At 34.3% G+C, this 72,089-nt stretch overlaps 2 protein-coding genes and 1 pseudogene across 2 annotated transcripts; 1 reads left to right on the top strand and 2 right to left on the bottom strand.

The window, feature by feature from the left end:
- Positions 1–12,095: 12,095 nt before the first annotated feature.
- Positions 12,096–17,042, bottom strand: LOC18448825 (beta-xylosidase/alpha-L-arabinofuranosidase 1). Its single transcript, XM_006858881.3, has 7 exons — positions 16,536–17,042; positions 15,050–15,370; positions 14,787–14,956; positions 14,502–14,602; positions 14,024–14,365; positions 13,509–13,922; positions 12,096–12,857 (listed from the first exon to the last, which is right to left on the bottom strand). Exons 1-7 carry the CDS (start codon positions 16,998–17,000, stop codon positions 12,241–12,243), a joined length of 2,430 nt encoding a protein of 809 aa, XP_006858943.3. The 5' UTR covers positions 17,001–17,042; the 3' UTR covers positions 12,096–12,240.
- Positions 17,043–33,008: 15,966 nt separating this feature from the next.
- Positions 33,009–39,911, bottom strand: LOC18448824 (beta-xylosidase/alpha-L-arabinofuranosidase 1-like; annotated as a pseudogene).
- Positions 39,912–45,939: 6,028 nt separating this feature from the next.
- On the top strand, positions 45,940–59,170 carry LOC18448823 (Mitochondrial substrate carrier family protein). Its single transcript, XM_006858878.4, has 6 exons — positions 45,940–46,144; positions 46,405–46,488; positions 53,626–53,687; positions 55,631–55,992; positions 58,253–58,467; positions 58,650–59,170. The coding sequence occupies exons 1-6, from the start codon at positions 46,028–46,030 to the stop codon at positions 58,704–58,706; spliced, it is 897 nt and encodes a 298-aa protein (XP_006858940.3). The 5' UTR covers positions 45,940–46,027; the 3' UTR covers positions 58,707–59,170.
- Positions 59,171–72,089: the final 12,919 nt, after the last annotated feature.

Below are 72,089 nucleotides of genomic sequence, written 5' to 3'. Positions count from 1 at the left end.
TCCGTCTAGGATCTTTATTTTATAAGTTTTGTGTGTAAGTGACATCGTCTTCTTGAAAAATAGTATGTTTTTAATAAATAGTGATATTTCTGTCCAGGATCTTTATTTTATAAGTTTTGTGTGTAAGTGACATCGTCTTCTTGAAAAATAGTCTGTTTTTAATAAGTAGTGATATTTCCGGCCAGGATCTTTATTTTATAAGTTTTGTGTGTAAGTGACATCGTCTTCCTGAAAAATAGTCTGTTTTTAATAAATAGTGATATTTCCGTCCAGGATCTTTATTTTATAAGTTTTTTGTGTAAGTGACCCCATTGTCTCGAAAAATAATCCATTCTTTTTAAAAATGAAATGAAATAATTATTTCTGCTTATTATCATGAATTTTAGGCGCGATAAATTTTATGCGCACGTGACCTCATTATCTTGAAAAATAATCTTTTTAATAAAAATTGTGATATTTTATCTATGTTAGAAATTTTGAATGCTGTCAATTAGAAAAATAAATTTATTTATTTTTTTTGTCTATTGTTAGAAATAAATGTGATATTTCTGCTTTTAGTAAAATTGTGATATTTCTTTCTACTGTTTTGAATATTTAGACATTGTAAAATTCATGTGCAAATGACTGCCTTATTATTTAAAAATTGACATTTTTATAATTGATTATAGTATTGTTGTGAAATGTTTATTTGCAAATTAACATCCCATAAATTGTGATAATTCCGTATTCTTGAATTTCTATAAGAGTTTTCCTATACATATTAGATTGGCAATTATGCTAGAATGTCTTTACGCATTGCTACCTTTCTAAATTTGAGCCCAAAATATTTGATTAGTTGAAATGTTATTGAAAGTGACTGTTATTAATAGTTTTAGTGAAATTCATATTAGTGATTTCAATGATATGTTGAGTACATGATATTTGCTGCTTTCGAATGTTTAAAGAGATTTTGAAATAATTTAAGTATGCAAGTTGACTCATCCGGTTCGCTGGTGAGGTATAAGTGGACCTATCCGGGACGTCGGTAGGGATTAAGTGGACTCATCCGGTACGCCGGTGAGGTATAAGTGGACCTGCAGGGATTAAGTGGACCTATCTGGGACGCCGATAGGGATTAAGTGAACCTATCAGGACGCTGATGGGGTATATAGGTGACCTACTTGGGACGCCAGTAGGGTATTTTGTGAAATCTTTTGAATTATGCATTGACGCGTTAAAGTGTTATGTGCATTTCAATTATTCGGATTATACTTAATTATGCATTTATTGAAAGTGAAACTGTTGATGCATTTCTGTTAATAGATCTTCTTTTTGAAAATATTGATATCTTTCAACCATAATTATTTTTAGGATTATGATGATCACTTACTGAGTAGCCAAACTCATCAAACTATGATAAACATTTTTCAGGATAATTGCGGTTTCATTTGTATCCTCGTCAAGATCAACTTTGGGAAGATATTGTAGTTTTGCTTAAACTTTCTTTTGTTACTTTGTAAGACCTCGCCACTGTAAATTTGTCCTATCAATAGATGTATATATGTTTTGTCTGTCACATCTCGGGGTGTGACACTAATTCTTGATTTTCTAGAGTGTCTTGAATCATGGGTTCTTCTTCTTGAAGAGTTAATGTTGAAGATTCTGGTAGCATTTTTTATTTCCCTTTTGAATCTTTTATGTCTAATTCAGATAATTTTGATATCAATTGATCCATTAGATTGGTATTAGTTTCTCCCATGTGAAATTTTTCTTTATTTAGCTCAGGAGGTGGTTTGAAGAATAAGGTTTTTTTCGATTCTTGAATAGGGTTTGGTTTAATCATATTTTCTATTCTTAAAGTTTGTTTTCCTATTGATTGCATAAATAAATTAGTATAATTATTTTGTTCTATAATATGGGGAATTAATTATGTTCTATGAACTATTTCTTCAGTAGTCATTTTATAGGGAGTAGTTTTTGTTTCTAACACAAGAGAGCTTTCTCCTTCTTTGTTTGTTCCTTTTATGATAATACTTCGCTCTGGAGGATGAACACTAGTAATACTTGTGCCTTCTATGGTATTATAGGTAGTATACTGCTTTTCTATTGTATTTATTTCAAAATTAGGAACTTTAGCATTTTTTTCTTTTAAGATATTTCTTAACCAAGTAAAAAATCCTATAGTGCAAGTTTTAGATTTATATAGTTTATTATATTTTTTTATGGAATAATTCTATTAATCTCGGTTCAAATTTTTTCAAATACCAATTTCTTATGTCTTTATTTTCGTCTGAGACATAATCTTGTTCTATCCATTGTTTTGTTACTCTTTCTGGAATAGTAAGAGTTAAAACATGGAAATCCATTTCAGTATCTAATAGATCAGGTTCAGTTTTTACTGTGGATTGGTATTGACGGATAACTATATTATCTCTGGTTCGTAATAGACTTTGTATTCTCGGATGCATACTACTTGAAGTAGAGTTCCTGGATGATTCAATAGGTTTAGGGTTTAGATTGATACTAGCATCATCCCTAGTATGTCTGATAATTTGATTTGGAAATTTTATTTCTATTCTCCCATCAGTATGTACAATAATTTTATCAGAAATATTATGAATGGGCGCCTTTAAATGTTGGTTTTCATTTTGTATATTCCATGATTCTGGTAATACAATATCTGACCATTGTATGGTTTTTGGAATTATTACATTAGATTTTTCTATGTTTGTTTGAAAGAAAGTAGTTTTTCCCTTAGTGTCTATTTGTATAGCATTTGGGCATAAGGTATTCATTACTCTAAAATATATGCGATATGCTATAACAATATTTTGTAATCTTGAAAACATATCAAAACCTTGAGTTTTAAGATTTAATGATAATACCTTTAGTATATTTGAATCACTTAATGATATAGAATAATCTGAAAAACAGTTGAAATAGATAGGTCCACTACATAAACTAGATTCTATCATACCTAATAAGGAATCAGAAAACCTATTATGTCTAGTATCTCTTAAGCATGCTAAAATAGAGGTATTTAATCCTAACCTAGTTATTGGTTTAATAGCTATTTGAATTAGTCCTATATGTAGATAATTATAACTTTTATTCTTATGTGCTTGTATTATTTTATCAGATAATAACTAGAAATTTTCTTGATTATTAGTTACTGATAAAGTTTGCTCTACAATTTTTATAGCATAACCTACTTTTAATTCAAACGTTCCTTTCCTATTTATATCTGATATAGGTACTTTTGGTATATTCCAGTTTGATATTTGTTTTTCTATATTGTCTATTACAACTTCTTCTTTGTTTTTTATCCTTAAAGTATTACTTGCTTGTGATAGTGTTCTACTTGATAGATTCCTAATAAAATTTGTCATTATTAGTTTGCGGATGAGTGCTTTTTGGACTACCTCTTATGTTTCTTTCGACCTCAGCGGCTCTCCTGGCCTTAACTGTCTTTTTGGACTGGGTGTCTAAACCTCAACTCTCGGTCCAACTTTCTCTAATGGTAAATTTAATTAGTATTTCTACCTTATAGAGTACTATCACTTACACTTAATAATCTTTAGATAATAACTGAGTTTCGAAGTTGGTGTTACAGAGTTGGCTCTGATACCATTGACACGCCAAGATCTACTCTGTTTATAAATTCTTCTAAGATCTACTCTGTTTATAAATTCTTCTAAATTCTAAAATATTTCACATACATGAGAATAATTAAAATTAGAACTAAAGAGAAAGGAGATATATCAACTAAGATCCAAGTAGTATAAGTAGCTTCATAAATTTGTACACTATAAACTGCTCTAAATTGCATAATAATAATATCATTTACAAAACCAACTTAGTACAAATCTTAACCAACTGTTACAGACTAACTAACTGTTTACAAACCAACTTAGTACAAATCTTAACCAACTGTTACAGACTAACTAACTGTTTACAACAAATAGACTGTAATACAGAAAATAAAAAACAAAAAGAGTACTTACAAAACACACAAACAATAACTGCAGAAATCCTTCCACTCTGGTGGATAGTGGCTTGGTAACAGTGAGTGAGTACAATCACACATAAGATAGTAATTTAGACACAAACTGTATACATAACTTTAGAGGAAGAGAGAAAATAGAAAGCTAGAGGGAGAGCTGAGAGAGTAGTTGCTAAGACTCTTTGAAGTGTTTTTCGACCTGCCTTGCTTCTGAGGGATACAGCTCCTTATATAGCCATGGACGTGAAGAGGGAATTTATTTCAGTTGATTGCTTTTGTTGGATGTTGCCAGATGGACGGGTGATGATTGCTTGTCGGTAAGTAGTGGAGGACAGGTGGTTGGCTGTGAAGGAAAGTAGGAAAGTAGTGGACAGGTGGTTGGCTGTGAGGGAAGGTAGGAAAGCCGTTGCTTTATCTTTTTGCTAGTGGGAATATTCTTTTGTCGTGACGTATCGGTGCTTTGTCATTTAGCGTCGGCGATAGAATGTTCCTTTTGCTTTATGGTTTATCATCGGGATAGAGCATCTGCTTTTGGTCGGCTGAGAGGGACAGAGCATCTGCTTTTATTTGATGTGATATGATGTGACAGATACATAGGCATCTTTGGATACTTCGGGTTGTAGCTTGGCCTGGTCTTTGTACAAAGTATGCTTTTGGGACATACCATGTCCTGTTGGATCTCGATTTGGTGAATCATTTAAAACATTTATTTCCGGTGTACCTTCTTCATTATGGATTTGAGCCATTTCTGCCTCTTCTTCGAACATTTTTAACAGTTGTTTTTCAAGCTCATCTTTGCTTGCTTTGGGGTTTTGTTTTTTCATCATTGTAATATAATCAGCAAGACTATTTGGGTTGGCATAAGAGGGAGAACCATGATTAGTAGGGATTTGTTTGAGTTGTATAGTATCCGATTCAAGATTATGGTAGACAAAAACGTCCTACCATTTGATAGCAATTTGTTTGCCAATACAGGGAATATATTCATGATTATTATTAGTATTTGCAGATATAGTAAATGACCACTTCAATATCCATAGAATTTGGTAAAGTGAAATAAAATACAAATGATAATTAATATTGGGATCACTCCCATTTTTTTTCGATGAAGCGAGTTTGGGATACCTGTTGAGACTCAGGTAATATTTGGGATGAGGATCCCCATATAGCAAACCAGTTTCGAAACCAGTTCGGAAATGGGGTTGTTACGGGCATCTTTAATTGCAGAAACCAAGTGTGCGAATTATATGGGTTTTGTATGGCTAGAACTTTATGCCAAGCATCAATATAATCTGAATGATGGTAATACTTATTTGGGAATTCAGGGGAATATAATTTTTTTACTCTAGATGGGTCTGATCCCCATTCTTCAAAAGATAATATTTTTCTTATTTGTAATTTCGAATAAGCAACTATTTTTGAATTTTTCTGGTGATAGTGAACCAGTGAAATAGATTTTATTTCTAGTAAAATCATCTCGTACCATTCTCTGCTTTTGCTGCCATTCGAAGGACAGAGGTTATTGCACAAATAATATTTGGCAACTGTATTTGGGTTGTCTAAAACATGTTTATCTTCAATAATGGCATCAGCTATAAAATAAGATTCTTCGTACTGGGATTTTCCAGTAGAAGTTGTCTTTCTTAGTATGGGTGATTGTTGAAAACCTGGAGTATGTGGAGAAGATGGAGTTAGTCTTGAATATATTGGATATGTAATATTTGGGGAATATGTTTGTGGACTAGTGGGTGTGCTGCTAGGTGAATAGGTTGTCACACTTCTTATTGGAGATTGTGTAATATTAGCTGGGATAATATCTAAAAAAGTTTCCATTGGTGCTTTGCCCTTTTGCTCAGCAGTATTCGTATTCATATTCATATAAAATAAAGATAAAGGAAATGATAAAGGTGGTGGATCAAATTGATCAGTGTTGCCCCCTTGCAAAAATTCACAAGTAAGAAAATCAGAAAAATGGTTAGCAGTACCTTTGAGATGTTCAATGGAAAAGTCAAAGGAGGATAAGATAGCTTACCATCGAGCAAAGATTTGCTTGGAGACAAGGTTTTGCACATCCTTAGTAAGAATATCAGTAGCTGTTTTGCAATCTGTTCTAATAAGAAAATGAGTATTTAAAATATCAATCTGAAATTTGGTAACACAATGTACTATAGCAAGGATTTCTTTTTTAACAGTGAAATAGTTTTATTGAGTGGAATTCCATGCTTTAGAAGTATAACGAATTAATTGTTTGGTAGAATTGATGCGTTGTTTTAATATGCCACCTAGTCCTAATTCAGAAGCATCACATTCTATGATTTTAAAAGTATTAGGATTGGCTAAAGTTAGACAAGGTAATTTCTTGGCTTTGAGTTTTATTTTCTTCACAGCTTGAGTACGTTCTTCTGTCCATTTAGGATGATTCTTTTTTAGTCTATCATATAAAAGTTGGCATCTAATGCTAAATTTTCATAAAAATCTACTATATAATTTAAGATTCCTAAAAAGTGTTGTAATTCTGTTTTATTGAGAATAACATCTGGGAATTTCTCCGCTAATTGGATAGATCTTTCAATTGGTAAGATGGTACCATAATTAATATGATGTCCTAAAAATCTTATTTTTGTTTGGAATAAATTTATCTTTTTAGCAGAGACAACTAATCCTACACGTTTATTGCATTGATGAAGACTTTAATGTGTTTAAAATGTTGCTTTATATTTCTTGAAAAAACTAATACATCATCAATATATACTATCATAAATTGGTAATATGGATTAAATACATCATTCATAATTTTTTGAAATTCTGATGGAGCATTTTTTAAACCAAATGGCATTACATTCCATTCATATTGTCCAAAAGGGACATTGAATGCATTTTTATATTTATCTTCTTCTTTCATTTGTATTTGCCAATATCTTGATTTTAGATCAAATGTATAAAAGATTGTAGCTAGAGCTAATCTATCTAACAAATCTTTTTTATTTGGAATTGGATATCTTATCCATTGGAGGACTTTATTTAAAGGTTTGTAATTAATAACTATTCTAGGAATTCTTCGTTCTTTTTCAGCATTTTTATTTACATAGAATGCAGCACAGTTCCAAGGAGATGTACTTGATCTAATTAATTGTTTAGCTAATAATTCTTTTATTTCTATTTGGCATGTTTCTAATAGGGTAGAATTCATTTGAACTGGTCTTGCCTTAGTAGGTATTTTTGTTTCTTCAAATCCTGATTCATAAGGTAATCCAACGACATGTTTTTTCCTATCCCAGAAAGCATTGGGTATCTCACTACATATTTCTTGTTCTATTTGCTTCTTAATATTTTGTATTTGTTCTATTGTTTCTTTCTTTTGCAACTCATCTTCAGTACTTTTATAATTAATTTCTTCTTTTAAAGAGAACAAGAATGATTCTTTATTTTTTCTAGAGGTTTTAACACTATTAATTTCTTTAATTTTAGGTTTATCTATAAATTCAAATATTATTTTATTACCTGCCATGTTGTTTCTATTCCTGTGTAATTAATTATTATGGGATATAATAATGTAAGAAATGAGACTCCTAATATAACTGCTTGACTCGGTCCTTTAACCATAATAAAAAGAGTTGGAAAACAATGTCCATTGTTGCAGACTACAGCAGTAGATAATTTATATTTTATGAATAATCGATTACCATCTGCAGTATTTAATATTTGAGTTGTTTTGTCAAAATATTTTGTAGGGACTAAACCTTCATTAATACAATTCAAATCTGCACCTGAATCTATAAGAGCTAATGATTGGAAATTGTATTCATTCTGAATAATAATTGTGACAAGTACACCATTTTTGAGTTATAATTTCATTAAGTACATTTACAGATCTGTTACTGTCTTTAGGTTTATTATCTAATGAATCTATAACATCTAGAGGATCTATAACATCTAGAGGCTCTATAACTGGATCCAGTAATTGGTCAAATTCAAGTTCATCTGTATTACTTATTTCCTCTTTTTAAGTCTGTAACAGTTGGTTAAGATTTGTACTAAGTTGGTTTGTAAACAGTTAGTTAGTCTGTAACAGTTGGTTAAGATTTGTACTAAGTTGGTTTCGTAAATGATATTATGCAATTTAGAGCAGTTTATAGTGTAAAAATTTATGAAGCTACTTATACTACTTGGATCTTAGTTGATATATCTCCTTTCTCTTTCGTTATGATTTTAATTATTCTCCTATATGTGAAATATTTTAGAATGTAGAAGAATTTATAAACAGAGTAGATCTTGGAGTGTCAATGGTATCAAAGCCAACTCTGTAACACCAACTTCGAAACTCAGTTATTATCTAAAGATTATTAAGTGTAAGTGATAGTACTCTATAAGGTAGAAACACTAATTAAATTTACCATTAGAGAAAGTTGGACTGAGAGTTGAGGCTTAGACACCCAGTCCAAAAAGACCGTTAAGGCCAGGAGAGCCGCTGAGGTCGAAAGAGACATAAGAGGTAGTCCAAAAAGCACTCATCCGCAAGCTAATAATGGCAAATTTTATTAGGAATCTATCAAGTAGAACACTACCACAAGCAAGTAATACTCTAAAGATAAAAAACAAGGAAGAAGTTGTAATAGACAATATAGAAAACAAATATCAAACTGGAATATACCAAAAGTACCTATATCAGATATATATAGGAAAGGAACGTTTGAATTAAAAGTAGGTTATGCTAAAAAGACTGTAGAGCAAACTTTATCAGTAACTAGTAATCAAGAAAATTTTCAGTTATTATCTGATAAAATAATACAATCACATAAGAATAAAAGTTATAATTATCTACATATAGGGTTAATTCAAATAGCTATTAAACCATTAACTAGGTTAGGATTAAATACCTCTATTTTAGCATGCTTAAGAGATACTAGACATAATAGGTTTTCTGATTCCTTATTAGGTATGATAGAATCTAGTTTATGTAGTGGACCTATCTATTTCAACTGTTTTCCAGATTATTCTATATCATTAAGTGATTCAAATATACTAAAGGTATTATCATTAAATCTTAAAACTCAAGGTTTTGATATGCTTCCAGGATCACAAAATATTGCTATAGTATATCGCATATATTATAAAGTAATGAATACTTTATACCTAAATGCTATACAAATAGACACGAAGGGAAAAACTACTTTCTTTCAAACAAACATAAACAAATCTAATGTAATAATTCCAAAAACCATACAATGGTCAGATATTGTATTACCAGAATCATGGAATATACAAAATGAAAACCAACATTTAAAGGCACCCATTCATAATATTCCTGATAAAATTTTTGAACATACTGATGGGAGAATAGAAATACAATTTCCAAATCAAATTATCAGACATACTAGGGATGATGCTAGTATCAATCTAAACCCTAAAACTATTGAATCATTCAGGAACTCTACTTCAAGTAGTATGCATCCGAGAATACAAAGTCTATTACGAACCAGAGATAATATAGTTATCCCTCAATACCAATCCACAGTAAAAACTGAACCTGATCTATCAGATACCGAAATGGATTTCCATGTTTTAACTCTTACTATTCCAGAAAGAGTAACAAAACAATGGATAGAACAGAATTATGTCTCAGACGAAAATAAAGACATAAAAAATTGGTAATTGAAAAAATTTGAACCTAGATTAATAGAATTATTTCATAAAAAATAAAATAAAATATATAAATCTAAAACTTGCACTATAGGATTTTTTACTTAGTTAAGAAATATCTTAAAAGAAAAAAATGTTAAAGTTCCTAATTTTGAAATAAATAAAATAGAAAAGCAGTATACTACCTATAATACCATATAAGGCACTAGTATTACTAATGTTCATCCTCCAGGACGAAGTATTATCATAAAAGGAACAAATAAAGAAGGAAAAAGCTCTCTTGTGTCAGAAACAATAGCTACTCCCTATAAAATGACTACTAGAGAAATAGTTCATAGAACATAATTAATTCCCCATATTATAGAACAAAATAATTATACTAATTTATTTATGCAATCAATAGGAAAACAAACTTTAATAATAGAAAATATGATTAAACCAAACCCTATTCAAGAATCGAAAAAAACCTTATTCTTCAAACCACCTCCTGAGCTAAATAAAGAAAAATTTCACATGGGAGAAACTCCCCCTTCAAATTTAATCATAATATATAATTTTGATGTAAAATTTTCTTGAGATTATCTCAAAATCTAATTTTATATCTAATTATAAAATTTTAAATTTAAAAATAGTTAAAATCAAGTAAATCTATAAACATATGAAAATCTTGAAAATGGACAGTGTAGATAATATGTTGTAAGATGCACTATTTCTGAGACTTTAAATCTTTTTAATTTTCTGACTCAGACATCTCGATGTCGAGATGATCAATTACAGGGTTTTTCAACATCAAAACAACTTTTTCCAATGGAGTTTTGAGGTGCAGCCGTAGTTCTACATTATAAGGTTGCAACCTTATATAAACTTTTTCATATATATATATATATATATATATATATATATATATATATATATATATATATATATATATATATATATATATATATATATATCTGTGTGTGTGTGTGTGAAAAAGTTTATATAAGGTTGCAACTTTAAAATGTACAATTACATATGCGTCTCAAAAATCCATCGGAAAATATGAAAAACCTATATTTGATCATCTCAACATCGAGATTAATGAATATGAATAAAATAAAGAATTTTAAGTTCCAAAAATAGTGCATCATACAACACATTATCTAGACCGTGGATTTTCAAAATTTTCATTTATAGATTTTACTTGATTTTAAGCATTTTTGGAGTTTAAAGTTTTATAATTAGATATAAAAATAGATTTCAGATAATCCTAATAATTTTTTACACCAAAATTGTATGTTATGATAAAATTTGGAGGTGCTCCTTTATTGGATTGTTTAAGGTCACAACCTTATAGAAACCACATTCATATATATATATATATATATATATATATATATATATATATATATATATATATATATATATATATATATATATATATATAACAGTGATTTCATGCAACTATTGTATAATAATATGATGCAATAGCCTTCAAAAACCATGTTAGAGACATTTGTTTGATCTAAATTATAAAATATACACTATTTTCATTCTAATAAACAATCACAGAAAAGAAAATTAGAGAATGCAACCTAGAAAGTATTATTTTAGCCCAATTAACATAGACCTTCCATTTTGGTGAGATGCTTAGATCTTGGCCTTAGAATGATCATTTTCCTTTCAAATTTTTTAATTAATTTTATTATCATTAGATTAACAATATTAAAAAATAAAAAAAATTTTAAATTCATTAAGACGTAGATCTTGAAATTCATCAAATGGACGGTCCAGATTCATTGTTCGATGGGACTCATTTTTACTATATATAGGGTGCAAATTAGTTTTTCTTTTTTTAGATTGATTATTGAGATGAAATGAGTATGTGTGCAAAATTTTGGATTATACAAATACCATAAATATGATTTTCTAGAAATATAGTTGAATTATACTATGATACAAGCGTTTCATAAAATCACTAACGCTTTATATTTATAGAGTACAAGGTGCTCCTTCAGGTAAGTTACCTCGAGGTTGGATGGAGCACTTGTTCAAACATCAATCTCCTTGTGAAGAACAAAGGTGAAAACAGAAGAAAACATTATCCATATTGTGATCAATTTAACATTACAAAACCCCTCCTTTTATGAAATGAGTCTTTCGTGGAAGCCCTACTATTTATCTTGAATGATTTACCAAAAACAAAACCTTTTACAGGTATGTATCTGGAATCCTTTATAAATTTGTTAGAACAGAATAAAGAACACAAAGCAGTTCCTTATGACCAAAATACAAAATAAACAAGATGTCCTGAAATAAAAAAATAATATAAAACAAAAAAAATAAAAAATAAATAAAAGAACTGGTCAGATCTCTAAAAGAATTTAAAAATATCGTAAGTTTGAAAGACAAATTTTGTGAAAATTAACAAAACATGTAGATTTCAAACTTGGAATCCTTCGTCAAAAGAGCATGCAAGAGTGCAAAGAATGGAACTTGCAGAGATGCCATGATCCACGTGCTCGTATTGATTGGGGACAGTTCAACAACAAAGTCAATGAGATGGATGCAATTGCACACCCTCTTTTCTCATTTCAAAATAACAAGCATTGAAAACAGAATTTAGCAATGAGGACTCTCTAATAATGCAATTGCAGCTCAAGGGGAAACGAAACAGACACTTTATCGTCCCCGATGAGCACCGTGCTTACTCCAGCCGGCACAACTTGGTACGCCGTCTCCTCCACCACAGTGAAACTCTGGCATCCATTCAGCTTAAACTTCACCACCTCACTGCCACCCGCGGACACAAACACCCTCTGAAACCCGACGAGCTGCTTAAGGGGCATGCCTAACAACCCGGAAGGCGGCACAGTGTAAACCATGACCACATGGCTGCCACCTATCGTGCCGACATTTTGCACTATGACTTCGATCTCAAAGGTCTTAGCACAACTCAAATCAGAAACAAGAGCGGCAGGGCACGGGGGTGGTTTGACACTTTCAGCGTACGATAGTTGTCGACATTGTACATACTTCCCCAAGTGGATCGCCAGGCTCTTGGTTGCAGTTTTTAAGGTGTAGTTAAAACTAGTGTAGCTCAGGCCGTAACCGAAGGGGAAGAGGGGTTTGCCAGAGAAGAACTTGTAGGTTCTTCCGGGATATCCCAAATCATCGATGGGTCTCAACGGCATTGATGTCATGGGGAACTGGTGTACGTAGTCTGCTTGGTACCATGTGATGGGGAGCCGGCCACCTGACAAATTTTGAGTTGGAACCCATTAATAAATAGTGACATATCTGAAATTCCACTCTTCCTCTTGCTCAAGTAATGAAATGCCAAGAATTCACTAATAAGATCAATGAAGTGATTGAAAGCACTTTTTATCTCTTTCTAAATAGAACGCAAAATAGCACCCCCAATGTAGCTAGAATTGTATCCTTTTCCCAATATAATACAAAAATAGCATCCTAATGCAGAAAGACATTGACATAAATGAGAAGAGAAACTAAGGCTACTCATTTTACAAATGAATAACCATGTGCTAAAAATAGAATGGCAAAACAATATTCATATAGACTACACCAAAAAGTTGGGATAAAGCTCAGATGATCATGAATAGAAAAATGTTTGCGATGAAATTTCGAAGAACGAGTTTCGAAAGGAATGCCTCAAACTTCAAGTGGTCTTTTGCATTTATGACAGTCCTGGTTTAATCCTTTGAAAGCTAATCTAAGATGTGCCTTTTCTTACTTTTTTTTCACTCTCATATAAGGGGACTTTTTTTTCGAATTTTGAGATCCTTTGGACAAAATGGAGAAAATACTTCAGTTGTAATTCTAGAAAAGAAAGCTTCCACTAGGATAAACAAACTATTGCACAGGGGAAACAAAATGAACCACAAACCTGGATTGTAATGCCCATAGATTACATCAGCGATGGCACGCCCTCCTTCACCACCCGGATAACCGGCCCACACAACTGCAGATACGTTGGGGTTGTCCATGGCAAAGGAAATATCGACACCTCCAGCAGACAAAATGACCAAAATGACAGGCCCCTTGGCGGCATCCGCAATCTCACTGATCAATTGATGTTGGTAACCGGGAAGGAGAAGATCATTCCTATCACGGCCTTCAGCCTCCACCGACAAGTCGATTCCCATGAGGAGGATGGTGGCATCAGCGTTTTTTGCTGCCGTTACAGCCCGATGAAACAGGGTCATGTTCAGGCAATTTATGTCTGCACATCCAGGTTCATAACTTACATTGGCATACTCTGAAAGTCCTATGAGAGGGGTCATATTTCTACACGGATATCCTGCAAATGAGAACACAAACAAGAATTAAGGAAATCGATCTGTAAAACTCAAAAAGTAGTAGTAATGGGGAAGTAAGAATCATTTTCACCCCTTTACTTACCTTCATAATTCCCGATCATCGCATTGGAGGCATTGCCATGGGGACCGACCACCACGACATTCTTATGTTTGAGCTTGTTCAGAGGAAGGCCACCCATGGAATTGTTGAGTAGGACTATGCCTTCCCTAGCAGCCTCTGCCGCTAGCTCAATATTGGAGTCAGAGCACACATCGGACTTGCCGAGGCCTGCATAAACAGGGCTTCCATCAAAAAAGCCCAGCCTCATGAGTACCATGTACAAATTGTTCAAGGCCTTATCAATGTCAGCCTGTCTGACCTTGCCCTGGGAAACTGAAGAATTGGTGTATTTGGTGAAATAGAGTCCACAGTCCAAATCCAATCCTGTAACCACCAGCCCACGATGTAAAATTAAATCACAAGCGGATTGGTAAGTAAAAAAATTACCAATATATATGTTTGGCATAGCAGTATCAAGAATAAAATCCAAGAAGAGGATAATCGCATCGGAGGTTCCTGCCTGCTCGGAGGGTTTGTGCCACAGTGTCCTCTGGGGTGTCATTGAGGAATTTGTGGCCATGATGCATCACTTCCAGTGAATCACAGTCAGAAACAATATACCTATAACAATTGATTTCAAATGGGGCAAAGTTATATGAGGTGAGGATCATAGCACCACAATCAGAAGTTGGCAAACATGTAGAAGGAAAGAACAGAAGTTGGCAAACATGTAGAAGGAAAGAATAGGGAAAAAACTGGGATATGAAGACGAGAAAAAAGAAATTGCATATGCTCCATCACTCACCCATGGAGGTTCCATTCTCCTCGAATGGTCTCTGAGAGAAGCTTGGGATCTGCGCATGTAGGTATGCCATTGACCCTGTTGTAAGAGCACATGACGCTGCTGACATCGCCGTCCCGCACACACATCTCAAAGGGGCGGACGAACGTCTCTAACATGTCCCTCTCTGTCACCTGCCCATCTCAAATCATCAAAAACCATGGAGACGAGAAGAATAAGCGACCATTGTTTAAAAGTAAATGAATCAATGGCATCCATGTTCTTACCCTCGCGTCGAAATGGTAGCGGTCGACACCTTGCCAATTATCGACATCATAAGCTGCGTAGTGCTTGCAGCATGCAGCAACTTTGAGGGGCCTTGTGTTCAAGTCCTCCTCTGTTGTGTTGGTGCCAGGAGTGGTTCCCTCGACATCTTGAAGGCCCCTGACATAGTTCACGGCGTAGCGTCCCACCGTATATGGGTCTTCCCCAGGTGTCTCCATGATCCTCCCCCATCTTGGATCCCTAGCCACATTGATATTCGGGCTCCAGAATGTTAGGCCAGCCAAACCCAGATTGTTCATGGCTCTGGCCTCGGTAGAAACCACCTAAAATGCACATACAAAAGGCATGGAACTTCAGCATCATTTTTTAGGATGATTTTGTATGATAGAGGTAAGCAGGTCTCTGGTTTAATGTTTCCACTTGGAATTAGGCTGCATGGAAATACGGGGTTAGCGTTGCTCAAGCAGTGTTTAAGGGTTAATCATCCTGGTTTGTACGAGGGAAGCCACAAAGACAATATTCATAAAATATTTTTCCCTTTTTTGTGGGTATGTGTGGTTTTTCCCAGCCTGCCAAATCCGGGTCTGGTACCCATAATAAAGGTACTATTTTTCAATCCACCTCGTGGCTTGGTCTCCGCCGTTACCCCAAGTGAGTAACTCGCCCAAGTAGGACCAAGATGCCTTTAAATATAAAAGAAGAAATTCAAAAAATTGCATAAAAAAAAAATATATCTAAGTAAAATAAATTTGAAGGAACTGTAAGAAATCCCATAAAAAAAAATATAAAACATCTGTTTATAAAAAAATTAATTTATGGTTGGTTTAAAAAAAATATTCAAAAAATAGGAAAATATAAAAATATGCCACATGACAAGAACAACTCTCAGTGTAGAAAAATTCTAAATTACATATATAATTTTTATGCATTGATTTAGGAGTTCTATATGTATTTATGATTTTTCTTTTTTTAAAGAGTGATTTACATACAGATTTCAAAAAAATACAAAACGCTCTATTTATAGGTGTAAATTACAAAGAAGGTCGGTCAACCCACCTTCTTTTTTTTTTTTCCAAAATCGTTTCTCAATCTGAGGACATCCTCATACTGAATTCTAATTATTGTCTTTTAAATTTTTTCTTGTTAGTAGGGCACTTATCTACAAACAAAAAACCAAAAAAATAAAAATAAAATAAAATTCACACCAAGAATTCCATCATTGGATCGAAAGGTAATTTTGAAAAAATAAATAAATAAATAAAAAGACAAGTTGACTTTCGTTGTAATTATTGCCTATAAAGAAAGCATTTCATATTTTTTTAAAAAAAAAATTAGGATCCACCTATAAGTGGCTCTTTTTTATAGGTGGCTTTTTTTCTTTCTTTTTCTTAAGTGCACCGAGTAATCAGGTACTCACAAATGTTTTATCATTGCATTAAAGAAAAGAGAGAAAAAAGAGTATCGCTGCTCAGTGTCGACTCCTTTCACCTGGCCTATAGCCTTCCAGAGAGATTCATTGAAAGACGCTGCCATTAGGATTACTTCTGGGAAGCTGGTGGCAGCCGGGACGATATCGTCGAAGTGAGTTCCATGGCCAACATACGCCACTCCATGCAGAGCCTCCGACCACCAGTCGTACTTGGGGAGCCCCAGGCGAGGGACCCCGGTAGCTTGGTCCCCTATCTGCCCCACCTTCTCCACCAATGTCATCCTGTCGATCAAATCCTTCACGCGAACACCATACGATAACGACTTGTCGCAGAAGGGGAAGCTCTTCATGTCCAGGCCCAAGTCCTTAAACCTCAAATGATCGCAAACAATGGTCGGTCCTTGACCAGAGGTCAGGGTCACTGCTGAAGACGAGAGCCCAGTGCCAGGCCTTGCAGCCATAGTGAGTAGGGGAAGAATGGCTGCCCCCAGAGAGAGAAAGAGTTGGAAGGTTGCCATTGCCATTGATGAGAGGAGTAGGTGCTGTAAAATGTTTGAAGGATTAGGTCTCTACTTATGGGATAAAAAAATGCCTAAATTTGACGTGTCGTTTGATCTTATCCTCTTTCTCTCTCTTCTCACTCTCCTCTCTCTCTTGCTGGATGACAGATCAATTTGCTTAAAACGTTTTCGAGAATGCTTTCTGTTCATTTTAGGATGACAGATCAATTTGCTTAAAACATTTTCGAGAATGCTTTCTGTTCATTTTACTAAATTTAAAGGGTAATGTTTTGGAAAGTGAGGTGTAAGAGAAGACCAGGGGTTACATGGATAGATGACGGTTACCTGCAACTTTGAATAAAATCGGGTTAAGGCTTTGTTGTTCGCCTTTACGCTTTTCTGTTCATTTTTCTTTACAGTTGTTTTCTAAAAACCAGAATTTTTAAACCTTAATAGGAACCAACAGCGGTCTTAAGTCTTTCATATAAAGTTAGATGAAGATAACAATTTCATAGATACTATTACTTTATTATCTTAATCATCCATTAATAAGAAAGGTTAAAAAAGTAATTTTGAGATATTTGTTTTTTTTTTGAGATGGATCAAGGTTAAAAAAAGTAAATTTTGAGAGTTTTTTTTTTTTTTGAAAGGTGATATGGTGAGAGATTATGGAAATTTTATTTCTCCTAATATTTCCTAATTTTCTTTTCAAATACCTAAAATTTTTGGAATGAATATATGCTCTTTTTAAGATATAGGTGAAGTTATGTTATCCCCAAAAAATTATGATATAGAGAGATTATGGAAATCTTATTTCTTCTAATATTTTCTATTTTTTTTTTTCAAAGACCTAAATTTTTTGGAATGAATATAGAGCTTTTCAACTTATCTTAATGTTGTAGACTTATCTAAATATGAATCCTAAATATAATTAAATTTAGAGATTCGTGTGTCTCTCTTATCCTTCCCACCGCACTAAGTATGAGACTTTATCTAGATAAGTCTAGGCACGTACTCTCTCTATTCAGAAGATATGCGATCTTGTACTCTCTCTCTCTTCCCTCTCTCACTCTTTTTATTTTCTAAGATTGCGCTCTTTCTCTCTCTCTTCGAGTTAGGAATCCTATTTTAAAAGATATGTTATCCCTTAAAATTTATGTGTTAGTTCTTCTCATAAAGTATATGTACTATCCCACTCTACTCTACTCTTTTTCTCTCTCCCCTTAGATTTAAGAATGTGTCCTACCGCCTCTATACAATTAGGGACCCTTCTTATTTTCGCGATAGGTGTCCACTTCTTATTTTCGCGACAGGTGTCCACCCCTTGACTCTTACTTAATACGTCAGGTGTCCACCTCTTAACTCTTGCTTAATAATGTAGCATAGATGGTTGGATTACATGTACCTGGATTACATGTGTTGCACACGTAAGAATAAACTATGAAAATATATATTAAAAAAAAATGATAATTTAGAAGCCTTTAGTAAAAATATAAAAATTAATCATGATAAATTTAAAACTTCACACTATAAAATATAGACTTATTAAAAAAATATTAAAATATATAAATATAAATTTTTACATCGTGATAAAGACAAAAAATTATTTTCTGACATTCTAAAATTTATAATAATAGTAAAAATTGGTTATGATTAATTTTGGATCCATAGTAATTCATCAAATTATATTTAAATTTTTTAAATGATGATATGTAATTTTTTTTAAAAAAAGTACAAATATTTTTAAACTAGAGTTTATTAATTTAAAATGTAAAATTTTAACAAAATTTTTTATGATGCATCAAAACTCCTAAATAAAATTATGGATTACGTGTGCTGCACCTAGGAATGAAATATAAAAATACATAAAACAAATCTCTTCATAATTTAAAGGATAATATTATTTTTTTGGGCAATATATGCAATGCGCTCGTATGATGATCGTACTATATCAAGATCACTATAAGCATTTAAAAATATCACGATATGTATCATTCATGCAATAAGAGTGCTCAAATCATATGTGCCATAGATATAGAAAATCACAATTTTTTCATTTCAAAAAGTTTATTCATATTTAAAAGAAGAAAAAAAAGGGAAAGCGCTAACCCGGTAAATAATTGCTTCGATTCAATGCTCTCAATGATTACCCTTGGCTACTCTTACTGTTTTGATAATATCTAATACGATTTTCTAATGAAGTATCATTTTTCAAAAAATTTACATGCATATCTCATAAGATTTTAAATGTGGAGGGATAGAGATATAGACCAAGTTGAAAGACAGAGAGCGAGAGGCTAGGATAACTAAGAGAGAGAGACATTAGGGTAACTAAAAAAGAGAGAGAGAGAGGGTAACTAAAAAAGAGAAAGAGAGAGAGAGGCTACATTGTAAATGTGAAGAGAGAGATGCTATAAAAAGATGAGCTTACATAAATATCTCATGTGGGATCATTTCCCAAAAATTTGCATGCATATCTAATAGGCTTTTAAATATGGAGAGAGAGTTGTCATCAAAATTTGCATATATATCAAAGGTGGATTAAATATGAAGAGAGAATGAGATGACATAAAACGAGGTGTTTATATGCATATCTTACAAATAATAATAATATAAAAAAAAAAAAAAAAAGACACTTATCAACAAAACAAGTAAAGTTGGGTAATGGGAGATACTTTCTTCAACAAAACAAGTAAAGTTGGGTAATGGGAGATACTTTCTCTCTAATGTATCAAATATCTTGTGGACTTTTTAATTGGAGAAAAAGTTTGGAAGCGATGAAGAGATGGATATTAAGCAATATAGAGTTGGTGAATTTATTTCCTTCTAAAGATACTCTTCTAAAAAAAGATGTACTATATCACCCATTTAGATCATCTCCTTAGATCGCTCTCCATCTATCTCATATCTTTATCTATTTTCTAACCCTATTTTCATCATCTACATTTTAAAAAGAAATTAGTCTATCTCGAAAATTGTGTGATTGGGTATAGAAGTGCTCTCTCTCTCACATTTGGTTTTCTAAAAATAACTCACATTGTTCAAAAAGTGACCAAAGATATGTAAGAGAGAAAAACACACTTTACACTATATATAATTTTAAAAAAATGGAAGAATCTAAAGTTCTTCAAAATCTGACCGAATGCTCTTAGAATTTGAGATTTATCTTGCTTTTTATTGACTTAGATAATAATCAATTTTATAGACCATACCAAATATGATACTCTCCATCTCTCTCTCTCTCTCTCTCCAATGTAGAAATATAAAATATGGTAAATTTGGGAATGTGTCCTGCAATCTTTATATAATTACGGCCCCTTCTTATTTTCGTTATATATGTCCACCCCTTAACTCCAGTTAATTTAACTAATAGAAAAATTTGCCTTGTGAAGTAATGATACTATTTACTCTATCACAAAGTTAAAATAAATTTTAAGAGCACGAAAGTATGACATTAAAAATATAAAATTTCTTAAGCATTTTTAAGAATGACTCTTAACTTAAGCTACGAGTCTTCCTGGTCTGTTTCTCTCTCTAGAAACAGGGGATCCAAAGCTACAATCCCCGTGTTTTCTTGGTTTGTTTCTCTCTCTAGAAACATAATACCCAAAGCTACAATCCCCTATGTCTTCCTGGTCTATTTTTCTCTCTAGAAACGTAGGTCTTCCCAATTGCTTTATCCCCATCAGTGACGCACTTTAGGAACCTTGAAACACTGGCAGCCATGGAAGTTCCTCATTGCTCAACACAAACTCACAAAACAAATGAAGCAATGATACCCTGTTTTCAATAAAAGCATGTATATAAAGTATAAACCCTTATCATTAATCATAGTTATAAAGTGACTAAACCATAGTTAAAGCATTTAATGATAAAATAAAATTGTGCGTTTTTTTTGGTATGTGATATTTGTTAAAGTATTTAATGAGAAAAATTATATGGTGTATTTTTTTGGTATGTATTTAAGTAGGTTTGATATTTGTTGAAGTATTTAATGTGAAAATTTATATGGTGTTCTTTTTTTTTGCATGTATTTAAGTAGGTGTGATCTTTTTTAAAGTATTTAATGTGAAAATTTATATGGTGTATTTTTTTTTGGTATGTACTAAGTAGGTATGATGTTTGTTAAAGCATTTAATGAAGAAATTCATATGGTGTATTTATCATGAATTTAAATATTTTATTTTTTATAAAGAGCTTGTACCCCTAGTGTGTGTATACTTATATATTCTATTTTTTTATTATTAAAAAACAAGAAAAAAGATGCAATGGTTATGTCAAAAGATCCATTTTGGGATTATTGTGAAGAAAGAAGACATAAATTGTATTGCAATTTTAACGGTGAAGGATTTTCTACAGCGATAACAAGATTCAAATATCACTTCTCAAGAGAACAAGGGAATGATATAAAAGCTTGTCCTCAAGTACCAGATGATGTACAAGCTATGGCTGTTTCTGCGACACACAAGGTATCTTCTAAGCCTCCAAATAAGTAGAACAAAATTACATCATATGCTCAAAATGTTGATTAATGTTCGATAAACTTAAGTACATCTAATACCAGTTCCCATTTGCAATAAAGTTATTTACCATCATTGCTAAATAAGAAAAATAAAGATTTTGTTGACAAAGAAGTTGCTCGTGCATTTATTATAAATAATATTGTATTTAATGTTATCAATATACAATCATTTGTCAATATGATAAATGCATGCATCAATTTTGGTGGTAGTCACACATTGCCAAGTTATCATCTATTCGTACTAAAGTAGTATAAGAACTTAAGACAAATGTTGATGCATATGTAGTCATGTGTTCAATCAGGATGTACTTTGATGTCAGATCTTTGGTCGGATATGAAAAATCTGTTGTTCCAATTGAGGTATCTGAGCATAGCATGACTGGATTATTTCTTGAAAAGATTCTTGTTCAAGTCATTGAAGAGTTAGGACCACAAAATATCATTCATCTTGTGACTAGCAATGGATCAAATTATGTACTTGCTGGCGATATAATAGATTCAAGATTATCTCATATTCATAAAACACGGTGTGCTACCTATGGGTTGAATTTGCTTCTAGAAAATATTGATAAAAATGTTATTTGAGTACAAAATCTCATTAAGGATGCTAAGTTAATAGTGGATTTCATGTATGGACATACCATTGTTGTAGATTTAATGAGAAAGCACACTAATGGAAGGGACTTGAAAAAGTATGGTAAAACTAGATTTACCACTAACTTTTTGATGGTTTAATCTGTATCGCAAGTAGTAGAGGGTTTGAGAGTAATAGTTGCATCCTCTGAGTGGAGAGCTATGAATTAAAGCAAGAGTAAATATAGAACAAAAATCATAGAAATATTTCAAAGCTCCAAATTTTGGAATGATGCGACAAATGCAATCACTACATTAACGCCTCTTATCAATGTGCTTCATTTGGGTGATAGTGAGGGGTCAACCATGAGATATTTATATGAAGCAATGGAAAGGGTAAGAGATGCTCTAAAAAGAAATTGTAATGGCAATGAATCTAAGTATCTTGAATTGGTGAAGATATTTGAAAAGAGGCGAAAGGAAAATATAATTCACCCCATTCATACTGTTGTCACATTTTTTAATCTAACTTTAATGTAAGGTGGGTTTGTTAAACTTGATTATCTTGGAGTAAAGGATGGCTTTACCTTGATTTCAAATTCAATGATCTATGAAGAACAAAAAACTATATTCTTTTCAGAGTTGTTGAAGTATTATACGCGGGATTCAAATATATTTGATGGTGTTCCATTGGGATTATTGTCAACAGCTCATTATCGTAAGTATCTTATTGATTATTAGGTTTTTGTATCTTTTTGCATTATTTATTTTTTAGTATTTTAATAAAATAAATTTTATCCCACTTTTAATTGTATCTTGAGTATGTGGCTAAAAATTTCTCATTATGTAGGAGTTCGGTGGGAAGTATGTAGAGAAAGCATTCCATTGATTCGAATGGTTGTCATTTGGATTTTGAGCCAACCATGTAGCTCATCAGTATGCGAAAGAAATTTGAGTACTTTTGAAGCGACTCAAACCAAAAAAATGAATAGATTGACACCAACTATGTTAACCGACTTGGTTTACATACGAGTGAACTCGAAGATGATGGCTGCATCACGTGAAAATGAAATTCGAGATTCTAATGCAATTAAGCTTGAACAACTTGGTTCATTGCCAGAAGAGATTTCTGAAAGGCAGAAAATGAGGACACCTCTCCAAACGATGATGATGATGATGATGCATGGCCAAATGAATTGGGGATTACACCTTCCGAAACTCCTATTTTTTCTTTTGACTCTACCATGCTTTATGCTTAATTTTGAATATTTCTAGTTAATTCTGCATTTAATATTGGATGATTAGATGAGAGTCATGGAACATCTAAATTAATTGACTTAATTATATTAGTCTAGTAAAGTTTTTATGGACTTAGTTATTGATGGCATTGACATAATTTTTATTTTTTACAATTTTAAAATTTATAATACTTTAACTTCTCCGATTTTTTGACTCTGATTTTTTTAGCCTAGTCTGATATATTGGCGATATCTTTACATGAAGTATGTTTGCCGATCCGTATTTTTAACTCAATTTTTTCATCGGATTTTTTAAAATAAAAACGATTTCTTTCCGATTTTATGGTAAACCGATTTATTGATAGTCCTTCACTTGCTAATTATGCTCTTAAGTGCAGGGATTTATGATTAGAAATAAAACATATAAAGTAATTTAAATAATCATAAAAAATAATAAGAATCTGTCACAAAAAATATTAAATATATCTAAGAGAAATAAATGATAAAAGAAGGATACATTTTTCATCTCATCATATCAATAGAATACTTTTTATATATCTAAAAATTTCATAATAATAAATGTGAAAATTGGTCATAATCTATTTTTCAGGGATACAACTTTTGCCAAAAAAATTCAATTTCATATTCAATTTATTAACAAAGCAAGATGATGAGTTATGGGGAAAAATTAAAAACATGAGAAGTTAATGTAAAAAATAAGAACTTCTTTGAGATTCATTCTCATCAAATTACATAATAATAATATGCATTATTTTAAAATTATAAATAAATAAATAAACAAAAAATTTGATATACCTTTAAAGTCCTTTAGAGCTGTTTATAGCATCATAATCACCTGCATAATAACAAACAAATAAAAAGATTCATGAGAATAGACAAATCAACAATAAAAAACTCTAAAAGATATCAAACACAAATAAACAAAAATAGTAATAACCAATGCATACTCTCTCTCACACCAAAAATATTAATAAACAATATATACTCTTTCTCTCCAAAAATAATAATAAATAACGCATTCTCTCTCTCTCTCTCTCTCTCTCTCTCTCTCTATATATATATATATATATATATATATATATATATATATATATATATATATATATATATATATATATATATATATATATATATATATGATGGGCAAGGTCTCTCACGCCTCACTCAACTGCTTTCTCTCACGCCTCTCATTTGATATCGGGGAATGATTTCATACAACAGTTGTATAGTAGAATAATGCAATCATCTTCAAAAACCATGTTAGAGACATTTGCTTTACACGAATTTTAAAATTTACACTGTTTTCATTCTAAAGAACAAGCACAAAAAAGAAAATTTTGAAAATATTCTCTAGAAAGTGCTTCTCTAGGCCTCAGAAGGATTTTTTTGTTTTAAAAATTTTATATAGCGTTATCATCATTAGATTAACAATACTAAAATAGAAAAAAGTGATTTTGAATTTGTTAAGGCCTAGATCTTGAAATTCACCAAATAGACAGTCGAGATCCATTGTTGGAGAGTACTAATTTTGACCATATCTAGGGTGTAAGTTGAATTTTGTTTTCCGTAGGATTGATTATGAGGATGAAAAGAATGTATGTGTAAAATTTGGGGTCATATAAATGCCAAAAACATTATTTTCTAGAGGTGTGGTTGCATAATACTAATATACAACCGTTGCATGAAATCATTCCCCATTTCAAATTAATGAGCAACTCAAAAATTAACTACAATAGGTTGTTTCGATGTTCAAAAGTCTTCAAATCGATCATCTCGACCTCAAGATATATGGATATAAGAAAAAATAGATTTCAAGTTTTGAAAATAGCACATCTTGTAACGCATTTTTTGGACGGTTAATTTTCAAGTGTTCCCTATTTTTTAGGCTTTAAATTTTATAATTAAAGATGAAAACAAATTTGCAGGCCATCACAAAGATTTTCAGCACTGAAACAAGACAGACTTGGAGAAGATATTGATTGGAGAAAGAAAAAGTAGATAAGAAATCAAAAGATAGTCATAGAGAGAAAATCATAGAGATAGATTGGCTTCATCTTCATTCCCGAGAGGGAGGGAGAGAACTTTTGTTTAGGAACTTTATATGTTTATTTAAGATAGGAAAGTAAGAGGGGGAGAATGACGTGGATAGATAGAGCCACAAGGAAAGCCAAAATTATAGAGAGATATAATCAATTAAAATCTAAATAAATATCTTATAGGAGACAAGCTGAAAATTACATGAGATATGATATCATGTCACCATCTCATTATAATATAACGAAACCATACTTATAGAAAACCATGTTTGTGGTATTTGTATGATCCAAAATTTTATACACACACTCTCTTCATCTAAATAATCAATCTCAAAATAATAATAATAACAACAATAATAATAATTTACACCCTATATATGGTCAAAATGAGTCCCCTCCAACAATAAATCTAGACCGTCCATTTGGTGAATTTCAAGACCAAAGCCTTTATGAATTCAAAATCATTTTTTTCTTTTTTAGCATTGTTAATCTAATTATATTAAATTTATTTAGAAAATTTGAAACGAAAAAAAGATCCTTCTAATGCCTAGATCTAAGTATCTCACCAAAATAGACAGCCTATGTTAATTGGGCTAAAAAACACTGTCTAGGGTGTGTTTTCAACTTTTTATTTTTTTGCGATGGTTTACTAGAATGAAAAGAGTGTATATTTTAAATTTTTGATCAAACAAATGGACCTAACATAAAATTTTAATATTGTTTTGGTATATTACTATACAATCGTTACATGAAATCACTCGGTTTGTATAGAGCCAAGGCTCTAAAAAATCAAATTAGAGCCTACCTTCAAATGGTGTTGATAAATGTGGTTTCAATGCTGGAAATCTTTGTGATAGCCTTAAAATATATTTTCATCTTTATTTATAAAGTTTAAAGCTTCAAAAATAGTGTAGATCGACATATCTATGAAAACTTGAAAATCTTGAAAATTGATGGTCCAAAATTGCGTTACAAAATTCACTATTTCCAAAACTTGAAATCCACTTTTTTCTCGTATACATGCATCTTGATGTCGAGATAACCAATTGGATGATATTTGGGTATCAAAACAACCTTTTCTAGTGAAATTTTTGAGGTAGGCTGTAATTGGATTGTTAAGAGCCTCGGTATATATATAGAAAATGTTTTCATAGGGCGACAACCCTATGACAATAACTTGGGCTGCAGCCTCTACACCGTTCAATTTGAGAAGACCAATATTTTGACTAAAGTCAATAAGGGCAACCGAGGCACCTAAAGCCCCAGTTATTTTTACTTTTTAAATACTATTTTTCTTTTTAAAGCTATTAGTACTTTTGTTCTTCGATTCTCTCTGCTTGAGCCTCCACCTTTGTCTCTTTCTCTCTCCTAATTTCATCCATCTGTAAGATAGAGATTTGTGTTGGCTTTTTTAGCCAAGAAAGATTACAATTTTTTCCAAATTTTGTTGGTAGCCATGGCAAATGGATTTTTTTAGTGCTCCCCATTACAAAACTAGCATTAGTGTTTCCAATACCTATAACAAATTGTCCAAATGCTCCAGTATTACATGTATGTGAATCTGTTCCAAGCAGGACCTGAATGGGAAGTGGAAGGTTTGAGAACAGTCTAAAGAAACTTATCGCGTTTGGAGACTCGGCCATGGCCCAAACTGTGTTGAGTTTTGTCAGAGCTGAGAAAAAGCATACCAACAAGCCTTTGGGGCATGAGATAAACATGGAAATTGAGTGGGGGTAGGGATTACATGGTCAAGGGAGGTAAAAAAAACAGGGCACCTGGCCCATGGAGAGAAAGAGAAGGGGGAGCTGACCAAGAGATGAAAAAGTGGGGGCAGTGGCTAGATGAAGGAGATAGAAAGGGCAGTGGCTAAGAGATGGTGCATCAGGCATATGTTGAAAGAGAAGGTGTTAGAGATTCCAATACCCAAAATCTCAATTTAACCAATCATCGAATATCACACACTCAATACCGAATATGTAAAATCGATAAATTAGAGATGAAAAACATGGTCATGAGAGAAAATTAGAGAGACAAACCACAACACGAATTTAACGTGGTTCACCCCATAGGGCTACGTCAATGAACAAGCTGGAAAGTATTCTACTATCAAAAGAGAAATTCACAATGGGATATAATGTTACCTCAAAAGGAGAAAATTGATAAAAAACATCACCAAGAATACCTTCTTGTGATCATAAAAAAAACCACAATTTACCCTGCTTCACTTTAGATGATCCAAGAACACGAGCAATATAAGCTCATACAGACAAAAAATCATTCTTCACCTCATTCTCTTTCTTAGCATAACCCAAAGAAGCCCTAGACCCTTTCTAGAGAGAGAAGAGTTCTAACCAAGAAGAATCGTGCAACCCAAAAGAACCCCCTTTTTTTTTTGCTTTTATACAAGCTACCTAATTGTAGTGACAAAAAAGACCCCAAACAAATGGTAAAAGACAAAAGCATCCACAAGGTGATTTTTCTATCACCATTCAATAATATTCACCTTGATAGTAAATCACCTACTTGCTTTGTCGATAATCCCTTTTTTACTTCATAAAACCTAGAGAAGTTAAGCTTCATTCCTACTTCTCTACTAGAACCGTCTTCGTGAGTATATTTGCCACATTTCTTGGTTCCAACTTTCATCAACCGAACTAAACCATCTTCACCAACTTGTCGAACATAATGGTATCAGACTAGTATGTGTTTCGTCCTCTTATGATAAATGGGATTCTTAGCCAAATTAATAGCACTCATATTATCACAAAGCATTTCCATGGGCTTAGAATTGATACCCAATTCTCCCATAAGACCTTGAAGCCAAACCGCTTCTTTGCTTCTTTTGATTGCCGTCATGTATTCCGCTTCGGTGATGGACAATGCCACCGTTGATTGAAGCTTAGGCATCCAACTTATCGGTCCATTTGCAAACTTGAAAATATAGTCGGTAGTTGATCTTCCTCTATCAAGATCACTTGCATAATTTTCATTAACATAGCCTTGAATGTGTCCCGAGCCTTTGCTAAATATCCTGGCATAATCACTTGTGCCTCTCAAATAACGAAGCACCCATTTTGTACCGTCCAAATAAGCTTTTCCGAGATTTTCCATAAAGTGACTCAAGACACCAACCAAATATGTTATGTCCGGTCTACTACACACCATGTAAAACATTAGGCTTCCCACAACACTTGCATATGTCAACTTAGCCATATTCTCTTTTTCATCTGCAGTTTTCGGACTTGTTTAGAATACAACTTGAAAAGAGGAGCTAATAGAATCTTCATTGGCTTTGCCTTGCTCATGTCGAACTTATCAAGGATCCTTTATACAAAGCTTTTTTGTGAAAGTGACAAAGTCTCACTCCGTCGATCTCTTTGTATTTCAATTCCAAGTCTGACCCGAGTTTTTTCATTTCAAAACTCTTGCTCAAAGATTCCTTGAGCTCATCAATCCTAGCATTATCCTTGCATGCCAAAAGTATATCATCAACATACAAAACTAAGATTAAATAAGAACCATCATCAAAGAAATTCATATAAACACAATGATCATATTCACTCTTTTGGTATCCAAGACTAAACTTGAACATATCAAAAGTCTTGTACCATTGTCTTGATGCTTACTTGAGTCCATATATGGATTTTTTCAACTTGCACACTAGCCTTTCTTTTTCTTTTTCTTTTTCAAGAAATCCTTCAAGTTATTGCATGTACACTTCTTCTTCAAGTTCACCATGTAAAAAGGTCGTTTTTACATCCATTTGTTCAAATTCAAAATCATGCAATGCAACAAGCCTAATCACAAACCTAATGGAGTCTAACTTCACAACCGGTACAAAAATTTCAAGAAAGACTACACCTTCCTTTGTGCAAACCCCTTTGCAACTAGCCTTGCCCTATACTTTTCCAAACTTTCAGCAATCTCTTTCTTGATTTTGAACACCCACTTGCAACCAACTGCTTTTCTACCTTTTGGCAACTCTACCAAATCCCAAGTCTTGTTCTTACGAATAGCTAATATTTCATCTTCCATGGCCTTCTTCGATGATATGGAATCATCCCCTTCCATAGCTTCTTGGTAAGTGCTCAGTTCTTCATTCATAACAACCAAAGCATATAGTACTTAGAGATCCACATAGTTCCTAAACCGCTAGGGTGGATGGATTACCCTTGTAGATCTTCTTGTCATGGATGGTGCAACTACTTCATGGCAGTCACTTGGTTCACCAACTTGCTCTTTTTCATCAATGGCTTCTTCATTGATACTTGTGGGTGCTTCTTTCGATATATGCCATCACTAGGTGATGGGACATAATGTTGAAAATCAATTTCTTAGGTGTCATTATGAGATTCTTCCATTTCTTTAATCTCATTTCCTACACCTCTTGTCAACATGGATGACTCATCAAAACACCCATCACGACTTGTAATTATCTTTCGGGCACTTGGATCCCATAACCAGTATCCTTTCACCCTTTTGTTATACCCAAAAAAATGCATTTATTTGATTTTAGTTCAAGCTTATTTCTTTGACAACTAAGAATTAAAACATAAGCATCACAACCAAAAAAATTTAAATCGGAAGAATCAAAGTAGTTTCGGACTTTACCTCTTGGGGTGTTTTTTCCCCTAAAGCCGCTTAAGGTGAATAATTGATGAGATAACAAGTCATCATCACAACTTCGGCTCATAGCTCTTAGTCCAATCCGGCATTCCTCAACATGGTTCTTGCTCACTCCATCAAAGTGTGATTCATCCTTTCTGTAACACCATTTTGTTGGGAAGTGTAAACCATGGTGAAATGTCTCTTGATTTTTTCATCTTTACAAATTTCGTAAACTCATCGGAATTGTATTCCCTCCCATTATCAGTGTGTCTTGATGTGGTGCGTCGTACTCTTCTCAACTTCGGCTTTAAAATGCTTAAAAGCCAAAAATGCATCACTCTTTAATTTGAGAGTAAATACTCATACCTTCCTTAAGAAGTCATCTATAAAAGAAATAAAATACAATGCACCACCATATGACATTATGGGTGAGGGCCCCCATAAATCTGAGTGAACATAATCATGTATTCCCTTCCTTGTATGGCTTCAGACTTTGAAAATTTAGCTATGTTGTTTATAATGCTCACAAAATTCGGATTCGCCAAATTTTATGGTTGGAATTAACTTCTTCTTCATCAAAATCTCCATACCCTTTCACTCAAGTGACTCAACCTCCTATGCCATAAGCGTAGATTACTCTCCATTACCGAATTTGCCTCATCATCGACAATGGAGCTTCTTAGTAGCTTATACAAGTTCAACTCTAAAACCCTTGATCACAACAAGAGCACCCTTAGATATTTTGAGAACTCTCCCTTGTATAGTGAAGTTATAACCATGTGAGTCCAATAAAGAAAGAGAAATTAAGTTTTTCTTCAAGTCTGGCACATGTCGAATATGTTTAAGGGTACAAATACTTCCATCATACATCCTTTATTTCACTATGTCAAACCCAACCATTCTACAACTTCTGTGTCAATCCCAACCATTCTACAACTTGAGTTGTTTCTCATCAGCATGGAACCACCATCATATGACTCATATGAACTAAACCATGACTTATGTGGGCTCATATGATGTGTAGCACAAATATCCAAAATTCAATTTTGATGGAATTTGGGATTGCAACCCATGACATAAATCTCTTCTTCAATAAAATCGAATATAGATTTCTCCACTTGATTTACCTCATTCTTAGAATTATTGGTTTTCTTTGCTCTTTCGAACTTTTGTCCTTTTTTTTTACACAATTTTTCTGCATATGTCCGGCTTCACCGCATCCCCAACAAACAAACTTGTTTTCTCGGCCTCTAGACTTAGAACCTTTTGACTTAGATCTTCAAGAATTTCGAGAGGAATTACCTCTCTCACTTGAACGATCCCTTGAAAAGTGCACTTTTGATTAAGGTTCTCTAATAGATGCCTTTTTTAGGAGTTCATGGGCAAGCAAAGTACTAGTCACCATACTTAAGTCAAGTGAATCTTTTTTAGTCCAACTTAATGTTGTCACTAAATTATCATAAGATTCTGGTAAAGTACATAACAACATTACCACTTTATCCTCATCTTTCATTTTTTTCACCAACACTATCAAGTTCACAAATGATGTTATTGAAACTGTTCAAATGATTGAAATCTTTTGTCTCATCTTTCATCCTTAAACTAAATAATTTTCTCTTTAATAGAATATGGTTTGTAAGATATTTGTTTTGATAAACACTTTCCAATTTCTCCCAAAAACCATTTGTCGTCTTCTCTCCCGCTATATTGAATAAGACCTTATTTACTGAGCACAATCTAATTGTAGCCATAATCTTAATGTCCATTTCCTCCTAATCCTCATTACTCATAGATTTTAGTTTTTTTTCCTTTCTGAGTAATGTTTTGTATAGTCCTTGTTGGACCAAAAGATCATGAACTTGAATTTTCCATATCTCAAAATCATTTTTCCATCAAATTTCTCCACCTCAAACAGATTACTCGTCATTCTCTCAAATGTATTGCACAAACCCTAATGCTCTGATACCACTTGTTGGATATTCCAATACATGAAACTCCAATTTAATCGATTAGTTCACCCACGGACAAGCTGACAAGTATTCCGCTATCAAAAGATAAATTTACAAGGGATACAGTGCTACCTCAAAAGGAGAAAATTGGTGAAAAACATCACCAAGAATACCTTCTTGTGATCATAAAAAAAACTACTATTTACCCCGCTTCATTTCGGATGATCCAAGAACATAAACAATATAAGCTCGTACAACTTCTCTCCAAAAATAGGACAAGAAATCCTTCTTCACTTCATTCATTTTCTCAACATAACCCAAGGAAGCCCTAGCCCCTTTCTAGAGAGAGAAGAGTTTTAACCAAGAAGAATCGTGTAACCCAAAAGAACCCTTTTTTTTTTTTTTGCTTTTATACAAGTCACCTGATTGTAGTGACAAAAAAGACATTAAACAAAAGCGGCTTAGAGAGAGAGGGGGGAAGGAAATCAGAGGAGAGGAGCAGCGTGGGAAAGAGGGAGGAAAACAGAGAGGGACTGGATGAGAGAGAGGGAAGGATGGGAGTGGCTGAGAGAGAGGGAAGGATGAAAACACGTAAATTTGGACTTCTCCAGCCATGGCCTTGATTGTGAGGATAGGGTTTTTTTAAAAGAGAGAAATGGTTGTGTTGAGAGGGAAGTTTGGTAAGCACGAGATTTGGCATGAGAGAGAGAGGATGGAAAGAATTGGGTTGAAAATACAAAAATTAACTTTAGAACGAGTTGTAATTAGTGTATTTATTGAAAAAGTTATTGTTTTTTATTTAAAAGATTATTTTAATAAATAACTTAATCATTAAGTAAGAAAAAATTAGAATTTTTTAATAAAATACGTTATAGAGTACAATGGTTTCAATTTTCATAAAATGTCTAAAACTAAGGTGCTCTTTCGGATCAGTTACCTCGAGACAGGTTAGAGCACTTGTTCAAACATCAATCTCCTTGTGAAGAAAGAAGGCTAAACAGAAGAAAAAATTATCCATATTGTGATCAATTTAACATGACGAAAACATAAATCTAATTGTTTTCCCTCTTAACATTATAAAGTGTTCACATAAACACTTTATCGTACCCAATGAGCACTGTGTTTTCTCCGGCAGCCACCACTTGGTATGCCGTTCCTCCGCCACAGTAAAACTCTGGCATCCATTCCGCTCAAACTTCACCACCTCACTGCCACCCGCGGGCACAAACACCCTCTGAAACCCGACAAGCTGCTTAAGGGGGGTGCCCAACAACCCGGTAGGCGGCACTGCGTAAACCATGACCACATGGTTGCCATCTACCTTGCCAACATTTTGCACGACGATTTCGATCTCAAATGTCTCATCACAACTCAAATCAGAAACAAGAGCGGCAGGGCAAGCGGGTGGTGTGACACTTCCAATGTATGATAGCTGTCGACACTGTACATACTTCCCCAAGCTGATCCCGAGGCTCTTGGGTGCAGTTTTTAAGGTGTAGTTAAAAGAAGTGTAGCTCATGCCATAACCGAAGGGGAACAGGGGTTTGCCAGAGAAGAACTTGTAGGTTCTTTCAGGATATCCCAAACCATCGATGGGTCTCAACAGCATTGATGTCATGGGGAGCTGGTCTACGTAGTCTGCTTGGTACCATGTGAAGGGGAGTCGGCCACCTGACAAATTTTAAGTTGGAACCCGTTAATAAATAAATAGTCACAATTCTGCAGATCAACTCTTTCTCTTGGTTTAGTAATGAAATGCCGAGAATTCGCTAGTGAGATTAATGAATTGATTGTAAGACTTTCTATCTTTTTTGCCATAGAATGCAAGAATATCACCCCCAATGTAGCTAGACATTGAAAGAAGTATGTTATTTCCCAATTGAATGCAAAAATAGCATCATAATATAGCAAGACACATTGACAGAAGTGAGAAGAGAAACTAAAGCTACTCATTTTACTGATGAATATCAAAGTGTTAAGAATAGAATGACAGAACATGATTCATATAGAGTACTCCAAAAAGTTGAGATATGGCTCAAATGATGATGATGAATAGCAAAGTGTCAGCAACGAAATTTGGAAGAACAAGTTTTGAAAGGAATGCCTCAATTTCAAGTGATCTATTACATTTATGATAGCCCTGGTTTAATCCTAAGCTAATCTAGATGTGCATTTTCTTACTTTTTTTCGCTCCCATATAAGGGGACTTTTTTTTTTTTCCTCGAATTTTGAGATCCTTTGGACAAAATGGAGAAAAGAAAGAATTCAGTTGTAATTCTAGAAAAGAAAGCTGCCACTAGGATAAACAAACTATTACACAGGCAACCGCGCAGGGGAAACAAAAGGAACCACAAACCTGGATTGTAATGTCCATAGATTACATCAGCAATGGCACACCCTCCTTCACCACCAGGATAACCAGCCCACACAACTGCAGATACCTTGGGGTTGTCCATGGAAAAGGAGATATCGACACCTCCAATAGACAAAATGACCAAAATGACAGGCCCCTTGGCGGCATCTGCAATCTCACTGATCAAATTGATTTTGGTAACCGGGAAGGAGAAGATCATTCCTATCACGGTCTTCAGCCTCCATCGACACGTTGATTCCCATGAGGAGGATGGTGGCATCGGCGTTTTTCACTGCCCTTACAGCAGGCCAAAACAGGGTCATGTTCTGGCATTTTATGTCTGCACATCCAGGTTCGTAACTCACATTGGCATACTCTGAAAGTCCTAGGAGAGGAGTCATACTTCTACATGGAGGTCATGAAAATGAGAACACAAACAAGAATTAAGGAGATCGATCTATAAAACTTGAAAAGTAGTAGGAATAGGGAAGTAAGAGTCATTTTCTCCCCTTTACCTACCTTCATAATTCCTGAGCATCGCAATGGTGGCATTGGCATGGGGACCCACTACCACGACATTCTTATGTTTGTGCTTGTTCAGGGCAAGGCCACTCCTAGAATTCTTGAGTAGGACTATGCCTTCCCTAGCAGCATCTGCCGCTAGCTCGATATTTGAGTCGGAGCACACATCGGACTTGCCGAGGCCTGCGTAAGCAGGGCTTCCATCAAAATAGCCCAGCCTCATGAGTACCATATACAAATTGTTCAAGGCCTTATCAATGTCAGCTCCTCTGACCTTGCCCTGGGCAACTGCAGAATTGGTGAAGTTGGTAAAATATACCCCACAGTCCAAATCCAATCCTGCAACCACTAGTCCAGTCCATCATGTAACACAAATCAACAAACGGATTGGTAAATAAAAAATTTACCAGTCTATATGTATGGTATAGCAATATCAAGAATAAAATCCAAGAAGAGGAGAATCGCATCGCAATTTCCTTGCCTGATCGGAGGGTTTGTGCCACAGTGTCCTCTGGCGTGTCATTGAGGAATTTTTGGTGAAGATGCATCACTTCTAATGAATCACAGTCAGAAACAATATACCTACAACAGTTGATTTCAAATGGGGCAAAGTTATATGAGGTGAGCATCATAACACCTCAATCAGAAGTTGGCAAACATGTAGAAGGAAAGAACAGGGATATGATGCCGAAAAAACAAAATAGAAGAAGAAAACCAAGAAATTGCATATGCTCCATCACTCACCCATGGAGATTCCATTCTCCTCTAATGGTCTGTGAGAGAAGCTTGGGATCTGCGCATGCAGGTATGCCATTGACCTTGTTGAAAGAGCACATGACGCTACTGACATCGCCGTCCCGTACACACATCTCAAAGGGGGGGACGAACGTCTCTAACATGTCCCTCTCTGTCACCTGCCCATCTCAAACCATGAACAACCCCAGAGATGAGAAGAATAATTGAGCATTTTTTAACTGAATCGATGGGATACATGTTCTTACCCTCGCGTCGAAATGGAAGCGGTCAACACCTTGCCATGCCTCGATGTCATACGTTGCGTAGTGCTTGCAGCATGCTGCAACTTTGAGCGGCCTCGTGTTCAAGTCCTCCTCTGATGCATTGGTGCCAGGAGTGGTTCCCTCGACATCTTGAAGGCCCTTGACATAGGTCACGGCGTAGCGTCCCACCGTGTATGGGTCTTCCTCTGGTGTCTCCATGATCCTCCCCCATCTTGGATCCCTAGCCACATTGACATTCGGGCTCCAGAATGTTAGACTAGCCAAACCCAGATTGTTCATGGCTCTGGCCTTTGTAGAAACCACCTAAAATGCACATACAAAAGGCATGGAACTTCCGCATCATTTTTTATTATGAATTTGTATGATAGAGGTGAGCAGGTCGGGGTTGGTGTTGCTCATGCAGTGTTCAAGGCTTAATCATCCTGGTTTGTACGAGGGAGGCCTAAAGTTCCCATTGTGAATGTCATCCCGGAAAAGCAAAGACATTGTTTGTAAATTTTTTTCTTTTTTTTTATGTGTGTGGGGTTTTTCCCAGCCTCCTAAATCCGGGTTTTGGTAACCATAAAGGTACTATTTAGAGTATAGGGCCCACTTAAATATATAAAAGAAAAAATTAACAAAAAAAACTTAAAAAATAAAAAAATATAAAAGTAAAATAAAATTGAATGTACCATAAAAAGTCCAAAAAATATAAAACACAAATTTGTAAAGAATGAATTTATGGTTTGTGACATTCAAGAAAAATTCAAAAAAAAAGAAAAATATGAAAGTAGGCCACATGACAAGAACAACACTCACTCAGTGTAGAAAAATTCTAAAGTGAGAGTCTAGTGCCAGGCCTTGCAGCCATGGTAAGAAGGGGAAGAATGGCTGCCCCCAGACAGAGAAAGAGTTGGAAGGTTTCCATTGCCATTGCCCTTGATGAGAGGAGTAGGTGCTGTGAAATGTTGGGAGGATTAGGTCTCTACTATTGGATAAAAAATGTGTATCTCTTCTTTTTTTCTCTAATTCTTTTTAATATTTATCTTTTCTTTCTCTTTCTCATTTTTTTTTTATTTCTTCTTACTCTCTCTAAATATTTTCTCTCGCTAACTCTCTTTCCCTTTCTACTTACTTCAACAACTCAACAAACATGATTCCAACAACTCAACAAACATGATTCCAACATGATACAAATCTTGACTGTGTCTAATTTTCATAGGGAATACGGTTGAAGGGAGGTTGAAGGTGTCTAATTTTCTGAACTCAACAAACATGATTCCAACACGATACAAATCTTGACTCCGTCTAATTTTCATAGGGTATACGGTTGAAGGGAGGTTGAAGGTCTCTAATTTTCATAGGGGATGCGGTTGAAGGGACGTTTTATGGGGGTTGGAAGGTACACATAAGTTGTTATACAAATATCTTTGGCGAGAGTAGGAGTGTTAGAGAGAAAGAAGATATAAAAAATAATTAGAGAGAGAAAAAAGAGATAAATATTAAAAAGAATTAGAGAGAAAGAAAAGATAAACATTAAAAAGAATTAGAGAAAGAAATAAGAGATAAACATAAAGGTTGTTATACAAATCTTCTTGGGAGAGAAAGAGAGTGAGAGAGAGAAAAGATCTAAAGAGAAAGAAGAGATAAAAAAGAATTAGAGAAAGAAAGAAGAGATAAATATTAAAAAGAATTAGAAAAAAGAGATAAACATAAAAAGAATTCGAGAGTTGAAAGAGATAAATATAAATGTTGTATAATATTTTAGTTTAAAGGTTATTTTGGTAAAAAAAAAAGCAAAAAATTGAAAAAAAAGGTATGTGTGAGGTTTAAATGCCAAAATTGAAGAAAAATGATGTGGTCGAGGTTTATGAAAGTTAAAGTTTTTTTTTCTAAATAGACGAACATTAAGGTATATTTATGAAATTATCACAAATATACTTTAAGGGCCCGTTTGGATACCTGGAAATATAATGTCTGTGAAATTTATTGCTGGTGTAATACATTACCTGTAAATAGGTTGTTATTGTTTGGGTAGTATTTAGATGCAACCTCGGAAATACATTGTTATTGTTTGGCTATGTCCGGAAGAAATATAGGAAATGTATTATCAACATTTTACCAGCAAGTGCCTATAAGATATTATTTCTTTCTTTTTTATCACAAAATTCCATTAAAATGCAGAATTATCATTTCTATTTTTTTTTTTTACAAAATTCCACTAAAATACGGAAGTAAAATCAGCATCACTCCATTCCAAAAAGATTTTTAATAATAACATCATCACCATTCTAAAAAGATTTTCTAATAATAACTTGTACCATTTTACGGTCATCATGATACCATTTCCTATTTATTTTACATGCATTCATATATCTTCTAACATGATATTGGTTTCAACATGATAAGTCATTGGAACAATATGATTAGAATAACATGATTTTATTATGATAAGCCTTATTTTTATTTCTTTTTTATAGAAGTCTTTCAAATGTCTCTCTATATAATTTCAAATAAACAATACATTTATGATACTAATTCAAAATCTCTATAGTAAGAATTAAAAAATAGTAAGAAGTTTGATTAGTAAACTAGAAGGTTTGGTAATTGCAGCATAAAATTTTGAGGTATTGGAGGAGACTAAAGATGTAAGTTATTTCAATTGAGATTTTAGTAATCTCTTATGAAGATTATGTTATCTGAAATTTTTTATTTTGATTGTGTTGTATGAAATTTTTTATTATGATTGTATTGTGTAATTTATCATTGACTACTGATTTTTATTTTTATTAATTTTATTTTTATACGACATTTATAGAGGAAGAACGCTTACTAGAGAAGATTTTTTTAATCATGACAGGGTAGAAAAAAGTCACGCAAAAGATTTTTCAAAATTACCCGTCACTCCCATAATCTATTAGCGTACGTAATAGATTTCTTGATTTTTAGAGAAATCTTATATAATCTCAGAAATCTTGCGTAATCTCTTTCTATTTCCTTACGATTAAGTGTGTACCAAACAGTAGAAATGCCGTATTTCCTTATAATCTATTGTCTCGTAATAGATTTCCAAGTACCCAAACGTCTCCAAAATATTGAAGCCTAGTTTATCCTCTCTCTCTTTTTTCTCTTTCCTCAAACAAGTTTATATTTCACGTGATATTTATTCTTATCCTCACTATCTTCTTTCTCTCTCTTCTCTCTTTTCTCTCTTGTTAGATGATACTTTGAATATTTTTTCCTTTTTTTATTATTATCTATGTGTGGGGGTTTTTCGAGCCTCCTAAACCCAGGTTTTGGTACCCATAAAGGTACTATTTAGAATATAGGGCCGACTTAAATATATAAAAGAAGAAATTAAAATAAAAAAAAAGAAACTTAAAAAATAAAAAAAAAATTAAAAATAAAATAAAATTGAAGGTACCGTAAAAAGTCCAAAAAAATATATAACATAAATTTATAAAGAATTAATTTATGGTTTGTGAAATTTAAGAAAAATTAATATATATATATATATGCCACCTTACAAGAACAACTCACTCGTGTAGAAAAATTCTAGAGTGATTTAGGTATGGGCTTTAAAATCTTTACTACTGGTCAACCTAATTTTTTTTTCAAAATTGCCCCTCAATCTGACGATCCTATCCTCATATCGAATTTTATTTTTTTTAATTTTTTTTGGTTTTTTCATTAGTAGGAAAAATAAAACTAACAAAAAAAAATTAAACTCAGGTCCAAGGATTCTCGGACTGAGTGGCAATTTTGAAAAATCAAAGCATGCGGGTTGGCCGACCTTTTTTGTAATTTCTAGTTATTTTAGGGAAATTTTTAAGATCCCTACGTAAATTATTCAAAATTCTAAATTGCATATAGACATTGATTTCAAAGTTTTATATATTTTTACAGTTTTTTTTTAAAAAATAAAAAATAAATAAATAAATAAAGTACCCAAAAGGTGCATCAAAGTACCCATGGCAAGGAGCTGCATCTAAGTTTTTTATCTTTGCATAAAAGAAAAGAGAAAGAAGAGAATATCGCTCGGTGTATGTTCCTCTTAACTGGCCTATGGCCTTCCAGAGAAATTCGTTGAAAGAGGCTGCCATGAGGATTACTTTTGGAATTAGATAAAAAAGAATTAGTGAGAAAAAGAAAAGATAAATATTAAAAATAATTAGAGATAAAAATAAGAGATAAACCTAAAAAGAATTAGAGATATGAAAGAAATAAATATAAATAGGATGAAAGAGATAAATATAAATAGTAGGAAGGGGTTGACAACATAGTTTTTGCCGTACTTAAAATGTCTTATTGCATGGGTTAGTTTTTACGGTATGTCGTATAACATTTTATTTTGGTAAAAAAAAAACATCAAAATTGAAGAAAAATGGTGTGGGCAAGGTTTATGAAAGTTAAATGTTTTTTCTAAATAGAAAAAAATTAGATTATATTTGTGACACAATTATACTTTAAATATTTAAACCTAGCTTATCCTTTCTCTCTCCTCTTTCTCTCTCTTCTCAAACATGCCTAAATTTGATGTGATATTTATTTTTATCCTCTTTCTTTTTTCTCTCTTCTCACTTTTCTCTTTTGTTGGACGATAGACCAGTTGTTTAAAAGGTTTTGAAAAGCATGGAGTTTTTAATGGACTTTAAAACATAAAAAAAAAATTAAACAAAAATCGTATTTTAAATGTAGAGATACTAATTATTATAAGAAGTAAAAATAAATGAAGAGAAAAGCATAAAGTGCAGCATTAGTTCCATTCAATGTTTGCAAAATCGAACTTGAACAATTAACCGAACATGGGCCTGGAAGCAGTTTAACCGGCCAATTCAACAGCTCTAATCGGGTAAGTCCTGGGCGGTCAAAAAAGTGTTGAAAAAAAATACAAAGAAGAAATCTACTAAAATATGAAAAACATATAAAGAATGATTAAAACAAAACACATTCAAATGAAGTTGAAAATTAAGGGCTATTTTTAAAATTTTCTAAAAAAGTTGGGAAAATATAAAAGTGAGTATTCATGATCAAAACAATTTTTAATATTTACCATATTGTAAAGAATATTTAAAAATGCTGTACAAATCAAATTCTTTATTTTTGAGAATTTACATACATTTCAAAAAAAAATTAAAATACCGGTTGATCACCCTAACGCCCAAAACCAGAACCGGTCTAACTGCTCGATTAGTGGTTAGATCGGGTGATTTTGCGAACAATGGTAATGAGTAACACTTTGTTTGTCTAAGCTAAAAAATTGGAGCAACACAAACAAGATTTTGAACACGCTATTTTTGTTCATGACAAAAAAGAAAAAAAAAACAAATTATCAGCACCACAATTTATCAAATAGGGTTTCTAGTTTTCACAGCACCAATTTTCACCTTCATCTTAGAATTTAGGAAAGTTTGCCATGGAAGTTATCAACTGCTACCTAGATGACATGTGATACCAGACTTGCCTACCAAATTCATGATGTTGGAGGGTCGCAAAAATTTACTTCATCACTACTCATCATAAAGATGGATGATAAGTGGCTCTCAGAACCGATTGGTTAATTGAGATAACAAGATAACTTTTTTAGTTACCACGTTTTCCCTTATTTGGGAACAAGGAAGAGCGTGGAAACATAAAGTCCCGCATTTCTTCGCATTACTACGCTTCTTGACAATTTTGGGGAGAACTGCAGCGGCCATTTCTCAGGAGAAGGGGAGAAAGCAAGAGCACCCCCCACCTAAAATTATTATTATAACCTCACGTTCTCTTCCACTCTCACGTCCTCTTTCCCCAACCCCTTTCCTAAGACTTTTTTGGTTTTCACAATCAGATTATCAAAACAAAGGTTTTCAGCTTCCAAGCACAAGTTTTCTACTTCTATCTTTTTCTCATACTTCCAGTTTCTCATAATTGAGATAAAAAGGGATCCTTAATTCTATAGATGTTGTAAGTGACATTCTAACCTTTAAGGAGAGAGAGATGATCTTGAAAATTAAGTGGAGATAGATATTCAAACTTATTATAGAATAGAAAAAGATAGAGATTGCAATATCATGTATATTCAAACCTATCCTACTTGCCAAATTCATTTCTCTCTTTTTCTCTCTAAACTGCCAAGATTATCCTTTCCTATATTATTTTTTAAAATTATCAAACTTTTCCAAAAAGAAGAGGGAGGGTGTGAGAGAGGAGTAAGAGAGAGAGCAGTGAGGGCGAGAGAGAGAGAGGAGGGTAGAGAAAAAAGAGGAGACATGAGAGAGGGGACATAGAGGGAGAAAGAAAGGAGGTGGCGTTAGATAGGGGTAGAAGAGAGACAGGAGGTAGAGAGAGGGTGTGAGAGGAGAGAAGAGGAAAAGAGAGGGGGCGTGAGAGAGGAGGGAAAAGAGATTATAGGGGGAAGAGAGAGAGGGTCTGGAGATATAGAAATTGATTTGAGAAAAGAGAATTTTGTAGCTCTTCACAATCTCTTACACTGCTTTTGTTTTTTATATAATTAAATAATAATAATTTATAATTACTTTTTGGTTATTTAATAAAATATTATTTTTTAAATTTTATTTTATTAAATCAATTTTTTATTAAATTTTGCTGATGCATTATACCTATGCAGGTGTTTTTACTCTTATATAAAATCTGACAAATTTCAAATTCACTTTAAAAGGTTGCTTTGTAATTCTTGTGTTTGCTTTTTAATTATTTATCTTAGAAGTCCATATAAATCTAATTGTATCTCCTCTTAGTAGTAGTTTTTTTTTTTACCTTTGATTTAATTGATTTATTATAAAATAACAAATGTGAAGCATGACAAATTCATATTCACTTTGGCATGTTGCTTATAATTTTTTTATTTGCTATTTTTAAGCTCTTATATGAGAAGTTCACATAAATCTAATTGTTTTCCCTCTTAACATTATATTTCTTACTTTTGAAGTAAATGATTTGTAATGTTATAATCAACTTTATGTGATCCAATATATATTTGTCATTTCTTTCTTTTTTTTCAACAAAGTTCATGTATATTGTATGCTGATTTTTATCATTTTTATGTATTGTATTTGTATCATGTAGGTTGATTAGTTAAAGTAATTGAGGAGATATCCCGTTCTCTCCAAATCCAATATTTAAATAAGGTATGGTGTCCTTTTAATTTTATTATATTGATTTTATATTTTTATTTTCATATTATAAAACTAATTAAATATCTTTTGGATTTGTATTAAACTTTGTGGTGAAACATTTATGTATGTAAGCTAAACTATTTTTTCTTCTTTAGTCGATGATATTCAGTTTTTTTCTTGTCTAATATCATTAGAAATTTTATTTTATAAGGAAATTATTTAATTTCTTTTTCTTTTTACTTTCTTTGGCTTTTTCCTACATGTAAAAGGCATGCTTGGAAAGCTAAACATATTGGATTTTTTTTTGTAGATATGTGTCTGAATTTCATGATGAATATTTGTTGTTTTAAGTACATATTTGTAACTTTTTCCTTTTTTTAAGTCAAATATTAGCTTACCAATGACTGACTATTGTTAATGATAGTTTTACTTTCCATTCTATTTTTTGAAGTTTTTAATTTTAAATAATAAATAAAAATTACATATGATTTTTTAATATTTAAAATTCTTAAAATTCCTAAAATTAGTTATTATGTTTTAAATATTTTCATTATGAAAATTATAACAAATATTTGTTATATAATTATTGAATGAATTAGTTTTTGAGATTCTTTGTTTTGTGGACTATTTTTTCTTTTCGATATGCCAATAAAATTTGATGTCGTAACTTTTATATGATATTACGTAAATATCCATTATACTTTTTGTTATTACGAAAAATACCTGAAACTTTCTATTATAATCAGATGTCAGTTTTTTCAACTTCATAACACTTTTTTAAAAAATAAAAATAAAAATGAAACTGCCAATTTTCGGTTTTTGAAAAACCAAATTTATTTAATTTTTGGTTTTTCAAAAACAAAAAAATAGGTAGTTTCATCTTTTTTTTTAAAAAAAAAGTGTTATGAAGTTGAAAAAATGGACATAAAATAACGGGAAATATAACTTATATTTACGTAATTTTCCCATGTTTTTTTTATGTGAACGTTGAGTGTTCCATGAAATAAAGAGTTTGACTCTCTTTTGGGCTACTTTAAGATCTAAGGATAGACATGCTTGTTATTTTCTATAAATTCTTTTACTCTAATTTTTATTTAATACTTCTAAATTTTTATTTTTATTTTTTAGATGAGTCTATAACTGCCAAAAAAAATAATATCACTTTGAAACAATTCCATTATCTTAGTTTTATATTTTAATAGTTTATGTTTTTTTATCAATGATTTATAATTTTAAGTAAAAAATTTTATGCTTTACAAATAGTTTAACTAAATTTCAAACTAAATTATCAGTTTTCAAATATTTTAAATTATATCATTTTGTACTTTTCATTTTTTCGTTATTTCAACTTTTCAATGGTTTTTTAAATTGTATTATGATTGATTTAAGAGATTTTCAAGTGTTATGAATGCTTAGTATTGTATTTTACCCATGTATGCTTTATTTTGGTGGGTGTTTGCATTATCTATTTGATTTCGCTAAATTTCTATATGTGTCCTAAGTACAAAAAGCATATGAGGCAAGAGACGGGTCTTATTTATGTGATCATTTAATTTTTTTTTATGAAAAATATCTCCATAGACCATGTTTTTAAGTTTCATTTTTTCGTAAACCCAAGGTTTCAAAACCGATCTAGCTATATAAAGATTCTATTTATTATATCTTCAAACCCCCTAGATCAATTTTATTTTATTTTTTAACCCAAACAAATCTACAAAAATATCTTTTTAAACCCCTCTCTTCATGTTTTTCTCTTTCTCTCTCCAATCTCCCAAACGTCTCTCTCTATTTCTCAACTCCCTCTCCCTCCCTTGTGTCTGCTCCCTGTTCCTCAACTTTCTCTCCCCTCGTGAGAGAAGCACGTGAAGATAGAGAAAAAAAAGAAAAAACTAGTTTTTTAAGTGATATTTTTTTCAAATTTGTTTGAGTTGAGTAGACTTAGTTTAGAAAGTTCGAAAATATAAAAAATGAAATCTTTATGTTATAAGATAGGTTTGAAAAGTTTGAGTCTACAAATAAATAAAATTTAAAAATTGAGTCTACAAAAGTATTGTCGATTTTTTTTACATATAATGCACATAATACCACTAGTTTATAGAAAAACAGTTACCAAACAGGGCCTCCGAGTGCACCAAGTACCATCTCCCCTTCACCAAATGCACCAATTGGGATCACATTTTAGTTAGATGAGAGAGGAGATGTCTTCAATGCTGAAGCAAAAAGCTGACCCACACTTTCTACGGCGATACGATCGAGATTAAAAAACAATTCATTTTTGGGTAGAGAAAGACAAGGTGCTTCATGCTGTACTTTGAGCTCTAAAATGATATTTTGAAGTAAAAGAACAACAAAATTTGGAATTTTGAGTTTCTAAATTGTATTGTAACCATAAAAAAAATAGATTTCAAGTTTTTTTTTTTTTTTTTGGAGAAAAGTTTATTTAGAGCTTAGGTTCTAAACACTCAAATTAGAGCTTACCTAAAAAATTTCATTAAAAGAGGTTGTTTTGATGCCCATATATCCTGAAGTTGATCATGTCGATATCAAGATGCATGGACTTGAGAAAAAAAAAGATTTCAAGTTTTAGAAGTAGTGCATCTTTGAATCATCAATTTTTAAGTTATCTAAGTTTTTGTAGATAGCTTCAAATTTTATAATTAAAAATAAAAATATATTTTAAAGCTGGTTAAAAAATTTCAATATTGTAAGAACATTTCTCCGCACTATTTAGAAATGAGTTCTAATTTGATCGTTTAGAGCCTCCGCTCTTTACAAACTACACTCTTTTTCTTGTGGTTTATTTTTCTTAAAAAAGGGTCCCATTCCAGGATATAGGGCCTACGTAACAAAATTTGGTGGCCTAGGCTAGGGCAACACCTCGAGACGAGGTATTTTATGTGAGGGAGAGAACAGAGGAAATGATCCCGCGGGAGCACAGGATCACTCGACAAAAGGATCCAAAAAGACGAAAAAAGGTCGGAGAAAGAAACTGAGGGTGTATAATGCCCCCATTTCCTTCGTTTCCGGGGTATCGACCGTCTTTCGGCCGCTTTTTCACTCCTCGGCTTCTCTCTTATTCCCCTTGCTGTCTCTGCTGTGGTCGTTTGTGGGAAATGGCGGAGAAGCCCAAAGCAGCGGGAGGCGTTTGGACAACCGTCAAACCCTTCGTCAATGGCGGTGGAGCTGGTATGCTTGCTACCTGCGTCATCCAGCCCATCGACATGATCAAGGTTCGCTCTTCTCTCTCTCTCTCTTCTGCTGAAGTGCTGATCCTTTCATCTGATCTCTTCTGCTATCTTTACTCTCTCTTCAAAGGCCATTTTCAATCTCTGTCAAGGTCTTGCAGATTTGGGATCGGGTATTTTCTGAGATTATTGTTGCTCCCTTTGACTTCTGGGATTGTTCGGTTATTTGGTTGAGAGAGAGAGAGAGTCATTAGGTCTAGATGGAGATTTGTGTATCAGTTGAATATATCCTTGGATTTTTGCAGGTGAGAATTCAGCTAGGGCAGGGATCTGGCACGCATGTTGCAAAAACTATGCTCCGAGAAGAGGGCCTGGGTGCTTTTTACAAGGTTTTTCCCCAAACTGTTAAATCCATCCCATGCTTTCTTTATCCTCATTGCAAATATAGGTCATTCGTTTACTTGTTTATAGTCATATAGCTAGCCATCTGAACTTCTCTTTCTCCACAATAATGGGCTATTTCTTATTCTATTTATGTTTGGCACTGTGGCTTTCGTGGATCTGAATATGAATGTAACTATTGGGACTTGTGGGGATCTGATTGTGATCTATGTATACGGAGGAGATTATTTTTCTGAGAATCGGTTAACTTCATAAAAGTAGGAAAATTAAGTACTATTTAAGATCTTGATATTCTGGAATTGAGATGTATATTATGTTCTAAATTGGTGCTCGAGACAAATAATATCAATTTTTCATTGTAGCGAGGTTCATTTGTCAATGTGGCGATGTTACAAGTCACAAGTGTCAAGGTTATATGTATTATGGCTATGCATATAGCATGTTAAAGTGGTATTTATCTGACCTGGTTCAATGCATGGGGTTGTGCCTCTCTCTCTATCTCTTTGTGTGTCTCTCTCTTTTACTGTGATTGCTTAACATAGGTTGCCATCAGGTGAGATTTGTTCTCGGTGAATGTATTGAACTTTGACAGTTGTTGCCAATTTTTCTGCCAAATAATGAAGATATGAATGTGTCATATGTTGCTTTTACAAAACTGTAAAACCTCTTAACAGCATCACAATTTCTTCTCATGGGTAAGTAGTCACTCGTGTGGTTGTGTCAAGCTGCATGATGGACCCAAGGGATTAGCCGAAGTTTTCCTTTGTTCTAATGCATATTTAATGGGAAACTTTTTTATGGATTTGGGGAATAAGTTGAAAAAAATTACTAAAAACATATTGTTGTTGACCACAAGGAAAAAGTGCATTTCACTATTGAAGTTCATGGTATAGGAGTTTGGTGCTTCATTCTTTATATCATTGACAGGGTTAGGAGCTGTCTCTAATTCAAGAACTTTATGTTCATGCAAATTGACGAGGAAAATCCCATTTTGTGGTGCCTTTTAGTGAGCTTAGAGCATTAGGGTACCTTTGTAGTGAGGATAGAGCATTCTTTTATAAGGAGTAAAACTATATTATTTTTTATGATAAAGTAACATTTTGTATTGCTTTTAAAGAGATTTACATCTTTTGGGTTGTAGTAGCTAGCTGCTGTGCGTTCCCCACATAGTCAAAAAAGAAAAAACACCGAATATGCACAAAAGAGAGGCAATAAAAAAAAAGCAAAATACAAGAAAGTTCTATTTAGGGATGATGTATGTTTACTGCAAAATGGATGCCCTTACATAGCCAGGGTGTTGGTGGCCTTAGTTGTCTCGAGCCAGGAATGCTTATAGATCTGAATGTTGCTGGAAATTGTGAAGATTTGGTTGAATCTCTGTTCTAGGTGCCAAGGGCATGGGGCCTTTCTTGAAGGCCATCTAATAACATTAGAAGGGTGACCTTTCATTATATTATTTAATCACTTATTTAATACAATTTGTGTAATTAGAACTTGGGCTCACTATATTATGTGTTTGGTTAGTATATGAGGAAACCATATGTCGTGGAAGTATGCTTGTCTTATTTAACTTCCCTAGGTTAGAAGATTTCAACAATACTTCTATGATATTTTTAAGTGTAGCCAACTATCATTTGTTTAGACAAAAGGCATGCTTCATGAATTGGATGAATAGATGAGGCCACTTTATGATGTTATATGCTGGTTTGAAGTGGACCATATTCTTTACAGATTACTTCATTTCTAAACGAATTGGTGAAAACTGAGTCAATATGCTAGATTGCCTAGCTTTAACTGATGCATTCGATCACATGGGTTCCATTGTGGGTACAATGCTTTATGCATTTGGGTTTATTTTGAATATTATCTCTATTAGTCTCAGATGAATCAAAGTCCAATATGTTCTGAATCTCAAACCAACAGAAATGGTGATCTCTTTGTTGTAATTGAGATAGATGAATTGTTTTGACTGAAGCAATAGTGTCGTATATATGGCTGGACCAGACTAGGTAGGGGTGGCAACGGGTCGGGTCTGGCTGGCCCCGGACCCGAATAGTATTCAGGCCTAAAATTTGGACCCATACCCGGATCTGTCAGGTCCCAGGTCTACCCATCGCATCCCGGGTCTGGTCAGATCCATTGCAACCCCGTGACTATGAGATTTTCTTTTTTTGCCCTTTTTTTTTACTATCATACACCCTATGACTATGAGTTTCTTTTTTGTTTGCCAATAATACTGTAATGTTGTGAATATTGTGACAATATGAACACCTGGCGCACGCCTAAAGATATATGATTGCCATCATATACCCTATGACTATATGTACTGGTCGGGTCCAAAATTTGGACCCATACCCAGACCCGAGGTCGGGTCTACGCGTCGGGTCCCAGGTCTGGTCGGGTCCATTGCCACGCCCAATGTGTAGGGTTTTCCATCTCTGACCCACCTAATAACATTGGGGAGCTTATTTATCAGTTTATGCTCGTTGATCTCAAAGTCATAGAGCCTTTAGATAAGAATGAATTGGATGGGCAGTGGGATAGTGGCGACAGCCCAAACAAGAGGGATTATTGTTGTGAATGATGTGTAAATCTACCTATGGCCGATTGAGGGGTTTGGATAGAAAGATATCATGTGAGTTAACTTGGGCTAGCATCAGGATGGCTTTTTTATTTAGGATTTTATCGGAGGACATAAAGGGTTCATAGAAAATGTTAGTACATTAGACCTCATGTGGACATCTGAACTTGAAATTTAATGGTAACGGTTCCCAAAAACAAAAACTTAAACTTGGACTGGAGTTTAATGCTTTGTTTGTCATGATGGGTTATCTGGAATTATTTAAGATTTGTATCAAAATGCTACACTACTTCCTTATAGAGGGTATATTTCTTCTTTTTGTGGGTAGGCAACTGAGGTTTGGTTTCTTCTGCCTCCTTTGTATTGATTAGCTAAAGAAATATTTACAATAAGAGCATGGCCATAGTCAAATTTGTTGGATACAGGAAATGAAAGGAAGTAGTACAATTTTCTGCCCCCTTGTAGCAAACAATTTACTTGGTTTCACAATTCTCTCTTTTCATCACGAGTTGGCCTAGTACAAAGGAACATTTTAAGGGAGGTCATAGTGGGGAGATATAGTTTGAGAGCATGTCTTGTCCACATCACCTTCGTGGTTTCCTTAAAATGCACTGTCAAACAATTTCTGGGTGTGTAGTGCATTGTTTTGTTGCTACTGCAGTGATGCTACAGGCTAGGTAGTCTCTGAGGGTTTTGCCCACTGCAATGGTGCTACACGCTGTGCTGTCCATGTTGTGTCTTCAGTGAGTCCTTGAGATTTTGATTTTGGGGAGCTACTTTGACCTTTAATATAAGATATGTGTTTTTCTCTTTTACTTTTGGAGGGGTCGACTTATGAGTATTGTAAATCTAAATTTATTTTTGGGTTATTCTGTGGCATGTGAGTGGCTAAAGCCACCTATTGAACCTCCAATGAGAAGGCTATATCTATGTTAACTTCTTGGTGGGCAATGATGTTGTTGTTTTGTATTGACCTTATTCGGAATTTGGGTCATTGCTCGCCCTGATGTCTTCTCTTTCTACAATCAAGATGGCTGAAATGTGGGATGGGTCTGTTCTGCCCTCCAAAATCTCTACTTTCTTGGAGAGTAATATTTTGGCAAAATTTTCCCAAAATTTCGTGCTCTAATGACCTGTTCTTTCTACCTACACATCTTGATCTTTGTCATTATGATTCCAGCCATGTTGTAGAGCGTTATGGTGCTTGACGCTCTTTGTCTCGTCTCTCTTCCTCTTCTTCTTGTTTATCTAAAACTTCATATCTTGAACCCTAAGTTTTCTGATGGCTGGAAAAGAAGTAACAGAAACAGATGATTTGTAGATGTTGGAATACAGGCCACCAACACTCCAGTCATCAGGGGCGTGGAGAGAGTAATTGTGAGTGTGAGCTCAGTGATCTCACACCCGATTGGCACAGCAAGCTCCACCTTCACCGAGGCCAGGCTTAGCTGGGTGGTTTCAAACTGTTCGACAGAAGCTGGGGAAACCCATTATTGGTTGAATGGGACTCACTGAACGTGATAAATTGGGGTAAGAAAACCCCGCTTGCCCTTGAAGACTGGAACCTATCTTCAACAAAATTTTCGAGTTATGCCACTCTATTCAAGTCTCGTTTAGCCATTGATTTCAGCTGCTTATTTCACCCACCTTTACCCTTGAAGACTGGAACCTATCTTTATCACTTCGAGAGGCAGATTCAGCCGCTGATTTCTCTTGCTAAATTGGAGCCTCGAGAATCAATATTATGATGGCCCCAAGCATAAATAGGATTTTTGTACGAGCAACTTCAACACAAGAACACAATTTTTTGTACTGGCCTATCATTTAATACATTGACTCTTCAAAGAAAAAAAGAAGAAAAGGGAGTACGAGCTTCAACCTGATCTCGAAAATAGACTAGACGAACAAAGGAAAGACAGCGCTGTCCATTGAGCCTGTTTGCTAGTCAATGATCTAACCCTCTCACTGGATGTTCAAAGAGTATCCTTTAGAACTCACATCTCATTGGCTTATAAGAAGAGCAAATTTGAATCTACATCTGCCAATGGTTGATATCTAAATAGCAAAAGATAGCATGCATGTTTCAAATTCAAATTTTTCTTATAATCTGAAACCCACAAGGGCCTTCCCGTGACACATCAGACTAGCACAGGCTGCAGCTAAAGAACAGTGTAATACACCATCACAGGTGGTAGCACCACTCAGTATGCTACTCAACTTTTGACATCACATCTGTTTGGTGTGTGCTACTCCCTCAAAAATACTCAACTTTTAGCATCACAGCTATTTGGTGTGTGCGACACCCTCGAAAATTGTCTTAAAATGGTATTTTGAAGAACCAAACAAGTGAAATGGCCAAGAGAGGCTCCAAACCACATTTGCTCATGCTGTATTCATTAGAAATAAAAAAAGGAAAGGGTAAATTCTAGCACTATGACCATTGCCAGATTGACCACTTGCACTTGGCCGATTAGCTTAAGAGAGATAAATTGTGAAAACATTCCAAATATGTCCTTACTGTGATTAAGTCAGACTATTTCTACTTGCTAATTTTGTAGCGTAGAAAACTACAGATTTGCACCAATTGTAAAGCTTTCTTTATCTTATCAATAGAATGAGGCAGGTACAAAAAAACTCGTGCTGCCCAGCCCAAAACAAAGTGTTTGAGAAACTATTATACTGCCAATGTTTTGTTTCTCACATATGTGATCCCTTTTTGAAACGTAGTTACTGGAACATTACACCTGCTGACATTCTTGCTTCTCAAATTAATATTCCCATGGAAATTCCTCACTGAAAATCATCTATTTGCCCATTCTTGTTCCAATGAAAGCATAGTTATAAAAGAAATAGACATAGATTGGCTGCTCTGACCAGTAAGAATGAGTACAAGGCCCAGAAATGGTCCTCTCTATCCTTAAACCAAAAGTAGTCAAATGGATAGAAAACAGAGTGTTAGAACGAGTGTAGTGGATGACATCCTGTCAGACCACTTTGACATTGTTATCAAAAGTTAAGTACGAGAGCTTTTTGGTTGCGGTACTAATTCTGGTTTTCATGGTGTATGATACATTTGTTCAATGGAATGGCATAGTGAAACTTAAAAGCTCATGCAGGGATATAATGAAGGGATAAGGGAAGTGGAGATCGGGTGGTTTAAGGAGGAATATGGGATCAGTGGGGAGGTCAGAATATGGATCAGGGATATAATGAAGGGATAAGGGAAGTGGAGATCGGGTGATATTAAACATGTCACAGTTTAGCATGTTATGTTTTGAGCTCCTTATTCTTAAGTTAGGATTTCGATTGTCTTAATCGTAATCCCGATTTATATTCCTAGGAGATTAACTGATCTATGAGGAATTGTAGAGTTCCTGTCATGATGCAAGCATGAACCTGTTAAAAGAATGCTGAGGAATTTCGATCCTGCTAATCCCAGCAACATCATTTTGTTACATATGAACTTGGAACACTTGTGATTGATGCCCAAGGATATTCAAGAGAATCACATGTTGTAAATGTGCAAGTCTTAGTATGCCTAGGAGCTTTTGCTTAGCCTTAGTTTGGATGCTCCAATAACTTTGTTGCTTGGACACATGAGAATTTGTGTTTTGACTTGGATTTGAAAAATCCCACTCACCTACCTATAATTCTATAATGACACATCTGTAGATTGCATATGTTTCTACATGTATTTATATATAAGATTAACTCGTGGCCTTTTAATTAATAACAAATTAAATTAAAAAAATAAGACATGCAGGTCCAGTCGAAGACCAACATGTTCAAATGGTATGGCATTTGCTTCCATGCATGTCTTGTTCGTCCAATCCATGGAGACAGAGCTGATATGCTGTGTCTGCAAATTCAAAAAGAATGAAATTTCCAGACATGCATGATGATTTCCTGTGTTTGGTGTAGACTCACGTATCTAGTGTGCGTTGTTGTGCCGGATTCTCCTAAATGCATGCGACACAAGTGTCATTGTTGCATTGTCCCATAAATACATTCATGAAGGAGATAATTCATGAATATAACATATATCTATATATATATATATATATATATATATATATATATATATATATATAATTTTTTTTTTTCATGGGGAACATCTTGCTGTATTTTTAAAATAAGATGGGGAGAGAAAAATCAGCCTTACTCATATGCATATTTGGAGCAAACCAAACATTGGTCGTCGTTATTCATGTATTACTGGATTGTTCATGACATAATGGTATGTCCTAACTGGACATTGGTTTGCCTACCTACATGTTATCAGTGTGTGTCGGGAAGGAGCCCGTCTAAGGAAGTCGAAATTGTAAGTTCTGGACCTGTATATTCCTTGATGGTAGTAGGCCCTGAAGGTTTAGTACATAGGCTTTTTTTTTTTTTTAATTAAGCAACGTCTTACATGTCTCGATGGTTACTATTTTGTTATTCTTTTGGCAGGATACTACATTGTGACTTTTCTGTCTTATTTTGTGCATTCATTATCTCTTCATCTGTTTGATAACTCTGATAATAAGATATTTGTGACCAGGGGCTATCAGCAGGACTACTAAGACAAGCTACCTACACGACAGCACGTCTTGGTTCTTTCAGGTAAGCATGTCCATGTGCTTGAAATGCAATATTATCGAAGTGTCCTGGTTTCAGGATGAGGCTTGGTAATCTGGATTTTGTTATACATTTCATGACATTGTAGTTATATCTACTTTGAACAATGATTTCATACAACGGTTACATCATAATATAATGCAACAACCTTCAAAAACGATGTTATGGCCATTTGCTTGATCCAAATTTTGAAATATACACTCTTTTCATTTTAATGAACAATCACAAAAAAAGAAAAAATTGAAAACACAACCTAGAAAGTATTTTTTTAGCCCAATTAACATAGGCCGTTCATTTTGGTGAGATACTTAGATCTAGGCCTTAGAAGGAATTTTTTGATTTCCAATCTTTTTGGATGACTTTATTATCATTAGATGAACAATGTTAAAAAAGAAAAAAATGATTTTGAGTTTATAAAAGCTAAGATCTTGAAATTCACCAAATGAATGGCCGAGATTCGTTTTCGGAAGGGACTCATTTTGACCATATCTAGGATTCAAATTGAACTTTTTTTTTGGGATTGATAATTGAGATGAAGAGTGTGTGTGCCAAATTTTAGGTCCTACAAATAACACAAACATGGTTTTCTAGAAGTGTCGTTGGATTAATATTATGATGCAACCGTTGCATGAAATCATTGCTCATCTACTTTACGTGACTTTCTTGTGGGCATTATTATGTGTTAAGATAGGGGCTTGTACATTATATCTATACTTGAGTTGTAGATGTGGGTGTCAGCTTCGTTTACTAATTGAGGTGTGGTCTCAATTGCACTCACAGCACTTCCATTGCTGTAAAACATGATGTCTAATCTATCAGATGCGAACATTTGTTTTTTTGCAATAAAGGTGCTGGGGTTTTAAAGGTGTGTATGTGGTGTGATGCTGTGACCGCCCTAATGAACAGGGTTGAATTGTGTATACTTTTGGATATCAATGCTTACCTTCACGCATGGGTTTTGATATATAAAATAAGATCTAGATCATTCATTTGGTGCTTTCTTCTGTAAGTTTTGCTCATGCAGGGTTCTTGAGATTATTGGTGTTTGAAACACATGCGAGGCATGGAAATCAAGCAATAAAAAAAATGAATTTCTTTCACCAACCATTATCTGTTTCTGAAACATAAACAAACGCACCAATTCATAAGTAACTCGATTGATTATGGAATAATTAATACCCCTGCAAACCCCCGCCCAAAAAAGAAAGAGAACAAAAAAAAACAAGAAGAAAAAACTATCTATTCAATATGCTGCATAGAGATCTATACTATTACATTGGAGAGAACAATGTGCTTCCTTGTAAGAAAGCTATATTTTCAGATAATTATCATTCCTTTTACTGAGCTTTCATTTCAAACTGGAAACTAACATTTCTTTTCCATTCCATTGGCATTTGTGTGAGTACATGCATGCAGACTATACTTGCACATGAAGTCATGAGCTGTCCTAGCTGGCTTCCAATAGGGGTGCAGCTTAGGTTTTTGCTCTATTGTATAACAACTGACTAGGTATGGTTATATCACGTAATTGTGATTGGCATGGGTTGAATTCTGAACAAAACATGACTTATGGCTTATAGTTGTGATATTTATCCTCAGATGCATAATCCTCTCATCCTCTATATGCGATGATGTAGAACAGCCGCCAGGGGGAAGGAATGGTTTAGACCTTTCAGTTATATGTGATGAAATTTGGTCTGCCTATTAATGGGTAGTTTTGTAGTTTATAAGATATGAGTAAAGATCATGTAGGTTGATTTTTTGTTTGACTAGTTTTTTCTTTTTGTATGATAGTTCAGTGGGGTTTCATTTACACATTTGCTTATTTTTATGTTTTATTTGATAAGTGCCTTTCTGCTTGGTTTTCATCCTTGAATGACATGTATTTCCAAGTTTCTATTAACAATACTTTTTGCTTTTGTATTTAGAATATTGACGAACAAAGCAGTTGCCGCTAATGATGGAAAACCTTTACCTCTTTATCAGAAGGCTCTTTGTGGACTAACCGCCGGAGCAATTGGAGCTTGTGTTGGTAGTCCAGCTGATTTAGCTCTGATACGTATGCAAGCTGATGCGACTTTACCTGTGGCACAACGTCGGAACTATAAAAATGCATTCCATGCACTCTTCCGCATTGTTTCTGACGAAGGGGTTTTAGCTCTTTGGAAAGGAGCTGGTCCCACCGTTGTGAGAGCTATGGCACTAAACATGGGCATGCTTGCCTCTTATGATCAAAGTGTTGAATTTTTCAAGGACTCACTTGGATTTAGCGAAGCTAGTACAGTAATTGGTATGACTTTGGCCCTGTTTGGATGTACTAGTTAGCACTGATAACTCACTGGTTCAATAAACTTGATCCTGATGATAAATTATTTGTTGTTTAGCAGTGTCCATCATAAAGTAATCTGAGATAAACTTCTAGGTAGTTCTACATTCAGGTTTATCTTTTTACAGAACTGTTTTCACATTATTCAAAGTAACTTGCTGAAAATAATATTCTTTTTTGCCAGGAATAGCTAAAAATAGCTGAAAGTCACTGAAAAAGATAAAAGTTAAAATAATATTATACATAATACAAGATACATACCAAACAACTAACAAAATATTATTATCATAATATATTAATTTGAACACTTATCCTGAATTTCTTCACGAGTAATATTATGAGCTTTCTTTCATTTAAGAAGAAATTTTCTTGCGGATTACATACTTAGCTATCCATCCAAAAAATGTTCTTGAGGATCACCTCCAATGGACTAGTGAAATTTGCTACTAATTTTAGCTTTTCTATGTTCTATTTGTCTTTGAAGATAGTATGAAATATGAGTTACTCCATTTTCTTATATTGAGTTGTTCTATTTTTGTTCATGTTTGGGGCTAATTTAATAGAGCTACATAAATCATTTGTCCCTTTGGTAGCTGCATTAGGCGTACTTGAAGTCTGGTTCACATTAACTTGCTATGCTGCATAACATCAGAATTGGTGACTTAGGTATCATCGTTGCTCCTTTCAAAGTGTAAATACTAGCATGAGGCGCATTAGGATGTTCCAATTAAGGCATTGGTCTGACCACACTTGTGTTGGTGAACTGTGAATTAAGTCTCTTGTGATCTCCTCCTTCTAAGCAGGAGCTCTAGGTCTGGGAAACAGAATTTCACAATGGAAGCTAGTTTTTCCTGGGTTGCTGGAATTTGATAGTATTGGATTTATGTATCGTACAGAGATTCATTAATTTCTTCCTTTTCCCTTTTTGTTTATTTAATTTTGTGCTCTGTTTATTGTCCTTGAGATTCGATTCTTTTTATTATTCCATTGGAATTAAGCAGGTTCTGGCTGTTTGCCTCACATCTTGAGGGAATTTGCTATGCAATTAGCTTCTTTTAAGTTTGCATCTTCCCCTTCCCTCTCTTGAAAATCTCCAGTGTAATGTTTGCTAATCTCAGGAGGTAATTTATATCTCCTCAACACCCCCCTTTTGTGCTACCCCACCTTCTCCTCTTCGTTATTGCTGATGTACGTGGGCAGTATGAAGCCATGGTATTCTAGTTGGGTGTATTCTTGGAGATTGGATTTAAATTTCTATCCATTCTCAAGATTTACATGGCCTTAGATTAATTGCTAAAAGGCTCTGTGAAGCTTGTCCCAGGTGGATGGTAAAGGAAGACTAGGTTTCATACAGCATAAGTTTTCACCTGTCTAATGCAAGTGGGATTTGCAGTTCCAATGTGGTCTGCCCCTTGTAAGTTTGCTTGCAAGGGCAGTTACAGGAAATTATGTGCTTAACAGAAAAATAGAAGAGATGGTAACACTTGGCTTTTGAAAAAAAAAAAGGGCCACTGGCCTGGTAGCCATAAGCCTTGTAGAGACTGCTACAAAGTTTTATGCAGCCTGATATGGATCGACACTGTAATTGGCAAGGCTTTGAAGTTGCATTTGTTAGATCTTCTCTCTTACTCCATTCACTGAATTGCATAGCTGATCTGCCTTAGCTGCCCCAGACTGCTTGATTGCATCCATTTACACTGTTAATGGCGTCAATTTTTGCTGTTTTCTGCTAATTATGTATTATGATAGTGGGTCCTGTACCTAACTATGTAACTTGGTATATTTACTCGAAAGATGAGTCTCATTGTATATATTGGGATAGCTGCTTTTTAGACTTCAAAGGCTGTTCATACACTTCATTACTCAGTGAGGAGGGAGCGTTGTTACTCGGTGAAATCTTTTTGGGACTTAATAATGTTCTCTGTCATCAAAGAACCTCAGATGAGTATTTTGACTATTTGGAATTTTATCTGATACAAAAATAGCAAACTAGTTGTTTGTGTAATGTATATTCTCCAATTCCATATGTTGTTTAATTGCATGTTTTACTCAATCTCGGATTAGAGTTTCCTAATATTTTTACATGTCTTGCTTCTTATCCATTCTCCATTGTCACTAATTCAGCGCTAAATTATTTTTCCTTCTGTCCTTTTCTTCTGAGTGACCATAATCTTTTTCACCTTTGTTTGATTGATGACCGACAACCCTCCTCATTCGAATGCAGGTGCAAGTGCTGTCTCTGGTTTCTTTGCAGCTGCTTGCAGTTTGCCTTTTGATTATGTAAAAACCCAGATACAGAAAATGCAGCCAGATGCCACTGGTAAATATCCTTACACCGGTTCATTGGACTGCGCCATGAAGACTCTCAAGGCTGGTGGACCCTTCAAATTCTACACAGGATTTCCTGTGTATTGCGTTCGTATTGCCCCTCATGTCATGGTAAGAGCTTTTACCATCGTTGTGGAAGATGCAGTCTTCTACTAATATATTTGTTGTTTATAAGTTGGCTGATTGTTGACAATTGCTAGTATCTAATCATTCGCAATTGTTTAATGTGGGTTCTTTTGCAGAATTGCTATTATCTAATCATTCGCAATTGTTTAATGTGGGTTCTTTTGCAGATGACATGGATCTTTTTGAATGAAATCCAGAAACTGGAGAAGTCTGTCGGTTTGTAGACCTTGCTACCGAGAAACTCTGTACGAAGTTTGTACTTGATTTGAGCAATAATGACCTCTTGGCTCTGCGACGTGGTTGAGGCTGGTTTTGGTAATTAGATATAGTCCTCAGCCCATTTCCATTAGTGAATTTGAATGGGATTGAGAGTAGTGAAAATAATTCTCGGGTGTTTGATTGGCTTGCTGCACTTAGCAGGATTGATTAACGGGAATTATTTATTAGCAAGCGCGCAGTTTTGACAAGCTTGTTATACACAATGAACATTGCTTGATTTTTGGCGTTTGACTATGAATTGCCAATTTTCTGCAAATTGCAGAATAACTGGTTATTGATTGGGTAAATGGTGGCCTGGTGGGACTTTTGCGAGGAAAAGTATGTTGGTTATATGTCAAGTTAGTGTCGCTGTGTCACAAGTTTCTGAACCTCGACCATTAGAGAAACCGCCTGCCTGAAACCTTGCATCCATGGTGTGTATGCATTTGGTTTTGAGGATGCTTTCCGCATCTCTCTCTCTCTCTCTCTCTCTCTCTCTCTCTCTCTGCCGTCTCTCTCTTTCTCTCCCCCTCTTCCTTCTATGATGCTTTTGCAGCTTTTTCACTCTCGCGCATTTGTGCTGCCGTGAAAAAATCTATCAACTTTGTGTTTTTCTCTACGATAACATGTTCCGTTTCAAGAGTAGGATTTCAATTTAGTAAGGAATGGGTGGAAATCTCTTTATCCTAGTAATATTTGGATTTGGGAGATAGTTTGAACTAGTGAATAGATAATTCCAGAGCTGACATGGAACAGCCAAAATCAGCTTGGGACTTCCGTTTCAAGGGTAGGATTTCAATTTACTAAGGAATGGGTGGAATCTCTTTATCCTAGTAATATTTGGATTTGGGAGATGGTTTGAACTAGTGAATAGACAATTCCAGAGCTGACTCGGAACAGCCAAAATCAGCTTGGGACTGGTCGAGGGACTAGCCCGAGTTCCCCACAAAATCACGAAAGCCGAGTACCCCACAAAATTTGGCTAGTAATTAGAAGGCGCATTTATTTGTTTTCTTAAAAACATCGGAAAGTGGATTTCCAGGTCTGGAAGGTTTTTAATGGCTTCCTAATCGAAGCGTGCAAATCTGTAAGCTATTTCTTACGGATCATAGGAAAATCTTGCCTATTTTTTGAATATGCATTCATGAAATCCGCAATTTTGGGCTTTTTTACCAAAAAACTCACAATTAAAGCATCAATGAAACTATTGCCAATTTTAGGGCCATTTAGGCAGTGGATTTGCAGTTGTTTTGGGGTTGGATTTAACTACCACTTTTTGGCTGTTCTTTAGGTGGATTTTCAGGGTAGTTTCAGTTGTAGAGAAAAAGTAGTCCTGATTTTTAAAGGAAGAGGAAGATGGGTTACCTGGTCGCTTTGGAGAGAGAGGGTTTGGTGATGGTTTTTGTGGAAGGAATATCAGACCAGTAAATTGATTCGAAAGAGAGATTAGACCAGCAAATCGACTTGAGAGGGATTAGGTGATTGCTTGAGAGGGATCTGAAATCTGCAAAATGGTCTGTGCAGAGAGGTCACATGCGCAATATCGATTATGAGCTTGGAGCTGCAAATCAATGAGAGAGAGAGAATGGGGGGTAAAATGGACTTAGTTCTTTCAAAAGAAAAATTTGGCCAAGCGGGCCAAGCTGGATCATAGTTGGATTGGCTACTTGGACCCAGTGGATGACCGGTTCGACTGAACGATCTCACTTTTTAAATGTTGAATTGTTTGTCCAATGTTCAAACTGGTCTTTCACTCTCTTATAAAAAATAAAAATAAAAATAAAAATTTATATAAGTGCGAGGTTCTAAACAACTAAATTAGGGTTAGGGTGCACTTCAAATATTTCATTAGAATAAGTTATTGTGATGCCCATCCATATAACCTCAAGTTGATCATCTCGACTTCAACATCCATGGACATGAGAAAAAAATGGATTTCAAGTTTTAGAAATAGTGTGTCTTGCAATGCATTTTTGGATTGTCAATTTGCAAGATTTTCAAGTTTTCATAGATCTGTGCGATCTACACTATTTTTTGAAGCTTTAAATTTTATAATTAGAAATAAAATATATTTTAAGGCTATCACAAAGATTTTCAGTGTTGCAACATATTTCTTGACACTATTTGAAGGTGTGTTTTACTTTGATTGTTTAAAGCCTCGACCTTATACAAACCGCACCCTTGTTTTATTCGTGATTTGGAATTCTTTTTTTTTAGGTTTGGAACATGAGCCGAGGGAGTAAATGAACAATATGCTCCCCTTGGGAAGATTAAATATTTTTGGCTTTTAAATTTGTTTTTGAGTTTACATTATCTTTGTGATCCCACACAGAAAAGTATTGAGCGCGTTCGCGTTAAACACCAAGAATAAGAAAGGGGCTGCGATCGTGGAGGTAGCAGCCCACACTCTAGTTACCATATTGTGGTTTTCATTCTCATTATTAACACCACCACACTAACAATTTGAAAAAGTTAAGTCCTAATCTACTTGAAAAAATGGGTAGGGCCATGTCGTCCTCATTGAATTACCATAAAAGAAAAAACACCAAAGGGCAAGAAAGAGTTATGTATAAAATACATATATACATGAGGTTTTCCATAATTGGAAAAAATTTATGTGAGGTTGACATGTTAAATTTGTAAAATTAAGCTGCACTTCAAAACTCTATAAAAAAAAAGCTATTTTGATATTGGAAAACCATCTAAGCAATGGTTTAAAAAACGGATCGGTGACCTGGATCGGGCACCCAAAAAACCGATCAGGATCGACGAATCGGCGATCCGAATCGGGAATCGGGTAAATCGGTCAGAATAAAGCTTCAAAAAAATCCGAAAAATTATTAAAATTCATTATAAATATTATTTTTTAGGAATTCAATAAGAAATGAGGGTACTCCATTAAGAATTTTCATGTTTTTTAATGAATATGCGAATATTGATATGTTCTTTCCATGCATGAATTGCCATTCAGCATTTAATTTACATCACACAAAAGGATAAACATAGAATTATCATGAAATAAGTATATCAACATACATGGACTACAATAAAACATAAAATTAGTAACATACGATCTAAAAATAAAATGATAGACGACGTTGTTGTTCTTCTTGGTCACGCTGGTGCCATTGATTGAATTCGTTTGACAATTCATTGATTCGATCTAAAAACGAATCATCGATATTAGCAGGCATTTGACTATTCCCAAATCCCTGAGTGTTAGTGTTTTGTTGTGTTCCCAATCCAAAATCCCCGAAGCTTGTCCATCCTTCATGTTCACCTGCACTGTCGTGCTCATCCCTACACTGTTGCTGTTGGGACTCGATATGTGAATAATATGGCTGGGATAGGGTCGCCTCAAAATCATTATCTCTCTCATTTTCTCTTAGACCCCCTTCCCACTCTCCCTCATTAGGTGCAATATCACCGACATCTCCGACGAATTGTGGATACGTTGGCTGGCTGCTTCCTCTTTCATGCTGCTCATCACTTTCTTCAAGATCTTCATCACCGATAGCCTCAAGGAACGCTCTCTTGTGCAACACTAGCTCCTCCTCTTATACAACCCATTGGTCTGCTGTGTCTGTGACAAATATTGTGTCTAAGTCTATCGGCCCGTAGTTTTCAAGCTTCTTTCTTATTTGTCGCTCTCTGAGTTTTAAATTATAATGAACGTAGACTAGTTTATTAAGCTTCTCAGAAGCGAGTCGATTCCTCCTAGTAGTGTGCAACCATTGGAACGTACTCTAGTTGTGCTCACAGCCAGTAGCAGAACATGTCTGGGAGAGCACCTTGATTGCTATCCTCTTTAGGTGAGGTGCATTAGTACCATATATCTCCCACCATTCAGCTGGATTAAAATGCAAAAAGCATTGTAAGGGTAAGAACAATTCATAAGATTAAATATATGAATGAACAAAATATTAGCGAGGGGATAACCTGGATCCATCATAGTTCGAGAATTTCTGGTAAGTCTAGTTCCGAAGGATCCTATAGCATCCCTATACATAGCAAGCTAAAACAAATATATTACGTTTTAGTGCATTATTCCTCACAAATATAACAACTCAATGAAGTTCTTACCCAAACATTAAATAATACCTCTTGTATTGCTGCTACTTGGTTTCGATGGCTTCTCTCCAACCTTGCAATAATGTATCTGATCCCTTCCATAATCTTGTGGGGTTGTTCAGGTGTCAAATAAAAAAATTTTGGGTTGAAGTAGTAACCTAAAAAATATATAGATAGAAAAATGTCATTTACAATTTCATAAAAAAATGATTTAAACTGAAACATTGTAATGATATAAATATATATTTACCAGCATAACGAATTGGACGTCCAAATTTGGTGTTCCACCTCCTTTCTATAATCTCGATCACTTTGCTAGCAAAATTACACTTCTCCCCAATAGCTGATTTCGCCCTCTCAATACCTTCATAAATGATACCCATGGTAGCTTTCTTGTCATCGTCCACCATTCTTAACACCGTGACAAAAGGGGCAGTGGCCTCTACAACACTGGAACATCGAGACCAGAACTGCCTATTTGAGACTATGTTGTCCACTTTTATACTGGTACTGGTGTCACACCCCAAGAATTTACAATACTGTTATTCCTGAGATGTGACAGACAAAACATATATACATCTATTGATAGGACAAATTTACAGTGGCGAGGTCTTACAAAGTAAATAAAGAAAGCTAGTACAACAACAGTATCTTCCAAGGTTGATCTTGACTAACACTCAAAATGAATCCGCAGTTATCCTGAAAAAAAATGTTTACCATAGTTTGATGAGTTTGGCTACTCAGTAAGTGATCATCATAATCCTAAAAATAATCATGATTGGAAGATATCAATATTTTCCAAAATGAGATCTATTAACAGAAATGCATCAACAGTTTCACTTTCAATAAATGCATAACTAAGTATAATCCGAATAATTGAAATGCTTATAACACTTTTAACGGCAGTACATAATTCAAAGGATTTCACAAAATACCCTACTGGCGTCCTAAGTAGGTCACCTATATACCTCATCAGCGTCCTGATGGGTCCACTTAATCCCTATCGGCGTCCCAGATAGGTCTACTTAATCCCTGCAGGTCCACTTATACCTCACCGACGTACCGGATGAGTCCACTTAATCCCTACCGGCGTCCCAGATTATACCTCACCGGCGAACCGGATGAGTCCACTTGCATACTTAAATTATTTCGAAATCTCTTTAAACATTCGAAAGCAGCAATATCATGTACTCAACATATCACTGAAACCATTAATATGAATTTCACTTAAACCATTAATAACAGTCACTCTCTATAACATTTCAAAAATAACCAATCAAATATTTTTGGGCTCAAATTTAGAAAGGTAGCAGTTTGTAAAGGCATTCTAGCATAATTGCCAATTTAATATGTATAGATAAACTCTTATAGAAATTCAAGAATACGGAATTATCACAATTTATGGGATATCAATCCACAAATAAACATTTCACAACAATACTATAATCAATTGCAAAAATGTCAATTTTTAAATAATAAGGCAGTCATTTGCACATGAATTTTACAATGTCTAAATATTCAAAACAGTAGAAAGAAATATCACAATTTTACTAAAAGCAGAAATATCACATTTATTTCTAATAATTTGATAGTATCTAAAATTTTCTAACAATAGCCATAAAAAATAAATAAATTTATTTTTTCTAATTTACAGCATTCAAAATTTCTAACATGGATAAAATATCACATTTTTTATTAAAAAGATTATTTTTCAAGATAATGAGGTCACGTGCGCATAAAATTTATTGCGCCTAAAAGTCATGATAATAAGCAGAAATAATTATTTCATTTTATTTTTAAAAAGAATGGATTATTTTAAAAGACTATGAGGTCACTTACATATAAAACTGATAAAATAAAGATCCTAGACGGAAATATCACTATTTATTAAAAATAGACTATTTTTCAGGAAGACGATGTCACTTACTCACAAATATTTGAGAGGGAACTTCCGATAAAAATTCGGTTCGAGAGAGGAGTTCACTGTGTTTCGACCAGAGAGAGAGAGATCTCGAAATTTTTTTAGGGTGGGAGTGCTCACCTCCCCTATTTAAATTCTTATAACGTATTATTATATTATTTTATTACGCTCTACCTCATACCTGAGGTGTCGCAATAAGAGTCTGCTTTTAACATACGAAAACCACGTCCGCTAAAGGACGTGGCGAGCAGCAGGCCGCAGGAGGTAAAAGCAACAGGCAAAAGCAGGCAAAGCAAAAGTTTAAACCAAAGTAAAAACTTTTGAAAATAGTGATGGTCCTCAAGGACCATCATACTCAAACAGACCATCACTTATTTAAAAGCATCTTTTCTCCTTTTTTTTTTTTGAAATTTTAGGATTGTTACATTCTCCCCCCCTTAAATAAATTTAGTCCTCTAAATTTGTGTACCTGATTACTGAAAAAGATAGGGGTATTTTTCTCTAATTTCGTCTTCTCGTTCCCAAGTCGACTCTTCTCTTGAATGGTACTCCCATAATACACGGACCAAAGGAATCTCCTTGTTACGCAACATTTGCACCCTTCTATCCAATATCAAAATTGGCTGCTCAATGAAGGATAGGTCCTTCCTGATCGGTAAAGGTTCATATTTTAAGATATGGGATGGGTCGGGCTGATATTTTCGTAGTGAAGATACATGAAAGACATTATGGACATTTGCCAATTCGGGTGGTAAGGCAAGTCTATAAGCGACACCTCCGATTCTTTCCAGGATTTCAAATGGTCTGATGTAACGTGGGCTCAACTTTCCTTTCTTGCCGAATCTCATAATGCCTTTTATTGGTGAGATTTTAGGAAAACTCGATCACTTTCCTCAAATTCAAGATCTCTCCTTCGGTTATCGGCATAACTCTTTTGTCGACACTGAGCTGTCCTGAGCCTTTCACGAATTAATGATATTTTATCTGTGGTTATCTGGACAATTTCTGGCCCCGAAAGCTTTCTTTCACCAACCTCGTCCCAACATATGGGTGACCTGCATTTCCTTCCTTGCAGGGCTTCATATGGTGCCATCTGAATACTGGCTTGGTAGCTATTATTATAAGCAAACTCAATCAGGGGTAAATGGTCATCCTAGCTTCCTGTAAGGTCAATAACATAGGCCCTCAGCATATCTTCCAAGGTTTGGATGGTCCTCTCCGATTGTCCAACAGTTTGGGGGTGAAAGGCAGTACTAAAGGTGAGTCTCGTCCCCATGGCTGACTGTAGTCTAGCCCAAAATTTAGAAGTAAACCGAGTATCCATGTCCGATACAATACTGATAGGAACTTCATGCAACCGCACTATTTCCTTAATGTACAACAGAGCCAGTCGATCCAAAGTGTACGTCGTGCGAATCGGTAGAAAGTGGGCAGCTTTGGTTAACCGGTCCACAATGACCCAAATGCTATCATGTCCTGAATTTGTTCTAGGCAAGCCAGAGACAAAATCCATAGAGATGTGCTCCCACTTCCATTCTGGCACCGGTAAAGGCTGCAACAACCCAGCGGGCCTTTGATGTTCAGCTTTTACTTGCTGGCATGTTAGGCATTTAGACACAACTAGTGCTACCTCTTTTTTCATATTATTCTACCAAAAGGTTTTCTTCAGGTCCTGATACATTTTAATGCTTTCGGGATGTATTGTATAACGATAATGATGTGCTTCTTCCAAGATAGCTTTCTTTACACTCTCATCATTCGGGACACAAACCCGACCTTTGAATCTTAGCAAATCCTCACTACATATAGAGAATTCATCTCTCTTTCCTTGCTTCACCTCTTCAATAATTGTTATAAGCTGCGGGCCTTTCTTTTGTGCCAATCGAATCTGTTGGATTAATTGGGGTTCCGCCTTAATATTGGTAATCATACTTACCACACCATTAATGGACGGAGTTGGATGCCAATCCACTATTTCCTCTAACAATCGCATTTCTTGGATCATTAAATGAGCTAAGACTCCCGTAGATTTTCTACTTAGAGCGTCGGCCACAATGTTAGCTTTTCCTGAATGATAATGGATTGTACAATCATAACTTTTAAGAAATCCATCCATCTTATCTGCCGCATATTTAAATCCTTCTGAGAGAAAAGGTATTTCAAACTCTTATGATCCGTGTATATTACGAATTGCTCACCATATAGATAATGCCTCCATATTTTCAAAGCGAATACTATTGCAGCTAGCTCCAAATCATGAATTGGATATTTTTTCTCATATTCTTTCAACTGTCTGGATGCATATGCCACTACTTTCCCATATTGTATTAATACACAGCCCAAACCTTTATGTGAAGCATCACTATAAATCACAAATCCCCCACTCCCCTCAGGAATAGTTAAAATAGGTGCTGAAGTTAATCAAACTTTTAGTTCTTGAAAACTCTCCTCACATTCACTTGTCCACTCAAATTTGACATTTTTATGTGTCAATCGAGTCAATGGGATTGCGATTCAAGAAAATCCTTCTACAAATTTTCTGTAATATCCTGCCAATCCCAAAAAGTTTCGAACTTCAGTCACATTACTTGGTTGTTTCCAATTAACAACGGCTTCAACCTTTGAAGGATCAACTGATAGACCTTCCTTTGATATGACATGTCCTAAAAATGTCACTTGTTCAAGCCAAAATTCACATTTACTAAGTTTGGCATACAATTTATTTTCTCTTAATATTTGCAATACCATTCTTACATGCTGCTCATGTTCCTTCTGATTCTTGGAATAAATTAAAATATCATCGATGAATACCACAATAAATTTATCCAAAAAGGGCCTAAAGATTCGATTCATCAAATCCATAAATGCAGCAGGTGCATTAGTTAATCCAAAAGGCATAACTAAAAATTCATAATGGCCATATCTTGTTCTGAAAGCTGTCTTGAGTACATCTTCACTTTTAATCTTAAGCTGATGGTATCCAGATCTAAGATCAATTTTTGAAAACACTTGTGATCCTTGTAATTGATCAAATAAATCATCAATTCTAAGTAATGGATACTTATTTTTCACTGTCACTTGGTTCAACTGTCTATAATCAATACACAATCTCATAGTCCCATCTCTCTTTTTGACAAACAGTACTGGAGCACCCCAAGGTGACACACTGGGCCTGATAAAACCTTTATCTAATAATTCTTCCAATTGTTGTTTCAGTTCTTTAAGTTCTGCAGGAGCCATTCTGTAACGTGCCTTAGAAATTGGTGCTACCCCTGGCACTAATTCAATGGAGAATTCAATTTCCCTGTCAGGCGGTAATCCTGGCAATTCTTCTGGAAAAACGTCGGGAAATTCTCGGATAACCGAAGTGGTATCCAAATTTATTTCTTCCTTCCTATCTTCTTTGATATAGGCAAAAAAGTCTTGACACCCTTTTCGAAGGAGGCGATTAGCTCGAATACAAGAGATTAAATATGATGGGGAGTCTTCTTTGACACCATTGAAGTAAAATACTGGTTGATTCGGAATACTAAAGGTAACAATTTTCTTATAACAATCAATACTTGCATGGTATGCAGAAATCCAATCCATGCCTAAGATTACATCAAAATCTTGAATTTCCAGGAGTATTAAATCAACCAACAGTTCCTTTTCTTCTATCTTTATTACACATGATTTGTACATTATATTGGTGTTAATTGAATCTCCCATCGGTGTGGCTACCTCTAGAATGTATTCTAATTGTTCTGGTTCTACCTTTAAGTGACATGCAAAGTGTTGTGACACAAATGAATGAGTAGATCCAGGATCAATCAAAACATGAGCTACTTTTTGGAAGATAGTAAGAGTACCTTAGATCACTGATTTTGAGGCCTGAGCGTCTTCCTCGGTAATCGCAAATACTATTCCCTTCATCTGAGCCTTTGGAGCTATCTCTCCTTGCTTTGAAAGCTGTTGTGTCTGTAAGCTAGGACATTGTTTAAACTGGTGTCCCAATTTTCCACATTTAAAACAGGCTCCGGTATTCCAATAACAAGGGCTTGATCCATGATTTTTCCCACATTTTCTACATGGTTCTATTGGGTTTTGAAATGGCGAGGGCCTTGACTTCTTGTTTGGCCTTTCAAACTGTTGTCGATTAGATGATGTAGGTCTGTTCTGATTTTTCGTCTTTTGGTAATCTTCAAAATCTTTTTCGACAATTTGAGCACGATCCACTATTTCAGCATAAGTTCTTAATTCAAGACTGATATTCTGCTTCTAATAGCTTGCCTGAGACCCCTTTCAAATTTATTCACCTTTCTTGCCTCATTGTTAATCATATGTGGTGCAAACCTGGCCAATTCAGTAAACTTGGCCTCGTACTGTACTACTGTCCTATTTCCTTGGATTAATTCTAGAAATTCCATTTCTTTTTAGTCTCGAATAAAATCTGGAAAATATTTTTCATTAAATGCCTCTAGAAATACTTCCCAAGTCAAGGTTTTATTTTCTTTGACCAATACTCCTTTTGCCATTCGCCACCAGTGTTGTGCCTCACCTTCTAACATAAAAACTGCCAAGGCCACCTTCCTATCATCAGAACATTCCATAACCTCGAATATTTTTTCCAATTGCATAATCCATCCCTCGGCTTCCAATGGGTTTGCAGCACCCTTAAAAGAAGGTGGGTTTAATTTCTTAAATTATTTGATATTGCTCCCAGCGTTTCCTCTAGCTGACTGCCTGGGTGGATTGTTGTTTTCCATCTGATGTTGCATTAGAGCAACCATATTTTCCAAGGCTTTGTGAATTCTTTCCATATTGGCTTCAGCTATTCTGGATCTTGACTTTATCCCGGTCTGTACACACAATAAATGTGATTTTTAAGTACATTCTTTTTAAATTTCCTAAGGATCTTAAACCTATTGCTCTGATACCATAATTGTCACACCCCAAGAATTTACAATACTGTTATTCTTGAGATGTGACAGACAAAACATATATACATCTATTGATAGGACAAATTTACAGTGGCGAGGTCTTACAAAGTAAATAAAGAAAGCTAGTACAACAACAGTATCTTCCAAGGTTGATCTTGACTAACACTCAAAATGAATCCGCAGTTATCCTGAAAAAAAATGTTTACCAGTTTGATGAGTTTGGCTACTCAGTAAGTGATCATCATAATCCTAAAAATAATCATGATTGGAAGATATCAATATTTTCCAAAATGAGATCTATTAACAGAAATGCATCAACAGTTTCACTTTCAATAAATGCATAACTAAGTATAATCCGAGTAATTGAAATGCTTATAACACTTTTAACGGCAGTACATAATTCAAAGGATTTCACAAAATACCCTACTGGCGTCTCAAGTAGGTCACCTATATACCCCATCAGCGTCCTGATGGGTCCACTTAATCCCTATCGGCGTCCCAGATAGGTCCACTTAATCCCTGCAGGTCCACTTATACCTCACCGGCGTACCAGATGAGTCCACTTAATCCCTACCGGCGTCCCAGATAGGTCCACTTATACCTCACCGGCGAACCGGATGAGTCCACTTGCATACTTAAATTATTTCTAAATCTCTTTAAACATTCGAAAGCAGCAATATCATGTACTCAACATATCACTGAAACCATTAATATGAATTTCACTTAAACCATTAATAACAGTCACTCTCTATAACATTTCAAAAATAACCAATCAAATATTTTGGGCTCAAATTTAGAAAGGTAGCAGTTTGTAAAGGCATTCTAGCATAATTTCCAATTTAATATGTATAGAAAAACTCTTATAGAAATTCAAGAATACGGAATTATCACAATTTATGGGATATCAATCCACAAATAAACATTTCACAATAATACTATAATCAATTGCAAAAATGTCAATTTTTAAATAATAAGGCAGTCATTTGCACATGAATTTTACAATGTCTCAATATTCAAAACAGTAGAAAGAAATACACAATTTTACTAAAAGCAAAAATATCACATTTATTTCTAATAATTTGATAGTATCTAAAATTTTTTAACAATAGCCAAGAAAAATAAATAAATTTATTTTTTCTAATTTACAGCATTCAAAATTTCTAACATGGATAAAATATCACATTTTTTATTAAAAAGATTATTTTTCAAGATAATGAGGTCACGTGCGCATAAAATTTATTGCGCCTAAAATTCATGATAATAAGCAGAAATAATTATTTCATTTTATTTTTAAAAAGAATGGATTATTTTTCGAGACAATGAGGTCACTTATACATAAAACTGATAAAATAAAGATCCTAGACGGAAATATCACTATTTATTAAAAATAGACTATTTTTCAAGAAGACGATGTCACTTACTCACAAATATTTGAGAGGGAGCTTCCGATAAAAATTCGGTTCGAGAGAGGAGTTCACTGTGTTTCGACCAGAGAGAGAGAGATCTCGAAATTTTTTTAGGGTGGGAGTGCTCACCTCCCCTATTTAAATTCTTATAACGTATTATTATATTATTTTATTATGCTCTACCTCATACCTGAGGTGTCGCGTTAAGAGTCTGCTTTTAACATACGAAAACCACGTCCGCTAAAGGACGTGGCGAGCAGCAGGCAGCAGGAGGTAAAAGCAACAGGCAAAAGCAAAAGTTTAAACCAAAGTAAAAACTTTTGAAAATAATGATGGTCCTCAAGGACCATCATACTCAAACAGACCATCACCTATTTAAAAGCATCTTTTCTCCTTTTTTTTTTTTTTTTTTTTTTTTTGAAATTTTAGGATTGTTACAACTGGACTTCGAGAGGCGGTCATTTAACCACTCTTCACAAGTAAACAATCTCTTTAATGCATCTTCAGATTCTCGAATGGAGTCCACAGCGGGTTATGGTAGGCCTGATTATCTATTTTTTCTTAGAGTGTTCTTTAAACAGAAATCAAATTTTAGAGTGGTTGTATATAAATCTCGACATCAATATTGCTTCCTCTAGAGTCTCCTTCACAATTTTGATCTCACCGATCTCCTCTAACATAAGATCGATGCTGTGTGTAGCACACAGGGTCCATACTAGATGCTTCCTCTTATCCATCAACTTGCTGCCCGCAGAAACACATGCACGCGCATTGTCCGTAATAAACTAGACTACATGCTTATCTCCCATCTCCTCCACTATCTGATCATATAGTCGTACGTAGAAGTTTACATCCTTCTTCGTCCATGATACGTCTTTGCTAGACAAAAAAGCTGTACCTTTTGGGGAATAGTCCAAGAAGTTTAAAAACTCCTTTTTGCTCACTTTATTCAACCAACCATCACTCATGAGAGTAATGTCTGTCCTTGGCCAACTCTGTTTATATTCTTCAATCCACTTTTTAACTTCC

This window comes from Amborella trichopoda, chromosome 3, assembly GCF_054954075.1.
Source record: "Amborella trichopoda isolate Santa Cruz 75 chromosome 3, AtrichopodaSantaCruz75HAP2 v2.0, whole genome shotgun sequence".
Classification (NCBI taxonomy): Eukaryota; Viridiplantae; Streptophyta; class Magnoliopsida; order Amborellales; family Amborellaceae; genus Amborella; species Amborella trichopoda.
Note: the sequence above shows the minus strand (reverse complement) of the source record. Positions and strands in the feature narration are given on the sequence as shown.

Bases quoted from the DNA above. Each gene is read 5' to 3' on its own strand.
- LOC18448825 (XM_006858881.3), bottom strand. From the start codon at position 17,000: ATGGCAATGGCAACCTTCCAACTCTTTCTCTCTCTGGGGGCAGCCATT. The intron at 14,957-15,049 runs GTAAGAACATGG...TGAGATGGGCAG, and splicing joins GCTACCATTTCGACGCGAGG to GTGACAGAGAGGGACATGTT. The intron at 14,603-14,786 runs GTGAGTGATGGA...CAATTGTTATAG, and splicing joins GGAGAATGGAACCTCCATGG to GTATATTGTTTCTGACTGTG.
- LOC18448823 (XM_006858878.4), top strand. From the start codon at position 46,028: ATGGCGGAGAAGCCCAAAGCAGCGGGAGGCGTTTGGACAACCGTCAAA. The intron at 46,145-46,404 runs GTTCGCTCTTCT...GGATTTTTGCAG, and splicing joins AGCCCATCGACATGATCAAG to GTGAGAATTCAGCTAGGGCA. The intron at 55,993-58,252 runs GTATGACTTTGG...ATTCGAATGCAG, and splicing joins CGAAGCTAGTACAGTAATTG to GTGCAAGTGCTGTCTCTGGT.